Genomic DNA, 72,089 nt, shown 5'->3' on the forward strand with positions numbered 1-72,089 from the left:
AATGATGTTGAGAATCAACCTAATAATGATAATGATAATCAACATCAAGAATTAATATTTGTACCCACATCCGCCGGCGTTGGTAAATATCTAAGAGGTTGGAAGATGGATATTAATTCCAACATGGATGTTAACGATATTAAGCCCATCATATCGAGTAAAATTAACGAGGAATTAGATGATTTACATAGTATAAAATACCAGCTGACGATTAAAATGACATTGAGTAAAAGTAACACAGACGATAGCACCGAATATACCGAACCATATTTCCGTAGCAATCAAGAAGTTATAACCGAATCCGATACTATAAACTCATCATTAGATACATCAATTCAGAGGATACAGGAAACTTTAGAACGCTGGACTAATAGAGGTTCGGGTTGGGGTGTTGATAAAATCGATAGTTTATATTTAGATATAGCGAATTATATGCCTTTCAAAGGTGGATCTTATATAGATTTACCTCCGTATTATAAGAAGAAAAAAGCCATAATTAATGTAAAAAATAAATCCGATGACTGTTTAAGAATGATGATAAGATCTGCATTGTTCCCCGTAGACAAGCATCCGGATAGACCTTCTAGCTATCCCCAAAACGATGGACTCAACTTCGATGGTATAGACGAACCTACACCAATATCACAAATTGATAAGGTGGAAAAGCAAAATAATTTAGCTATAAATGTTTTCGGACATTCTAAAGGAATTGTTGTACACAGGATAAGCTCCGCTCCGGAACATATCCCCAGAATCAATTCATTTCTGATCGAAAAAGATGGTAAATATCATTATACATGGATAAAGAGTTTAAACAAGCTATTATACGATCAAACTAAATATAAGGGAAAGAAATATTTCTGTGAAAGATGCCTACATGGGTACAGCAGACAAGATCTATTAGAAGCGCATAAAGAAGACTGTAGAGGTGTTGGACAGAATGCTATCAGGATCGATATGCCTAAAGAGGGAAAAAATATATTAAAATTAGAACATTATTGTAATCAAATGCCAGTACCGTACGTAATTTACGCCGACTTCGAAGCGCTTATCAAACCCATAGAAAATACCAACCATAGCAATACTGATAATAGTTTTACGTACAAAACTCAAGAACATATTCCTTGTGGGTTTGGATATATAGTTGTAAGGTATGATGGGAAAACAAACCCGCCCGTGATTTACAGAGGTCCCGATGCAGCGGGAAAGTTCCTAGAATATCTACAAAATGAAGAGAGAATAATCAGGGAAAAATAATCGTGTAAGAAACCCATGCGTATGACGAGGGATGATTGGAGGGCCCATAAGAAGTCAATGAGTTGTCACGTTTGTAATAAACCCCTGGATGGGGATTCCGTAAGAGATCATTGTCACGTCACGGGTAATTATCGGGGAGCCGCTCATAACGAGTGTCACTTGAAACTAAAAATGAACTCTCAAACAATACCCATCCCCGTTGTGTTTCACAACCTTAGGGGATACGATTCACATCTCATTATGCAAGCTATCTCGAAGACCGACGGCGGTTTAACGTGCATTCCTAACAATATGGAAAAATACATATCGTTCTCGTTGACTAAACCTATACATTATATGGACAAGGATGGGAAATCTAGAACAAAGCAAAGTAATGGGCTTAGATTCATAGACTCCGTACAGTTTCTGTTATCTTCCCTGGACAATTTAGCTAATGCGAACAATCCCGATGACTTCGCGATAACAAATAAATATACCGATAAGATTACTCGTCATTTGTTGCTGAGAAAAGGTGTATATCCTTACGAATATATGGATGATTGGTCTAGATTCGAAGAAACTGAATTACCACCCCTCGAATCATTCTATAGTAACTTAACAGAATCTAGAATAACAGATGCCGATTATGAACACGCTCTGACGGTCTGGGATAAATTAGGTTGTAAGAATTTAGGCGATTATCACGATCTGTACTTAAAAACAGATGTACTGTTACTCGCCGATATATTCGAGATATTTAGAAAGACATGTTTCAAACAATATGGCTTGGATACGGCATGGTACTATTCCAGTCCCGGACTATCGTGGGATGCATTGTTGAAGAAGACCGGCGTAGAACTAAAACTACTCACAGATTACGATATGCACTTGTTTATTGAGAAAGGATTAAGAGGTGGTATATCGATGGCAGCTAAAAGGTATTCTAAGGCTAATAATAAATTAGTGGAAGGATACGATCCCAGTAAACCCGACACCCACATATTATATCTCGACGCTAACAATTTGTACGGATGGGCTATGAGTCAACCTTTACCCACGGGTGGTTTTGAATGGGTCGATGATATCAATGTGAATAATATCCATAATATTGAAGTGAATAAAGGGTACATACTAGAAGTTGACTTGGAATATCCAAGTTCGTTACATAAAGACCATAACAGTTATCCGCTAGCTCCCGAAAGATTAATGGTTAATAAAGATTGGATGTCGGAATATCAACGCTCCTTGATGGGTAATAGTAGGTTAGCTAACGTAGAAAAACTCGTACCAAATTTGATGGATAAGACAAAATATATAGTTCACTACAGAAATCTCCAGTTGTATCTATCGTTAGGTATGAAACTTAAGAAAATACACAGAGTTCTAAAGTTCGATCAAAGTCCTTGGATGGAGCCCTATATAAGGTTGAACACAGATTTAAGAAAGATAGCTACCAGCGATTTCGAAAAGAATCTGTATAAGCTCATGAATAACTCGGTATTTGGTAAAACTATGGAGAATCTAAGGAAGCGTGTTGATGTTAAATTAGTTAGATCTAATGAGGAAGAAAGACTCAGGAAACTTATAGCCAGTCCGGCTTTTAACAGAAGCAAGATATTCGATAACGACTTAGCCGCGTTGCATATGCAGAAGAGTAATATAAAATTCAACTGACCGGTGTACGTCGGTATGAGTATTCTCGACTTGTCAAAACACTTAATGTATGACTTTTATTACAACGAACTTAAGAAGCAATACGGCGATAGATGCGAGGTGTTATATACCGACACAGATTCTTTGTTGATGGAAATACAAACCGAGGATGTGTATAAAGATATGGCAGAAAAAATAGATATGTACGACACGAGCGATTATCCTAAAGATAATCCACTGCACAGCGTAGTAAATAAAAAGGTGTTAGGTAAGATGAAGGATGAATGTGCTGGGACCCCTATAGTGGAGTATGTAGGATTAAGACCTAAGATGTATTCTATAAAGAAGTCCGATAATGGAGAGATAAGAAAAGCTAAGGGTGTTAAGAAGTATGTTGTAAAAAAGCATATCAAACACGAACAGTATAAAGAATCATTATTTAACGGTAGAACGTTCAAACACGAGATGAACTCTTTAAGAAGTTACGATCATAGGATATATGGATTAAGAATGAACAAGACATCATTATCCCCCTTAGATACAAAGAGATGGATTGATAATGATGGTGTAAATACCTATGCTTATGGTTATGGTGGTAATACCGTACCGTCGGGAACTATGAACAACTCTTCTCGTACAAATGCCCTACCCGGTCCATCTTGAAGATAATAAAGAATAGGCTCTCCTTCTTTCGTAACCAATCGACTAATGTTATACGTCTTAAGGGACCATATGGGATCGGTTGCGCGACGTAGGCCTCCTTCGAGTTCACCGGCCTGGTATAAATATCTTACCCTTACTCTATCCGGAATTTTTCGTTCTTTGCCTCTCCTCGGTGCTGAAGATTCGGAAGTCACGGATTTCATTTTAATAGCATGGGATGGTTTCTTCCCTATTAATCTCGTTACTTCATTATTCAACGCTGATACAACGGCTGATAATCGTGTCACCCATTCGGTTGATCTCAATCGCTCGGATTTCATTTCGATCCCATACTGATAGCCAAACAAACGTTCCGCTAATGTCCTGTTAAATCTTTCGACGATAGCTTGACTGCGGTGGGCCTCTCTTTCACCACGGACGATTTTGACATCGTTCTTTGTTAACAGTTTAGTTACCGATCCCATAAACTCGCGACCGGGATCTACTTGAAATAGCTTAGGCCATTTTAATGGTCCGCGTTTAACTTCATTCGTTGTAAAAATATCAAACTTCTTCCTCGGTATATAACGCGGTGCTGGTAAATATATCTGCCACATCGCTTGTTTCTTTAACCAATCCTTGGCCACATCTTTAGATACCTTAGCCGCGGTGGCTAATTTTTTTATTGCTCCTACACCTTTCCAATATCCTCGTGGGCTATAGTAAATTTTATCCATTATTAATTAATATTGATATTTCTTTTAAAACGACTTTCGTTGAATCACATCATCATTTTTATACTAATAGAAGCAATGATTGGCCCCAGGTATTGGTGAGCTAGGGCCAATTTAACTGAATCTCATGACTATCGTTGAATCGCATAATCATTTTGGCATAAAAAATTCCATCTGTAGTAGCAGTATAGGTATATAAATCTGGCTCCAGTGGAAGTGGTCCAGAACCCCTATTACCTATACTACTACACATATGAAATTTGGCACCCGAAATCAAGCAATTGAAATGTACATAACACAGATGCTAAGAATAAACAATGACTATATGCATAGGTGAAACACGTAAGTATGTTTTAGGAGTAACCTACAATTGTGAGGGTACATCATGAAGCTGTGATGGACAATGGACGCAAACAAGTTTAAGAACGAAAGCATGTAGGTACACGTGGGTATGAATAAAATGGTAACGGAAGTACTTATGCGGAGATGAATCAACCAACGCAACAAAGAACGCGGGGTTGGGCAAATAGAGGATTAGAGCAATATTTATAGCGTAACGATTGATGAAAGGAACCGCCGGGAATGTAGTAAATGGATGTATGTCCGGGGCTGTCATTTCTGCACAAACAAAATAATAAATTTACATTAAGTAGCGTGTGCTGGTCTGCTCCCCAGCTTGTTCCCCGTATGCTGCGCATTAAGTTAAGATCATGGTTGCATTTTGTGATGAGGTGTTTGATATGGGGTGTGTATGTTCGGTGTTGGTCGAGTATTAGGCCTAGAAATTTTGTTTGTGTGCTGTAGTTGATTTGGGAGTTATTTAGAGTTAAAGGTGGGGAGTAGTTTTGCATGTAAGAGTATGGCTACTGTTTTGTCAGTATTGATTTTAAAACCCCATGTATTTGCCCATGTGTCAATATCATTGAGTGCTTGTTGGATGTGTTTCTGTGCTGTACCTAGTGTTTTGTGTGAAGTCCAAAGTGATGCGTCGTCTGCAAATTTACCTAGTATGATTGTTGAGCGGATGTCTGTGAATATGTCATCGATCATAAGTTTGAATGATTTGACATTGTCCTCCTCGTCATGTGAAGATGCGTAGGATAAAGATGGGGGATCAAAATCCCTGTTGTACCAGTTGTATATTTTGGAGTTAGGGTTCCTTGCGGGGGCAGGGAGGTCAGATGCTGTAAGGTGTTTATTTATTGATAGGATTTGGTTTTGGCGGACTGGGCAGGTGTTTGAAAAGGCGGTATGATCATATTGGTCAGAGTTTATACAGTAGGGTTGTTGATTGCACTCAGTGCTGTTATGGAACTCAGAGCTTCATTTGGAACATCTGTCCAGGTTTTTACAATTTGATTGTGTGTGTCCAAATGGGTGGCAGATGGTACATTGGACTGGGTTTTTTCTCGTTTTGTGCACTTTGCAATATATTGATCCAAAAGTAATTTTGTCAGGAAGTTTGGTTCCTTTGAAAGTCAGGATGATAGTGGAGGTGTTTGTTGGGGGACCTTGTGGGTTTTGTCTGGTGATCCTTAAAAGATTAATGATTTGAGGCTGGGTTTGGAGTTTATTTGATTCAATTACGTAAGCTTTGAGGTCGTGGCCAGACTCTGCAGGGTCGGTGTAAATGACCCCTTTTGTTTCAGATAGCCAACGAGGAGTCTGCCACGACAGATTGATGCCATCTATTGATGTTTGTTTCATTGCCACATTGAGGTCATATTGTAGGTTAAAGTTTATTTTGAAGGCTCTGCCGCAGCTGTTTATAAATTTGAATTTTAGATGGGCTTGTTTTAGTATAAGCCCAAATCTGTTTTTGGTGTACAGTGAAGTGAGTGGGGTGGGACCTGTATTGAATGCTAGAAGTACAAGATGTTGATTGTTGTTTGAGTTAGGTTGTGTACAACTCTGTCGTTTCTGTATCTTCGACTGCGTTTCAAGATCTTTGGTGATTGTAGAGGGCGTTTTCCCCCAATGGCGGTGGCTGTGGCTAAGTTATTTAGTAGATTAGACTGGGAGCTGCGGGGAGTAGTCATTGAGATGCTGGGCGAAATTGGAGGGGATTTTCCGAAAGTGGGAGGGATGAGGTTAGTGGGATTACTTAGATCGAGTGGAGGGTACTGGAAACTAGTGGAGAGTTTAGCGGGGGTTGAAGTGAGTGAAGGGGAAGGAGAAGTGGTGAAGGTAGATGATAGTAGCTTACAGTCTTTTCTTGAGGGACGTTTGTCTTTCTGTTTGTCTAGGGTTGAAGTTGATATTGTTGCTTGGGGTGTGGACAGCGGGCGGTCATGTCGGTTTTTCTGCCGATCGAGTGATAGGGTCCGATTTGCCGCAATGTTTGAAGTTCGAATGGTTGGCCTCCTTCAGCTTGATTTCAGCTGAGGCCACCTGGTTGCGAGCGACAGATCCGAGGGGAAGAGGGTTTCTTTAAGCAAAGCCGATTACTGCTTCTTGCTGATCTTGGTGTCAAATGGGGACACGATCTATGGGGGATCCAATGTCGGGAGCGATTGAGCGTGAGCAACATGTAACCATGAGTGATTTGAATCGAAAAAACTAAGCCGTCACTACTCAATTAAGTAATTAACAGACAATTGCAAGTGCTAATACCCACCCGACACTAATTGCCCTGTTAATCCCTAGTCCACAATGAGTTAACATTGAGTTCATTTTGCTAATTAGCTGTTTTTAGAGCAGCAAGGTAATAAACATCATAGGTGGGGCAGGCTTTGATCATGTGTTCTGTAGAAGAGATGATGTCACTTGTTTTATGTTTATTTAGGATTAGCTACATCCCTTGATGCTACCAAGGCAGCCCTTGAGATTATCAACAGTTTGCCTGGACAAAAACTGATGTCTCCCTTGTAGCACACTATGTGTCAGACAAGGACTTTGACCACTCTGTGCAGATGCATATCAATGCATAAAGAACATTGGGTAGATGATTCAATAATGTCATGCAAGTCAAAGTTGGGTTTCACTGTATTTAGAAACAGACGATGGATCCAAAACTTTATAACAGTAATTATGATTAATTTAAACTTTGCCAGACCAATTGTTTGGCAGATTTGCATGTTATTGTTAATCTTCATTAAGTTAATTTTCAAAAAAGATAGGATAAATGATAAAATATGATAATGAGTCATGAATATTTGAATTCAGATCAGAACAAACAGGGAGGGTCACCCAAAAATGTGAGAGTCTCTAGGGGAGGCTATTGACAAAATGGACAATAAAATATAAAGTGCTTTGCATTTTCTTTCAGGGAGGGTAGTGTCAAAAATGAATGAGAACATACCGGTAATACATGACCGGCCCCTTTAATGTAATATACATAGTTTTAAGTTGATGGTTCAGGTTGTACTTTTCAGATGAATTTCTTATCACTGTCTATGATGGACTACCAATTAACGGTAGATATTAAATATCCATAATAACTTAGATAAATACTTCTACAGTCTCATCCTAATTTGTCAAAATTTGAATTTCAATATAGCTTCCAATAATGAATTAATGAATTTGGAGAGAATATCTATTGTCTGAATTCCTAATGTACTTTATTTGTATTTGGTGTGCTAGGGTAGCCTAGTGGGTAAAACAGTCTCTGAAACCTGGGTTAAATTCACCACATGGGTACAATGTGTGAAGCCCATAGCTAGAATATTGCTAACAAGCTGCATCAAACTATACCAACTCACTCGCTCATTATGTTGTATTTTGAGATCACTTACATGACCTGTGTTTTGATTATTATGAATAGTTCTGTTTTTATGTATAAGAACCTAAGTAACTTAGTTTTGCATTGTCTTGTTCCTTCCTTACATTTTGATGTAATGCAAACATTCAAGCAAAATTCAGGTGAACCATGTGGCCCTTAAGGTATTGTTTTAGAAGACCGGATACATTTTTGTATTTTCTGAACACTTTTCTGTTTGCAATGGCTTATTTACATGTTCAAAGATTGGTTACATATCAGTTGCAAGATAAATTGTCAATACCTCACTGTTCGAGAAAACAACTTTAAACATTTGTAAATATGTGTGTGTTTCATAATTTTTGAATAACAAGCTTCTAAAGATGTTATGAATTGTTTCAGGTACCTGGATTTCACAATCTGACACCAGCTACATTTAAGAAGATCTTGCTCACACCATTCAGACAAGGGACTCACCGGATGATGAACAATCCTCCCGATAACAACCAACAGATTCACCTCAGAAAGTGATGATTCTGAATGAATAATGCCACATCAGTGTGACTGTAGGTGGTTTTATTATTACACTAATCAAGTCTGAATGAATTTATGCCAAAGCACTGTGACTATGTCCAGGTTGTGTACGCCGACGCTGACTATACAAATCTGAATGACTTTTGTGGTTTACTGCAGAAACATAATTGACTTTAGATATTCTTCTTACATGAAATTCTTCTGAGATTTGACTAATTTGTTTATTTAGAAAATGGCATTGAAGCGTCTGTTCTGTAAGGCCTTGCAAACACCACTGGTTACTTTATGCTAGTTCCTCTTCTTGCTTGATCAAATTTTTAATTTGTGATATGTACCAATGAAATGCCATATAATCAAAAAATAAGATTTTTTTCCAAAAACATTATTTGTTTTGCTTCATTAGCATAAAGAAATATAATACTGATCAGCCATAACATAGGTGCTGAACAAATATAAAATGTACTAATGCCCTGAATGTTTTCCTACTATAAATACAGCTCACTTAACAAAAGTTGTAGTTCCACGTTAGTAGACAAATGAAATTGATATTTTTTCTGTTCTTTATTTAGGTGTTTTCTATGGATGCCATTAGTCTTATGCACCAATTTGGGACAATTGTATTCTGTTTCATATTCCTATGAAACTATATTCCAGATATAACAAGTACTGATACCGTTCCAAACTAATCTTTTAATCTCACCAGGGCCAAATGCCAAAGCACATAGCCATTTTTTCTGAGTGAGAATAATTTTTTGCCACTTTTAGCAATATTGCAACAAAATCATGGTGGGGGACACCAGCTATAAGCTTCACACATTTATACCCATGTCGCGAAACAACTTGTGAACAATGCATGCCCACATATCTCAGTTTGAGGAGGATATTTACAACTAAAATAACACAGAATATTACAACAGCTATCTGATATGCACAGGCTAACATTGATAACTAGAAACAAGACATGAAGAAAATTTGCATCTGGAAACCTTCCGGAAACCTTCAAGATGCCTTCAGCAACCTTCAAATTTGCTCTCCCCCCCCCCCCCCCCCCCCCCCATTTTGACATTTTCTTCTGAAGGTTTCCGGAAGGTATCCGGGCCGGATCCAAAATGGGAAGGTATCAGGAAGGTTTCCGGAAGACGGAAACCTACACTTTTTTTGCTGTGATATGTCCAAAGCAGTGTTAAACCCAGCTGACTCACTCACTCACTCACTAACATGTACATGTAATAAATATAATTCAAATGAAGAAGGCAATTTGAAAGAGCGGTAGGCCTAATATCTTAACTTGGAATATTCATGAAAATTGTCTATCCACATCTGACCATGATAATCAAGACAACTTTGTCTGAACCCCTGTACAAAATCAGGGATCGATTCAACACCTTGTTCTTTCCATGCATATCCATAGTCACACTTATAGGGTAAATTTTTAACTTTAAGTCCCCTACAGTCGATAAACCTTTTCTTCCAGCTTATATTATGATAGATGTTTGATGTTGGGGCAAAATTATATATGGATAACCTAAGTGGTTACATATGTTTAAAAATGCTTTCAATCAATCATTAATAAACATTTAATAAACTGTGCACAGAATGTATGTTCTACTAGTTACCGATTTGGAAACCATAATGCAGTGTCACATATCACAATCATATGCATCAACAAAAATGTATGAACGTACACATGGTACATGCATATCTAAAAATCAATATTGTCCATTCAAACTGGGTCATTTATCAACAGCTCCCTGTCAAGTATTTAGACTCTGCCGACCGACACATATTCCTGGGGATTTTCATTTTCCTGGAAAGTCCAGAGTCGTGTAGCAGTCAAGCATGTAGGGTTGCGACGGGTACTCGAGTACCCCATAACGGGTCGGGTAGCTTAGGACTCGAGTCCGATTTACTAGATTTACTAGATTTACGCCATGAGACAGGCGTACAATGAGAAAGTCCATGTTGTGGTGATAAGAAATCACAAATGACATTCCACAAGTGTTAGTTAAAATTCGTTTGATAACTTTTCATGATCCCTGATTTTTTTTATTTTTGTTCGGATAAAAAACAAATTAGGTTGTTCAAAGTTGCAAGTTTGTCTTTATGCTTCAGCACGATAAAAACAGAAAAGTTGTTCTGTTGGACTATTTCAACATAAAACTAAACAGTTTTCTATAATTTGCTGATCTGTTCAATAAAAATGTGAAATCTAATGTTATTTGTGTTTGTCATTATTGTCGAAATCATTTTACGAAATACTGAAATAGTGCAATGTTACAAATTACAATACAAGCCTAGTTCACTCAGACACATATCGATTTATTACCCATGTCACGACTGCGTGTCAGGCAGTCATGTCATCTTGCCGTTTCCCGCTCTCGCCTGTTTTGGTGACGGTGCTCAATGACTGGCGCCAGATTACTTTGATATTCTGCGTCACTTGTGGTTTTAGGAAAGTCGTGCAGGCATTTAATAAAAAAACATAATACCTTAGAACAGATTGATAGATGTTTGACCTTTTATTCGCAAAAGCGTTTCAAAAAAGTGGGACAACATTGAACTACGGGTACTCGAGTCCGGTTCGGGTATCGTCTGCCGGGTACTCGAGTTCAGTTTTCGTACCCGGTCGCAACCCTACAGGCATGGCTGCGTGCATTGCCAACGGGGTTTAGTGTTGTATTGACGTGTATTCACAATGACATAACGTTTACTGTAATAATGCCTTAACAAGCTTGCTCATATTGCTCAGTGTTAAAAGGATGGAGTTGGTTTAGCACAGCAGTTGAGGGGTTCAATCTTCTGCCGCGCCATACAAAAAGTCGTGGTATCTAAGTGTGCTAGCACTATAAATCGGCAGTCCGGACAAGTACAAGCAGCAACACACACACACACACACACACACACACACACACACACAAAATTGGTGTTCCTAGACCCTGAGTACGCTGTGACATGTCTGTATTCAAGTGTGGACCAGACACGCCCGTGCTTCATGTCATCAGTAATAACCCACAAATCAGAGAAATAACATACCCATTTCAAAAGGATTGAAACTGTTACAATGTTTGTACAAATTACACACAAAGACGGTGTTTGTGGGGGCATGGGATGGGCTGTGATGTTAACACCGAAAACCGGTTGTTTCAGATGCATTTACATTGGAGCACTTCATATATGCTGTTAAGAAAAGAAATGGGGGGTTACCTGGTCTTCTATTTCCTTCAGCTTTCAGCCTGCTGTCAGCCTGTACAGGCTACTTCACACAAGATTAAATGCAGATATTGGTGTATAGCAACTATATTGTAGAAATTAAGCATCGTTGCGCATTCGCAAGATATTGTCTGTGAGATAAAGTGTTTCATTTCTATAAAAGATACACGAAGACTAGGGCAACATCAGAGTTATCTACTACCCGATTCAGCGAAGTAGCCTCTTTTGACCCGAAAAGGAGTGTTGGTGACTTATTTAAATACGATATTTGAGCTCACAGTACAAACAGATGTAGAGTAGACATGTTATGGATACGTACTGCATAACAAGAAAATCGACCAGGTGACATGTATTAGCACGTCATATTGTTAACGGTTACATGTCTGTACATTCTATAGCTAAAGCAATACAGAATCATAGGCTATGTTTTCACGTGAACGTAATATTGATTATCACAACTTTGTGTTGTGCTAAGCTTCGTCCTAGAAATTATTCGTTTGTTTGTGCAACTGTGTTGTTGAAATAAAACATTCAGCAAAATACATGTACCTGCAGTTGCAAACGGTCGCCATATAATTCATGATGTAACTTGAGGTACGTCAACAGATACATGTATAACTAATTTCCTTCACTTTCTTTGCTAAATGCATGATTTTGTATGCAGGTGCTACCAGTGTTGACATGAACTTTTAGGTTAACATTACTATTACATTACTATTACAATAATGTATGTATTTCAAATACTTCTCGAACTGAACTCATAACCGTCCGATATATTATATAGTACTTATTTTGATTATTCACACCACTGAAAACTAAAAATTGAATTATTGAATCTTCTTTGCAGTCAATACACAGCATGCGTTATGACCAAGGCTGTATACAAAGATGTGATTCAGTAGAAATCGTGTTTTCCAGGAATGGCATACCATATATGGGATTTGTAATGTGCACGAACATGTTCAACAGGTAATATATATGAAGAGTTAGGCTGAGGCCGCGCAAAGCGTTACCTGGTCTCACTGTGTGCAAGCTGGGTGGGTAGACGCTCATATCTCTACCTCTTTGATTTAACTAAGATTGTTCAGTTTAGATTGATGTACATGTTACGTCTTCATTAGTGCACTGACAAATAGTATCATCAGATAAAGTGTAAACGTTGATATTTTATATATCATTACACTTTATCATCGCATGCACATGACATAGTCTGAATCGTGCAATGGACTTTGCTTTGAGCGCTGATATCTTATGATTATGGAAATGGTTTTGTGGTTGATATTTACATCTTGCTTTTCAAAAAGGATATGAAATGTGGAAACATTCGTTCTGTTAATCACAATAAGTCTATAAAATAGTTAAGAGGTGACACGTTTCTGTTTTATTAAAGTTAGATTTCTGTCAGACGAACCGGGAACAGACATTTGGAGGAATCTTCAAGACAAAAGTGAGTACCACATGTATACTTCTGTGTTTTTTTGTCATGTATTCAGGACAGTGTGTATATGTTTTAGATAACGATCCATTCCTAAATAATGCGCTCATATACACATACTTTGACTACTTTACAATTCCCCAAATCAACAGGTGATACTGATATATATATGGCAGATATTAACACATAAACGATACGTAAAGCATGCATATAAAGTTATTTGTTACACAATAATAAAATAAATAAAGATTTAAAATAATTTAACACAACGCCAGATAATAATCAGTGTCAAACATCTGCCGAAACAGATTCCATAAGGCGGTAAAGGCAAAGTGACGAAACCTTTCCGAATATATCACTGAAAATCAGTGATGACCCCAGGCGATGCTCTACCGGTAGCATCCATACTAAACACTTTTCGTTACTAAAGTCAGCTCCAAAAAGTAGGGAGGTGTGAAAACTCTCTCTAACGGTCGTAGCACTGGACAGCCTCACCTATTATGTTGACAAGCGACGAGTCATATCATGTCTACCACATAATTTCTGGAATGACCTAAAAGCTTAGTTGTAAGTAAATGTATTCTTCAGGGAAAATTGAATAGCATGTACATGGTCTGAAGCAATACGATGACATGCATCAGCCAAGTCAGCAACCCTGACTACCCGATCCCGTTAACCGCCTTTTACGACAAGCATAGGTTGCTGAAGACCTTTTCTCTACCCTGATCTTCGCGGGTCAGTTACGAATATGTTCGAATTTAACGGTATGATCTATTACATGACATACATAGAGGTTATACACACTTCTCTTGCGTATGCATTTTATTTACCTAATTGATGTTTTGTCATGGGCTCAACTGTCATAAAAAATATTAGATGCATGGTGCCTTTGTATCGTAAAAATATGCTTTGGTTCCTAACGTCTTTTCTTCTAGTAAGTTGGTGGTTTATTTTTTATTTTTTTTACAAAACAATGAATTAATCTAATGTGACACCAGTGCGTCAAAGGACAAAATTATATCGTTGTGTATCTCACCGACCACGCAATTGTACACATGACTAATGGTTTGTGTCACTGCATTCTCTAGGCATCGTGTTTCCAATGTGAAATCGTATAATTACATATTGATGGTTTATGTGTTCCCAAACATTTGCAGGTTTCACCAAATTTAGGATATGCTCCACAAAGAGGACCATATTGTACCTTGTCTTTTGCCGATAAGTACATCCCCAACTTACCAGGATTCAAACCAATCTAAATGGTGATACTTTCATAGGGCTTTTCCTGAATCTGGCTGCTCCCGCTGCCGCCGCCGCCGCCGCCGCCGCACATTGATTTTTAACCCAAGGAAATTACAATATGCATATCTCCCTTTAGGGCCCTTGGTAATGTTTTTAATACACTGATCAGTCATCCTCAAGGTAATATCCTTAAGAAAGGGGCGTTTTAACGATAACACATGAAGCATTCACTGTAGGACATTGAAACTTGCTACATGTCATTCCAAATCTGAAATGACAGTGAGTGACTTCAGTGAAAGGTAAAGGTCACAGCGAAGGTCATTCATGAAATATTTTTGCCGTGTTTACTCAAATGGCTTTCTTCTGCAGTATTATTACGTCTTGTGTATGCCGTGGTTATATTAATTTGATAACAATGTTCTGATATCAGTATCACGGTGACCTATTTTCAATGAATAGTATATGCTATATTTTCGTTGTTACATTTAAACGTGGGACATCCTATTTTCTGTTATGAGGCTGTATTCCATGTTATTTTTCCAAACCGGATGGGAAGTTATCAAAACAATAATGCCTGTAACGTTCTTATTAATGTAATTGGGACTCTTTTTAAAAGATGTCTTCCATGAGACATGTGTCTTCCCATACCGGAAGTAAAGTAATTAAACAAGGTGTACTTATATCGTTCTTATCAATGTACCTAGAGGCATTGGCGTTTTGCTTTAAAATCACACTGTCTATGACATGGGCTTTCAAGGACTGGAAGTTAAGTCATTAAACCGGATGTGCATATATCGTTCTCATCAATGAATTTAGATGCATTCGCATTGAAACCTTCTGTTTTAAAACCACTATGCAAATAACAGGTATGTTCAGAAACTAGGGCGGATATCATTCAACCGGAAGTGGGTATAAATGTATTTCAAACAGCCAGAGGAACAGGTTAAATAATTATCTGCATTGGGCTTGTTTCCCAAGCCAGAAATGATGTCATTTAACTGAAAGTGATGTCTTAAGAATGGAGATGGCTGTATATTCACAATTGTATTAGCTAGAGGTGAGGTACTTTAATATGATGTGGTGTTGCAGTAGGTCGGTAATGGTATCACACTGGAAATGCGTGGTAGTATTGTGTGACATCTGGGGCCTTCTAGAAATGATGGGTGTGCTACCATTTGGAAAGTCCTTGCAATCAAGTTTTCTAGTTATCTACATCATACAATGGACTAGTAATTAAGAAGATTGTATTGTCCATTTGCCTGTACCTTTACGCCGTGTATCTTATGTCAAGTTTCAATGAGGGATCTCACACTGGCATGGCGGTAGTGTGAAGCAGACATCTTGATTTCATGTGGTAAGTTGTTTTAGACTAATTGCTACATGTTACATTTTTTAGCAATATCATCGCTTAAAACGTATTCGGTAACAATGAATTAATTTGAAGAAATCCACATTAAGGAAGGAATACATTTCTGAAGCTTCATCCGTCGAGCGAAAAACAATACTGACATTGTTACATTTTCTTGCAGGAGCATGAACAACCAGGTGAAAATGGTTCTGCTTGGTCGTCATGGTTGCGGCAAAACTGCAGTGATAGAATCATTTCGTTGGACATCCATTACGCAGCCAACATCTTCGCTTTTGGCGGACAATGTTCACACAGTGACAAAGCATGACTCTAACATAAGCATTATTGAAACGACTGGGCTGTTTGCAGAAGGACAAGATATAAAAGCAAATAAAATGAGACTTGCAGAATCGGTGTACACCTTCACACCAGGCCCTGATGCTTTTGGGCTTGTAGTTCGAATAGGTCGATTTACGCCAGAAGTGAGGACAATGATAGACACTCTTAGAGAAACGTTTGGTGAAGATATGTTCCGATTTACCGTCCTCATCTTTACAAGATTGGATGATCTCAAGTATGATGGCATCACTCTGGAGAAATACCTACAAGAGAGTACACCAGAGCTGAAGAGTGTCCTTGATGCCTGTGGGGGAAGATACATCGGCTTTGACAACACAGGAACGTGGGAATCCAGAGCGGAGGATGCCGATAAACTTCTATCCATGTTGAAGAATCTCCAGAAGCAGAACAACAACATGGTCTATACAGTGGCCATGCTCGAGTACGCCACAAGGTGTCAACAGAAGAAAGAGGAAGAAGATCGGAATCAACAAGATGAGCGCAACCGAAATATTAAAGAAGAGTTGAAAAGTACCATGAGACAGGAACTTGAAGAACAGATAAGAAGAGAGATGCAAGCTGAACTCACGTCAAACACTCAACAGACATGTATTACAACAGGATGTAGTATGTACACTTTTGTACATTATACTGTTCTGGGCATGGATTCTCACCTTCGTGTTTAATATTATATTAATATTCAATATAATTATTTTTAGTTTAGTATTTAGTGAAATTGTGCAACTATTTAATGGGTACGAGTAATATTTCTACAAATATATGGAATGAGATATGAACATCATATACTCTTCAAAAAAAGAAACGCAAAGCCGGATTTGTGTGAGGTAGGAAAATACATTTATACAAGGAACCGTACAAGGTATTGAGCCAAAATGTTGTGGAGAGAACACTTAGTGATTGTAGTCATCTCAGTTATCGGTACCGGTAGGAAAAGTCCAAGGTGAAGGTCAACTACTATCAATAGTATCGATAGCGGCCTGACATCTCCTGCATAATGGAAGAAACGAGTATTCCTGGGGAATGGTAGCCCACTCGGCCTGCTACGCAAAACCCAACTGCTGCAACGTCAGGGGTTGTGGTTGACGTCGGCGTAGCCGTCTATCCAATTCATCCCACGGGTGCTTTATCGGGTTCAAATCCGGGGATCTGGAGGGCCAGAGGAGAACATCAACGTTGTTGTGTAGACAGGTTCTTGTGATCCGTGCTGTATGCGGTTGAGCGTTGTCCTGATGGAATACAGCGTTGCCGTTGGCTGCAATTGGGAGGACGTGTGGTAGGAGAATATCGTTGATGTATCGTTGAGCCGTAAGACTGCCCTGTATATGGACCATACCTGCCCTGCCATGATGAGAGATTACCGCCCGCATCATAACGCTACCCCCATCAAATCTGTCCACTACCTGTACGCAGTTTCCGGCGTAACGTTCTTCCCAACGCCTGTAGACCCGTGCTCTTCGATCCCGTCTACGGAGGAGAAATCTTGACTCGTCGCTGGACCAGACATCTCCTCGTCGCAGTTGACGACACCAATGCAGTCGTTGTTGACGATGTTGTCGACTCATGGGATGCGGTTGAGGTGGCTGTGGTCGTCCTTTCACGGAGGTGGCGCAGTCGGATGTAGCGATGTTGGGCAGGGATGGTTACTCTTGGTCGTCCCGACCTTGGCCGATCACGTGTTGACCAATGCTGTTGAAACCAATCCCATATCCTTGTGATGGTGCTGGGCGCTACATTGAAAGCCCTAGCTACAGCTGATCGGGATTCCCCTGCCTGCAAGCGGCCTATGACGTTGTTTCTTTGCACTTCTGTTAATCTTGGCATGTTGTTGAATTGTCACTGTTCTATTGATCAAAAACCCTGCAATTTAATACCGTTCATAGTGCTTCTGCATGTGCACTGGTGCGTTTTCCCGAACCGTACGTGTTTCCCGACCAATGGTTTGCATGTCCTTGCTATGATCATTTTGATCCGGGACATTTTCACTGACACTTTAACGGATGACCCTAACATATCCGTTTTGCGTTTCTTTTTTTTAAGAGTATATTTCATTTTAAATGTTCATTATTTTGTTGTCAAATTTGTTTTATATAACAGAACGTATCACCTTCTTTTTGTGTTGTAATCATAGAGCCACGCAAACTCCAAACACAAATATATACCAGACAGACTGTTGAATCGGGGGACAAGTTCAATGAGAGAATACCAAAAAAAGGTAAACTTTTTCTTGAATATTTTAGTTTCCTACCCACTGACAAAATCTATTAAGTGCTCTTCATTCTTTTAGACATTATGCACGGCATGCGTCATACATTTGTAAGTCTCAAGTACTCTTTAACATATACCTTATTTCCAGGTGCTAATCGATCCAAACACGAAAGAGGACCAAGGCCGGAGTTGAAGCCAAAGCCTACAACTCGAAAAGTGCAAGAAAATATCATTTCCCGAGACACTCATGAGCAAGATGCTGGTATGTGTTAAATGCAGTGTTGCATAATCAGAAATCTCGTAAACGTTTACCATGGCAGAGATATGTTCTGTGTGATCTTTGATTCCACAATTCAGCTGTAAGGGTTAAATAAGTAAATATAATCATGTTGTGTCGTAAATGTATGAGTGAGTGAGTGAGTATACGTGTGCGTGTGCGAATAATAGATTGTAAATTACTAATTACTGTTCAATTGACTTGGCAATCATTAATATATCTTATATTTGTTTGTTTGTAGCTCAAAACGAAAGACATGCAACTGTAGACGACACCAGTGGAAATGATGCCAAACCAAAACGAAGCGGGCTGATTGCAAGAATGCTTCATTTTTGGGAGTCTTTTCGCCCAAAATAAAACTTTGCGTCAGACGGTATTAATGTGATTAGAACATTTGGTTACATGTCTGATATTTTGTCATGATCCGCAGATACAGCAAAATCATGTTTATAAGGCACACATAGTGCAACTATTACATCATGAAAGACTGCTTAATATGCCTATCATAGGCACATTATGTCAAGTTTCGAATAAAAGTAAACAGAGAAATAAAATTGTATGAATCAATGTATAACAAAAATCTTTTACTTTGCAAGCATTGTCAAAACACAAAATAAGTGAGTGAGTGAGTGAGTGAGTGAGTGAGTGAGTGAGTGAGTGAGTTTGATTTTACGCCGCTTTTAGCATTATTCCAGCAATATCACGGCGGGGGACACCAGAAATGGGCTTCACACATTGTACCCATGTAACCCGGGACTTGGAAATTATGGAAATGGTTTTGTCGCTTATATTTGCTTCAACTCAAACCAGACATAAATGCATTGTCTGAAGCAACACTATTATGACCCTAAGTGCAGAAGCAGAACAACCTTAACGAATGATCATTCTAGTGCCATTGACATTCCTTGAGTGTCGTTCAAAACCTTGTCCGCTCTAAGGATGATATTACCTAATTTTATTACGGTAATACCTAATTCTATGAAAAAGATGATATTACCTAATTCCACGAAAACAAATGCCATCCGAGGTTTACTGAGAAAACAATATGTGAAATGCTGGAAATCTACGTAAAATTGATATCATCCACGTAAAATTTGGGGTAAGATATTTAGGCAAGAAGCAGGCATCCCCATTGGCACCAAGTGTGGCCCCCTTCTTTGCTGGTCTATTTCTTTATGCATATGAATCCGAATTTCTGTTCGGATTGGCAAAGTCAAAACAAGGTAATTTGGCCAAGAAGTTTTACTTAAGCTTCAGGTACATCGATGAACTCATATCGTTAAATAACCATCAAATAGCCAATTCCCTTCCACTGATCTACCCACCTGAACTAGAAACAAAGGAGACCAGTGAGACCGCATAACGATTCAGAGTGACAAAACACTCTCCACAAGACTGTATGACAAGAGGGATGACTTCAACTTTCCAAAGTCAACTTTCCCTTCATGTCGAGCATTATTCCAGCAGCTCCAGCCTGTTTACATTTCACAGCTTTTGAGATACAATCGAGCATGCTCTTTCTACCAAGAGTTCAAAGAGCGTCATACGACTCTTGCTAAGTAGTTGTTTGATCAATGTTACACAACATTCAAGTTTTCAAAACGTTTTATGGTAGACATGTGGACATTTCCAAGTTTGACGCATCAGTGACAAAAATGATGTCCGATGCAATTCCCTATTTTGACTCGTACCATATGTTCCCATGGGGTTTTTTTCACGTGAACAATTGACTCGCCTTTGCATGTGTTTATGACGGGTGGTACAGGTTGGGCATGATTCGCTCACCTTTTCGCGGCCACCTGGTATCAGCACTACATGTATTTGATAGCGATTCTTAAACACACTCACATGATATAGTTGGAATCGTACAATCGACTCTGCTTTATGCAGAGATTTCTATTAGTTATGGAAAGGATTTTGTCGCTTTATTTAATTATTCTATAGTAAACACTTCTTGAGTTACCACAAACATAATGCATGTTTGAGTAAGTTTGACCTTCAATACCAGTGACAAGTATTTCAAGAACACATCAACGGGCTATCAAGCAATTAAACCAAATTGACGTCCCGAGGAGTTGAGGTCACCATGACACACTACCGTCAGATCACAGCTAACGGCCATGATCTAATTAGGAGATTTAGCTTGTATGTTTTTATTTATTTTGGATTCGCACTGAAGATTAGATACCTTTTTTTAATTTGGAGCCCAGTGCTTTAGCTAAAAGGAGGTATCTTGTCTACAGTGGGACGACATCAAATTTCAAAACCTAGTAGTTCTATCTCCATTTTACTATGACGGAAAGAATGATTTCAAAACGGTAGTCTTTGTGGAATGAGTAATTACATATGGGTACATAGGTCAGCGATCTTCGATGGTTCGGAAAAGGGGTCACAGGTAGTGATAAATTTGAAAAATATTACTCAAGTTCAATATTATCTTCTTAAAATATTATCGGGTTTTCAAAACGAATTTATGAAATATCAATCCATCGAAATATTTTAATTTTCAACGCAACCTGTTGGATATTTGTACTGCTTGACGACTCAACCAAGTCTTTCTTGGACATCGACGTCAGAAGTCAATTCTTGGAAATCAATAAAACATTCCCACTGTAGGGGTGACAAAAAGAAAAATTCAACTTTGTTAAATCAGTATTTTTTGGATTATTTAAGTTGTACTTTTGTAGCAGTTGGTTGAAATATCTCGCCAGCAGTAATTTATTTACGAATGAGTGTCTCTCCATTCCCGACTTGACCTGAATACAAAAGTACAAAGTCGCACCATTTTAGTCCTTTGACACACATTTGTCCCTGAAATGATAATAAATTTTAATTTTGGTTATTAATTTGTTTGCTTGTTTGTTGTTTAACGCCGAACTCAGCAACATTCCTGCTATATGACGGCGGTCTGTAAATAATCGAGTTTGGGCCAGACAGTCCAGTGAGTGACATCATGAGCATCGATCCACGCAAATGGGATACGATGACATACATCAACCAAATCAGCGGGCCTGGCCACCCGATCCCGTTTGTCGCCTCTTACAAGCAAAGTCGCCTCTTAAGGCAAGCATGAGTTGCTGAAGCCCTATTCTACCCGGGATCCTCACGGGTCGGTTATTGATTTATCATGTTTACTGTTAATTATTGATTTGAGTCCCTTTATGTTCTTAGAGATGTTTATTACTATTAGCCAAAGTAGGCAGCCTAAAAAACTATATTGATTGATTGATCTCTACCATAAGATTTATAACATTTTTAGCAGTGTAAATGGCAGCACAAGGATGGAAATTGTTTACAATGAATTTGATCAATTAAGAACAAAATTTAAAGTTTAAATAATTTAACTATTGATACTACAGCATCTAAAATAAGATGAAATAAGGATATAAGGAAATGAGTGTCTTGGATCTTGAGGACAATTCTGAGAGTTATTTTTAGCGATTTTGAGTTAATCCTTTTGTAATTTTGGAGAATCTATCATCGTGAATGCTAATCATATAAATGCATTATTGAAATACATAATTCAGAATAAAGCCGAAATAATGGTAGTTTAAATTGTCTTTTATCTAAAGTTTTGTGCCAAAATGGCATTTTCAGTGCGATTGTTTTACAGGCATATCGAATACGTTCTTGAAATATTAAACTTCATAGCTTAAAGAAGATTGAGTAGTAAAATTATCTTTCAAGCTTGTCAATGAAGGGAGATAACTTTGAGCTCATGCAATATACATGCACGTGTGGTAAATCCTTTTGAATGATTTTGCACATCGGTCGCTTCTTGCGAGCAACAGTCACCAAAGATGTCCAGACTTTGAGTGTTTGTGACGAAAGTTATTTATTTTTTTATTTCAGTGTGGGTATGTGCAACCTGTTATCATAACAACGATGCCGCCAATGACAGTTGTCAAGAATGTGGAACATCCAAATTGACGAGGAAGAGAATTGTGAAAAGGGGTATGAACATCTCTCTTACCAGAATAGTCACGTTTAGCCTTCCCAAAGACAGTTGATTATTTTGATTACCGATTTTGATTTCAAACATTTTGCATAGCATTACCACTTAGTGCCAAACATGCTTTAATCTTATGTTTGGACATGAGTTTGCAGTAGGTAGAATACACATGTATGGATGTGAATTGTGAATTCTTTTCTGCGGATAAACAATACAAAAGTGTTCGACTCAAGAACACTTAACAGTAGGTACTTGTTGAAGTATATATCAGAACATATAATAGGCAACAAATACAGTAAGTTTTACTTTCTTTGAGGATACATTCATAACGCAAAATAGTGCGTTGCTCAAACACACCATGCTTCGGGGAATTTGCCTGCTGCACGTACTTCACGTACTTCATGTAGTACATTTAGTGCAAAAGTTCATATCGTTTTCCAGTCATATAAGTCTTATAAAAGACGCGTTTGAGTGTCTGTGTATTAACTCGCATAGTCATGTCAAGAAGGGGACACGTTATTAGTCTTTTCTTGATGACAGTATCTTTTTAAAACACTTTGATGTGGCTTTAGTATTCTAGCCACATTTATCACACTTTGCGACGTTTTGTGGTACATTTTCTGAAAAAAGTATCCTAAAGTTTTAGTTGTCCATTTTTTGCTGTCATGAGTGCTATTTAGGCATGTTATGGCAACGTATGTAACCAACACATTTTCATTATGAATAGGAAAGTTTTCACATTTCGATTTTTACATTCTCCGATTTCAATGTAGTTCCTTGGTGTTAGCATCTATTATCGTCAAATCTAGGCGTCTTGCTCAGTTGCACAGTTATGTCGTATGAGAGAATCACTTTATTTTCTGTTGTTGTTAATTCAACCATATTCTTTCGTCTCTTTCCACTGCGCAACAACTTTATTGACAACAGGGGAGTGTTTAACAATGACATAATTAACAGGTATAGTTCCACTTCATTTCCTTGTAGATGCACAACGGACATCTCCTCCCCTGCCTGTTCAGGCTCCTCCACCTCCTCCATTGCAGATGGTCGATCAAGTCTACAGTAAGCCAACGCAGAAGGTGGCCCGTGTCAATCCTTTTCCAAAACCCTCACGACAAGGAATTGGTATGTTCCTAATCTATGGGGCTAGGACAAAAAAAATGATTGTCACATATCTATGGTATAGATTCCTGGTACATCTATCATAGTTGGCCAACAAATGTGGATTAACATTATGTTATATTATTTGATTAAAAACAAGAAAACAGCATTATCACTAATGCAACTACTCTGTAAAAAGTAATATGGCACCAATTCTCGAACTCAGTCTACATAAGAATCATTAGCTAACTTCAGGAGTTTCTGAGAAAACTTGTCCCCATTGCAGACACTGTGCACTTTGTAAAATAACATGGATGAAGGGCCCCAACTGTGTATGCTCCAAATCTAAAAACATGTAACAAGGGAAGTTACTCTGGGTAAAAAGAATTTACGGGACCAATTTGCGAACATTGTCTTCTATAAGCTTGTAAAGATTCATTCATGTAACGTAAGTAGTTTCTGAGAAAACTTGTAAAAAGAAATCATTTACGGCACCAATTTTCGAACTCAATTTTGACAAGTAGCTCTTAGATAAGCATGCAAACTTTCATTCATGTAATTTCAGTAGGTTTTTTTTAGAAAACTTTTCCCCATTTCACACAGTATGCACTAAGTTGAAAATCACCGAGCAAGGGCCATAACGTAAAAAATGAATTCAAGACACCAAATTTCAAACTCATTTGAGAACATTACCAGTAATATTAGTGTGTAAAATTCCATTTCTCAAACCCCAAACTTCATGGTATATGACGAATTTGGCCAATTTCCTCTTCACATAACCATAGCTAATTATTGGCACAAACTGAAACTCGTATATAACCCTATTAAATTATCATAATATGTTCTTCGCTTTAAGAAAGCAAATAATTCTGTAAATACAAGGGATAATAGCTGGTTGAACAATGTCCAGAAAAGTCTTGATAACTGTGGCATGTCATATGTGTTCAATGACCCATATTTGTACACCAGCAAGTGGCTAGTCTCTAAGGTAGAGTTAACGTTAAAAGATCAATTTACATAATCATGACGGAGAACTATGTGCAATAGTTACAAAGGAACTTGCTACAAATTACTTAAATCTGCCCCATCCTTTGAAACATACCTCCTCCTTCCAAGGACAATCTCTTTCCCACTCCTTTTCAAACCTGTAACCATAATTTACCCTGCTGAGACTGGCCGCTGGCTTGGTATACTGAGAGAAGAAGGAACCTCTACACCTTGTAACTCGCCAGCTATTGCTGACGAGTTCCACTATTTAGTTAAATGTCAAGCCTTCGTAGTAGATATATACCAGTAAAATGTTATTTATAGCCTAATCTTTATAAGCTCAAATAATATCTGTGTGCAACGAGAATAGCAGAAATAAGCAATTTGTCCAAGTTTATTTCCAATGAGTACAAATGCGTTAGAAATAATACATAAACATACTCTTGTTGAACATATACTTGTCTGTAAAACACGCTCTTGTACCACCGTGGGTGTTTCCATGACAATAAACAATTTATATTTTGAAATTCTAACAAAAAGAGTTTATTAGAAAATGTGCCCCCTTTCAGAAGCGAACGGACAGACGGGCGAACTTTGTGGCAGGGGATAATAACTATCACGATTACTATTTGGTTTATATCTAGGCACCTTTTTTTTGTTTATTCAACTTCGTCATGAAGTCAGGTGATGTACCAAACGTAATATAACACAGGTACATATGTCATATTCATGAAAGTTGGATTGTAAAGTGCTACCATGAGACAATCTATTACAGACATGTCGTATTTCTCAGCCTTTAGTAATGTGTCTCATTCTTAAACAATGGTATTTGATATATGCTGTATGATGTTTGTGCGCCATATATAAAGGCATTTTTTTGTCTTTCAGAATTGGGCGAATTGAGACTGGTACTACTTGGTAAAACTGGAGCAGGAAAGAGTGCAACAGCAAACACAATAATGAATAAGAAGGTTTTTGATTCAAGATCGTCAATGACCTCGGTAACCGAAAAATGTCAGTTTGTTCATGGCGATTTTTTTGGCAACACCATCCAGATTGTTGATACACCCGGATTATTTGACACCAACACAAAGAAGGAGGTTATTGATACAGAAATTAAGAAATGTATTGCACTTTCGGCCCCAGGACCACATGCCTTTTTGTTGGTTTCATCCTTAACCAACAGGTTCACAGAGGAAGAAGGGAAAGTCTTTGACGAAATTGACGACATGTTTGGGGAGCAAGTGCTCAACTACATGGTCATCGTCTTCACTGGAAGAGATCAGATCGAACCTAAGACAGTGGAGAAACACATTCAAGGCGCACCTGACAAATTAAAACAGATTTTAAGTAACGCTGGAGGAGGATATGTCACCTTCAACAACAGAGGAAAGGAACTTGAAAAGGAAGCGGATGTAAAATGCCTTATTCAACGCATCAAAGACACAGTGAATAAGAATGGAGGGAAACATTTCACCTCAAAAATGTTCCAGGAGGCAGAAGAAATTATTCAAGAGAGAATCAAGAGAGATATAGCTGACAAAGAAAAAGAGATGAGAAGGGAAATTGAGGAAGAATTGCGCGAAGAGATGAAGGAGTTCATGCAGAACGAGAGGGAGTATTACGAGAAGCTTCATGAAGCCAATGTGAAAGAAATGGAAGATTTAAAACTTCAACTAAAGGGAGAGCGGGATAAACATGCCAGAAAGCGTTCACTTGTTATAGAGAAGGAGAGGACCTTGGGGGAGCTGGTACAGAGTGAGATGGAGATGAAGACGAAGAAGAACAAACTTGTCCAGCAGTTGCAGAAGGCTGATGGTGAAGAGAAAGTGCAAATGCAGCGTCAACTGGCAAATGTTGGGGAGGAGGTGACGCGCATACTTGCTGAAAGGAAGAGAGTAGAAGATGAAGTCACAAATGACCGATTTTCAGCAGAATGTAATTTGAGAGCACAACAAGTAAGAGAAACTGAAAGGGGAAACATACAGAACGAAGATGAAGCAACACTCAGTAGATTCGCTGCAGGCATGAAGAATATGGGGAGGCGTTTTCTCAAATTATTTAAGTAGGCATACATAGTGTGCCATTTAGTGAAGATGAAGCAACACTTCGAAGATTCGCTGCAGGCATGAAGAATATGGGGAGGCGTTTTCACAAGTTATTTAAGTAGGCATACATAGTTATGACATTTAGTGAAGATTAAGCAACACTCCGAAGATTCGCTACATACATGAAGAATATGGGGAGGCGTTTTCTCAAGTTATTTTAGTAGGCATACATAGTGTGACATTTAGTGAAGATGAAGCAACACCTCGATGATTCGCTGCAGGCATGAAGAATATGGGGAGGCGTTTCCTCAAGTTATTTAAGTAGGCATACATAGTGTGACATTTAGTGAAGATGAAGCAACACCTCGAAGATTCGCTGCAGGCATGAAGAATACGGGGAGGAGTTTTCTCAAGTTATTATCACCCGCCACGAAGTGGAAGGGGGATATAGGAATGGGTGCGTCCGTCCGTCACATTTCGAAAGTATTTTTCAAATTTCCATGGCAACGATTTTGGCTTAGACTGAAAATGGCGGTAGTCCTCGTTTCCGGAGCAGATGTTGAAAACCGTACCATAATTCTTCACCAAACTTCGCACATAGATAGGTCTAGTGGTAAACTGGTGCCTTTTGATAGTTTGGGATTTAAAAATAAAATGTTTTTCGACTTTCCATGGCAACGACTTTGATTTAGACTGAAAATGGCGGTACTCCTCGTTTCCGGAGCAGATCTTTGAAAACCGTACCATATTTCTTCACCAAACTTGGCACATAGATAGGTCTAGTGGTGAACTGGTGCCTTTTTATAGTTTGGGATTTGTATAAAAAAAAATCGAGTTTCCATAGCAACGACTTTGACTTAGATTGAAAATTGTGATAGTCCTCGTTTCCGGAGCAGATCTTGAAAATCGTACCATATTTCTTCACCAAACTTGGCACATAGCTGGGTCTAGTGGTGAACTGGTGCCTTTTGATTGTTTGGGATTTTTGCAGAAATTAGTTTTCGAGTTTCCATGGCTACGACTTTGGTTTTGACTGAAAATGGCGGTAGTCCGCGTTTCCGGAGCAGATATTGTAAACCGTACCATATTCCTTCACCAAACTTGACACATAGATAGGTCTAATGGTGTACTGGTGCCTTTTGATAGTAAAGGATTTTTTTTTTTAAATATGTTTTGAGTTTCCATAGCAACGACTTTGGCTTAGACTGAAAATGGCGGTAGTCCTCATTTCCGGAGCAGGTCTTGAAAACTGTACCTTATTTCTTCACCAAACTTGGCACATAGATAGGTCTTGTGGTGAACTGGTGCCTTTCGATAGTTTAGGATTTGTAAAAAAAAGAATTTCGAGTTTCCATTGCAATGACTTTGACTTAGATTGAAAATGGTGATAGTCCTCGTTTCCGGAGCAGATCTTGAAAACCGTACCATATTTCTTCACCAAATTTTGCACATAGCTGGGTCTAGTAGTGAACTGGTGCCTTTTGATAGTTTAAGATATTTTTTTAAAAATAATTTCAAGTTTCCATGGCAATGACTTTCGCTTAGACTGAAAATGGCGGTAGTCCTCGTTTCCGGAGCAGATATTGTAAACCGTACCATATTTCTTCGCCAAACTTGACACATAGATAGGCCTAATGGTGTACTGGTGCCTTTTGATAGTAAAGGATTTTTTCTTTTAAATATGTTTTGAGTTTCCATAGCAACGACTTTGGCTTAGACTGAAAATGGCGGTAGTCCTCATTTCCGGAGCAGGTCTTGAAAACTGTACCATATTTCTTCACCAAACTTGGCACATAGATAGGTCTTGTGGTGAACTACCGCCTTTTGATAGTTTGGGATTTAAGAAGAAATTATTTGTCGAGTTTCCATGACTACGACTTTGGTTTAGACTCAAAATGGCGGTAGTCCTCGTTTCCGGAGCAGATCTTCAAAATCGAACCATATTTCTTCACCAAACTTGGCACATTGATAGGTCTAGTGGTGAACTGGTGCCTTTTGAAAGTTTGGGATTTTTTAAGAAATCATTTTTCGAGTTTCCATGGCAACGACTTTGGCTTAGACTGAAAATGGTTGCAGTCCTCGTTTCCGGAGCAGATGTTGTAAACCGTACCATATTTCTTAACCAAACTTGGCACATAGATAGGTCTAGTGGTGATCTAGTACCTTTTGATAGTTTGGGATTTTTATAAAAAATATTTTTTGACTTTCCATGGCAATGACTTTCATTTAGACTGAAAATGGCGGTAGTCCTCATATTTGCGGAGCAGGTCTTGAAAACTGTACCATATTTCTTCACCAAACTTGGCACATAGATAGGTCTAGTGGTGAACTGGTGCCTTTTGATAGTTTGGGATTTTTATAACAAATATTTTTTGACTTTCCATAGCAATATATTCTTGTCAACCATACTCTGTTCTTCACTTGCTTGATAATGGTGTTAGAACCTACACCGAAACCATCGCTCCTAATTGTAATAAAGAAGTTGTTCGTCCATATGTCTCATCCTTACTCATTACAAATTCAGTAACATATTCTATCATAAACTGCAGATGGAAAAACAACACCAGTAATAACCTTTTTTAGTTCTGCAATTAGGCCATATCCTAAAAGGCCCAGTGAACATAGTTCACAGGAGCTAATGCATTGCACACACCCGACATGTCATATTGGTGGGGGATGTGAGTATTTCATTCTTGTTTAAGTAGGCATACATTGTGTGATATTTGGTGAAGATGAAGCAACACTTCGAAGATTCGCTGCAGGCATGAAGAATATGGGGAGGCGTTTTCTAAAGTTATTTAAGTAGGCATACATATTGTGACATTTAGTACTTAGTTTAATAGGGTCAAACATATGACCTTTTTGGCGTCTGTATGTATCTCTATCTAATCCTTATGCTGTCACAATTTGTTCATTGTTAACGCAGCACTCACCAAGCTATGTGAATACGGCTGGCATTGCATTGCTATCCTTGCATCTTGAAGGACTATATAACGGATACAACAGTCCGTTTGCCACACCGTTTTCAAGTGGATTAGTATTGAGACGGCCCCAACCAAAACTATGTAATTCTCTCTAACACCGAGCTCCCCCACCCCTGTAAAAGGACAATTGCCGTATTTCAAAACATCATAGTTTTTTTAAACTAGTCCGGTGTTGTGGTAAATAAACTTCAAATCTGGGTGGGTAAAAGACATTCAATAACATGTGTCATTTATTGGCAAACGGACTGCACTCCGAATCCATGTTATATTTGATCAAATATATAGATATTACATAATGTGATGTGTGCATTACAAGAACCAGGATTACCATCCTGTTTGGTGTATTTTTGTCCTCTTTTCTGCAATATTTTATTAGATTAGGTGGGTGTATGTCTATAACGTCACAATCATTATCAGAAATAGTCCCGGTAAATTAAGACTGCCTTTAAATAACCAAGTATGGCCATGGTGAATCAGTGGCTGAACGTCTAATCAACGATCCACGACATCGGAGTTTGATGACATACAATGAGACAAGTCACAATGCCCGACCACCTGACCCCCATTGTAGCCAGAATCAAACCATCGGACTAACGAATCTGAGGAATTCTTATGTCTTTCATCTGATATCATGCCCTTACGTGGCAGAATCTTTTCGTAGAGGCCAGTGGTAGACATGGAATGAATGAATGAATATGCATTGTGCTAGTATTTATATAGATAGGTGCATTATTAACACATGTTACATATATATATATATATATATATATATATATATATATATATATATATATATATATATATATATATATTCGTCATTAACTATGTACACAAGAGAGCACTTTTCCAATACAACAGATTGAATTTAGTTAATGCAATACATTTCTTAAATTTAAGATTTAAGGAATCTGATGAATTCTTATAATTCTTATTAGTTGCTTGCGAAATAAATCATTTTATATGTCTTTGTCTGATACCATACCCTTACGTGGCAGAATCTTCTCGTAGGGGCCAGTGGTAGACATCTACTTTGAAACCATTGGATAATTTAATAATGCTGAAAAGGTTTTCGCTTGTATCCGCCCGTGACGACACCTAGATATAATCGAAAGCTGATTTAGCTTGAGCATGTCATTTGAAAATGAAACGAAATTGGACGAGGGTTTCTGCAATAATATTACCCAGGAAAATAGCGTTACTGTTATTACCATTATAACTTAACATTGCCCTTAGCATACCTAAACCAAATCAGTTTCCACACGGACACAACGGAGGTAAATGACGCACTGGTCTAGAACCACGTTAACAATGGATTACGTATCTATAAGACGTCATTCGACCTTGCATTTAGACATCGGAGAGAAACAGTTTTGTGAGCAAATGTGAGTGCAGCTGTTTATACAGTGACCTGCCAGGGAGAGGATCAGAACACTGAGTGAACGTCATTGAGTAACGTGATTGATAATGGCCAGTCGCTCGGCGGGCATTATCAAGATACAGCGTTCCGTTTTTTGATAATTATATCCAGTTTAGCTGTAATGATGTTTAACGCCTGTCACATACCGGCATGTAAATTATCGCCTTTTTTATTCTTCACTCCCTGGGAAGTATACAAAACAAGCTGCCTTAGGCGCAAGAAGGTTAATAGTGCTGGGTGAACAGAGGCTTATTTCAAATAAGTCACTTGCCCAAAAGTGCTACATGTGCTTAAGTGTGGGGCTGGACCGAAACTCAGAAGCCAAGCTGCCGGACCCGATCACCCATCCAAGAACGCCCCACGACAAACGTTGCTTAACTTCAGCATATTTATGAACAGGTGGCACGTGGCTATGTCTTATACAGTTTCAAGTGAAATAGCTTCAAGCATCCAAGATTGCATAGAAACGTCAAGTTAAACGAATTGTGAAGATATAATAAAAAACAAATAGTTTTCGTGTTTGTCATACTTAGGTGATATGACATCGAAATGACGAGTCACGTGGACTAGAGTGGGATACTCCTATCATGAGTAAACAGTATTCTGTTACATATGTTCCTTATGAATGGTTTTACGACGCTCTTGACAATGTTTTAGCAATATCTCTTCGGGGACACAAAAATGGGTGTCATATTTATATGGTGCGAGTGCATTTTGTTAGATTGGCTGTGAAATGTTAATTTCACTTGTGAGATGGCCCCTTTATATCCCGTCATCGCTGAGGGATCGGGTGCCCAGGCTCGCTGATGCATGTTATCCAATTACATAGATCGATGCTCATGATGTAAGTGGCTGGATTGTCTGGTCAAAATTGGATTATTTACAGACCGCCGTCATAAAGTTTGAATATTACTGATTTCGGCGTTTAACAACAAACAAACAAACAAACAGAAGTGAGTATAATATGGCTTCTTTTAGAATTTTAAATTAAACAATAATGCCTCAATAAATGGATGAGCAATGGACCAACACATTAAGTTCTATGGATGTCAACGTACATATTATTTTTATATGTAGTATTCCCATATGCTTCTTACAGCAATAAGACAATTCTCATCGGAATAATGGCGGCAAACATGAGTGAAGTCATTGGAGCGATCATTGGTGCAAAATTGTAGTTGAGGTGGACAACTTTCTTCGTTGAGTTTAGCACTGTATCATAAGGGCGTACACACCGAATTTTGATCGCATATAAGTTTAAGTGACACCTAGACGATATTCTTATAGAACCACATGACCATTATTGTTCTGAAATACATATTGTCTGTCTCGTGAATTTAAATTTCAAAAGACAAGAATCCTTTACTGCTGTTAGTTCTAGGACCAGAACGTAGGTAAGTTTTTCTATATAATTTATATATAAACCACCAAATTTGGGATCAGTGCTATATCACGCAGTACTGTCCCAAAATACTTTAAGTTAACCGTAAATGATGCTTACGCAATGTCAGGTCTTGCTGAATTCTTTTGCAAATGGAAAGACGTCACGCTATATTGCAGCACGCTAAAGCTGGCCGACTCGTTGCACGTGTTGTAACATACGTTTTGAGGCAGCACTGCTGGTATTTCTCCAGATTTCTCCCCCACAGAACATGTCTGGGATTGGGTGAAAAGGCGCCAACGATTGGATCAGAACTAGCCGGTAACGCTAGCTCACTTGGCCAATCTTTTGAACAACATCCCCAAGGCTGTTTTCAATCAACCGGTGTCTTCAAAGCGCCGCCGCTGCCTTGGCTGTATCAACATTAACGGTGGTCACACCCGATATTTACACTGTTAACTGAGTTGTTACACCCCGCTCTTTTAGGGCCTGTCTCTCCCGTTCCTGTTACCAGGTATGGGTTTTGTCAATGAGATTGCCATGATAAAACATGGACCAAATATTATGTTGTTATTTTCAATAAACATAACCTTTACACCACTTTGTTTGAAACTTCTTTTTTACTTTTTTCCGTTAGTATTATATGTTAAAGTAGTGTTGTTTGATTTTGCGTGTACAGTATAATTTTCAAATGTGATTATCAAATGTAGTTTCTTAGCTTTGAATATTTAACAACATTTGAATCATTTATATTAACACTAGTATTGTATTGTAGGCGATAGCGACACAACATTCGGAATATCGTTCAAAGGATTATTGAAATCACGTGTGTATTTCTAAATACATTTATGTCTTATCCGACCAGACATACGTAAAAGGATGCGGGCTCCATGGATTAGGATTTGTTTTTATTTAACCATGATAATTTTAACACGATTCTTTGATTTGGCAACCTATTCTTCTAAAATCTTGACTGAAAAAAAATGACTTGACTAACAGCTGATGATGTCACCTCTGATAAGTCGCCGTAATTCTATGACCTCTTCAGGGTTGTTTAGCTGAAAACAGGACGCAATCTCCATATCACCATGACCTTATGAGATTAGCCTCCATTCGACTGAGAAAACTACTAGTGTGGCTTTGATAATTCCGATTGATTCAGTCTCCGGGTCCATCGACCTACATCGGACAGTGTAACAAATTATTTAGTTTACAGAAAGTCAGGACTTTCAGATTTATACCAATGTTTTCTCAGCTGATTGCGCAGTAGTTCTAGGAATGTAAGATTTGTCAGAAGTAAACATTCAAATCACGAGATACATCATCAACATTGTCCGTTAGTGTCTTACTTAAATATCCAGTGAGCTATTCCACGTGGGCAATACACATAAATTTATTATATATACGTGTCCGCGCTCGATAGCTTTTTCAATACAACCCTTGTTTTTAAAAACATACGTTTATATAAACAGCTATCGCTCTTGAGATACACGTTGAAACGCCCGTTATAACCAAAACTACCTCTGAAACATACTAACGGGCATGCCTAAACCCACAGAGAGAATGTACCAGCCCTCGTCCACTGCATTGGATGTATGTAGGTTATCTGATGCTAACACGGATATACAGTGTGAACTAAATATAATTGAAGAACGAAAACAAGAGATATACCACATTCTCACATATGTTTGCCAATGGCTACATTTGTCACGACCTAGTTTATTTACTTAGTTCCGGGTTGCTATTTTCTGTTAGTTCCGTTTCGTTCCCTCTAAAATATTCTACGTCGTAGTTTACAGATAGAGTAACGTAATCATCAGAAAAATACGTCTCGGTGCACTCATCCATGTGAAAAGATAAGACACACAAGTGGCGTTGTTTCCTTACGTACTACATTCATAAGAAAAACAACAGTTTACCTCAATTCATCAAGTCAACAACATGAAAGGGCTTAATGTCTCTGAAGTATATGTAACCATTTAAGCTAAAGATATGATTCACTCGTGGAAGCTGTGCTGTTTTAAACAGATGGTCATATAGGTTTAATGTTGACGCCTATGTCCGAACAGCTCCTTACGATAAAGGATAACGGTCCAGTTAGTGGTAGGAGTGTTAAAGTTAAAGCGTTCGCACGACACGCCAAGGCCGAAGTCCACAAAACAGGGTGAATGAGTATGGTTTTACGCCGCTTTTAGCAATATTCCATCAATATCACGTCGGGGGACACCAGAAATGGCCTTCACTCATTGTACCCATGTCGGGAATCGAACCCGGGTCTTCGAACGCTTCAACCAGTAGGCTACCCGACCGCCCCTCCACGACACAGATGCTAGCCACATAGTTGTCCAAGGAATGAGTCTTTGTGTCCATGTGATTTCATCGTGCATGTGTGCACTGTATGTGTATATGTATGTGTATTTGAACAGTATTTCGGTCATATCAGGATCGTAGACATTTTTATACTTGGTGACACTCACGTGCATGGGTATAATGCTACCTCAGACCACGACATGCAGGCCAAGTGTGATGAAATTGTGCAGATATACTACTATGCCCTTATATTTGGTTAAACACATTCTGCGTGTCTCAGGGTTGATCATGGTCTCCTATATTAGGAACGCCTGCTCAATCCTTTACAAATTGATATGAATCATTTGTGATGTTTTAATTTGTCAAATGTGGCTATCCAACGTTGATACATATTATGTGCGAGTGTGTGTAGTGGGTACATACATTGTTTCAGTGACATGTCAAATATTGCCACATATAAGGCCGGTATGTTAACAGAAGAAGGAATCTGCCAAACTATCACCTGTCACTGCTATCAAATATGGCTTAACTCTAAAACGTGAAAATATGTTCAGCGCTCTTTTGTACTGGATTCCAAAACTCTATAAAGATCTTTACAAAGAGATATACATTGCCGGGTCAAGCTAAATGTAATCCCTGATTAACCATTGTTAATCTAGAAAGGCCTGTTTATATATTCAAAGAAAGTATTTGAAACAAGTCAAATGAATACCATGTGGATTCTAAAAATCTCATATGATTTCCTTGAATACTAGTATCAGACAAGAACCAAGTTGAATTTTGTGAATTTTTTTAATTATTCAGGCTACACACCACTATCCCACACAACGAACTCAAGGCAAATGTTCATTTCTTGATCTATGGGGTATTTGTCACTAAACCTGATGACCAATGATATAGTTACTTCTCTATCTACAAAGGTGCAGGAATATGTGTCAAAAATGAAAGCAAAAGTCGTCTGAAGTTTAATGAGAAGCCAATATGTGAAATGCTGGACTTCCTCATAGAAACCCACATGTCAAATCTGGGGATAGGACATTTTGACAAGCAGTGTTGTCCTCCCTTCCTTGCTGATCTGTTTCTTTAAGTCTATGAATCTGAATTTCTGATCGGATTTGCAAATTCAAATTATGAGAATTTAACACAAGCTTTAGGTATATATGGATGGTCTGAAGTCGTTCAGTAATTGTCAAATAGCCAATTCCCTTCCATTGGTTTACCCTCCTGAACTAGAAAGAAAGGATACCAATGAAAACGCCACATGTGTTTAATATTTAGATCAATTTTCAAAGATTCAGTGACAGAAATCTCTCTACGAGACTGTTAGACAAGGCGATACAAATTTGATGCATCAGTGACGAAAATGACATCCTATGCAAAATTCCTTAGTTTATCTTGTACCATATGTTCCCTTGTTTGTTCAGGTGATCACTTGACTTACGTTTGATGTGTTAAAGGTGGGTTCAACTGATGCGGCAGGATACGCTCACCTCTACGCGAACATCTGGTAGCACAACTATTTAGTAGTGATTCTTAGACACATGCTTATGACATCGTCGGAATTGTACAATAGACTGATTTTAGCAGAGATAATGATGGAAGGGTTTTGTCACTTTTATTTACAATATAAAATACAATAATAAAATTGTCAATGCAAGGTAATATCCAGCCTAGATTTTCTGCCCAAACAGATTCAACTTGGCGTAAAGGGCAAATAGCTGTGGAAATTATATGAATGGACCTCTGAAAATCAGTGATGACACCAGGTGTTCGCGAAAAGGGTAGGCATATCCTGCCCTGCCGTAGAATTACAGTGTTTCTGTTATATTCATGCGACTGTCATGGTCTTTGAGCACCACCATTACCGGCTTTAAGCGTACGTTAACTTAGCGTAGTTCTCTTCACCAATCACAATTTCTATGTTGCAAATCCCGCTTTCTTTCTTCCAAACCTTCCAATTACATTGCAACAACTGAAGACGATTCCAGTGGTCAGGACTGGTAATTCAGAAAGTGATTTGGTAGGTCATTAAAATGTGTCCCTGCTATTCAATGGGCAGAAGAAGGATTGGAAATGTTTAATGGGTGTGTCAGTGGAGGTTCAGGCCGCCTTTATTAACAATATTCCAGCTATATCACGACTTGGGATACCATCAATGGCCTTCACACATTGGGGAAAAAGCTACAGATCATGCCGTTGCTTTGCAACAATTTGTGTAGATTTTCGAAATCTACGCCCAATTTCGAACCTGCATTACATTTTTGATGTTTATTCAACGCCTTTCAAAATATATTATATTATATTATGTCCTTATCTTGTGGTGTTTGTATAACTTTGTGTGGCATTTACATGAATGCTGTTACTTCCTGTAACGAATGAATCAGAAAACAGCAAGTTGACGACAGTGGTTCTTGTCTCATTGCTGAGAAGCAAACAGTTTCTCTAACAAACTACTGTAACGTCAGTGTTACACGGATCAAACACGACGCCACTTGTGACTCGTCTGGCAAACTGCGAAATGCACTTTCTTATTGGCCTCCACTTAAAGAAAAATCCTCTCTTGTGGCGCATGTTGGGGTTGACCTCTGAAATAGAGTAATATCAATTAACTGTGTAGTGACAGCATATGATAGCTTTCATTTATAGCTCATCACTCGAGTATAGCATGTTCAAGTACACAATGTTTACCGAGGACAAATCGTATTTGTCCCTGTTTATCTCCAATCGATCAGACCCATGTAAATTGGGGTGCTTTAAGTAGTGTCTGTATTTCAACACTGCAGCTTCTTTCTTTTTTTAAAACACACTGTGCTTAAACATTGATCATGCCATGTACACCTCCTATTTAGGCCCAGGAAATGTGTGTGACATATTGATCATCATCAGGGAAATTATGCAGGAAAAGGTGGCACCAAATCCAGAGGTGAACTTTATACTAGGCAACTGAACATTTTGGGGGGGAATGTGCAACGAACAAACTGGAGTCCTGCAGCCAGATACCCAAGAGCGACTGAAATGTTCACATGTAATAATAAGAAGGGGAATGCTCTTATGCTTGTCTTGTCTATGAAGACATGGTGTGTTTGGAGGGGTGGGGGTGGGGTGTCCTTCCTGTAACCCCATTTTCGTAATGAGGAGAAGTATACCTCACTGTATACCACTGTAACTGGATAGCAGTCCGATTTCCCCTAACGACAGGCTGCTATCTATTCTATTGCTCTGTGACGTCATTGGCGTCGTTTCTTGTTCGTGACGTCATCCTATAGTATGTTCTATGACGTTGCTATTTGTAACTCATTGACCTCCGTTGTAAGCTTTTTTCTCTATAATTTATATAAATAAAGTCACGAACGAGGTTTCTTTAATAAATAATGTCTTTGCTCATCACATTTAATGATATTTAAATACGGTCCCATATCAGGTCAGTCACAAGCATCTTGGAATTTTTACTGACGGTATATGCTCATGTGGGGTGAGTAGTTCTGTCTGATTGGTCAATCTCACTTTGAGGCATAATAAATATATATTTTATGACTCAAAATGTGCCCGCTTACCATCAGTTAACTCCAAGATGGTTGTTCAACACACACACACACACACACACACACACACACACACACACACACACACACACACACACACACACACACACACACTTTACTAAGATAAATTTAACGTGTGTGATGTGATAGTAGGCTAAGATTATCGGTTCTACATACGTTTTGCATCAACCAGTCCGGAATATTTGCTGTCCACTAGGAACACTTCGTGATGGAGACAGAAGTCAGCTATGTGTGGTCCAAAGAGGAGTTTTACTGTCCAAGTCTTCAGTGGTGACAGTTTATCTACTCTGAGCCATTCCTCTTTAACACCGTCCAGCACATCATGAGCCTAATGAACAAAGTATGGGTGTGTGGTTATTCATGTCATACTAGACAAGGCAGGACTGGCATAGGTAAACCAGTGGGAGAATGAGCATCTTCCTTACTGTAGGGATACGTTGCGGTATATATTAACCATGTAGTACCCCGTTCAATTACTATCATATGGTGCATTTGTCAAATACGATGCTATCAAGACAGATATCTTTATACTCAGATGCCATCAAGGCCATCTGACGTGCGCCATTAAATGCAAACAATAAGAAATTCGTTGTATCATTGAATTATCGTGACAATGAATCATATGCAACAAACCTTGTTTTAAACCTAGTAGACAATTAATTCCAAACTCACACGTTTAGCCTCTTCTAAGCGCCGCTTCATGCCTGTCATAGTGGCGTTGAATCGTTGAATGTAGCACTGTTGATCGACTGCATTCCTTATGGCTACAAAACTCTGTAAGGTGAGTTTCAAAATAATTAAGTATGAATATTTGCCAGGTATTCCAGGGGCAAGATTGGTATTGTTTTCACATAATATGTCACAGTATTTTAAACAGTTATTGCTTCTGGAAACACAACTCAAACGAACGGCAGAATCCTTTCGAAACATGAGGCCAAAACATTCAAGAGTGAGTGAGATCTTACGCCGCTTTTAGCAATATTCCAGCAATATCACGGCAGGGGACACCAGAAATGGGCTTCACACATTGTACCCATGTCGGGAATCGAACCCGGGTCTTCAGCGTGAAGAGCGAACGCTTTACCACTAGGCTACCCGACCGCCCCGAAACATTCAAGAAACTGACTATTACTTTTCTTCTTAAAAACAAAATATATATATATGTCATCAATGCGAGAAGTATTATACTTCTAGCTAAATATAGAAAGTGAACAATTATTGTGAAAATTTTTATGATGTGTAATGGGATGTAACAAAACGCTATATGGCTGAAATAATGCCGACGCGACGTTAATTTTTAACTCACTCATTGTAACCGTCATCATACATTCACATTGCGTTGAACAATGGCCAAACGAATACATAATGTGAAAATGGCTTGACCAAATATGGACACGGTGTACCTGTGCATGAATACATTGTTGTAAAACATAGTCGTACAGTGATAGTACGAGTCTACGTGTTCATGTAAGCCTTTGTTTAAAACATTACCCTTTCAATTTAATCTGATCAGTCTAAGCCTACGCATTTATATCCCCTAAGAGTTTTACGGCGGATTCCGGATTCCGTTTAAACCGCATTTATATTCCCGTTTAAACTGATCAGATAATTAAGTTGTATTTAATTTAAGATTTGGATTAATTCATGATTGGGAAATGTTCTTCACCGTTGAGAACACGTGCAGGTTGGTTGTTTCTCTGAAGCTGTCGAGAGCATTGGCAGGTTTGTGTGCTGTCACTTCCATTATGTCAGTGCCGAATGTGACGTCGATGGGGATGATCTGGTCTCCAAACTTCCCTACGACATGGTACCCCTACAAACACATGACATTATATTTACATATACGCATCAAACAATACACTGTGGAAGTTGCAAACATTTGTTTTAAGCGTTCGCTTACTTCAAACAAATTAAAAAATGTAATTGAATAGGCTACCATCGAAGAAGCTGTTAAGGGCAAGGTCAGGAGGAAACAACGTACTAGCATGACTGTATATGGTATACAAATATAAACATGTTATAATACAAGTGTAATAATAGTACAAGTGCTGAGAATCCGAAATGTTAAAGATACGTATAAGTAAATTATTGTATAAATGAGGAGGGATCCGCGACTAACACAGTAATACAAGTGTAAACTGTTGACAATATTGCCGACATACCTGAACTCCCGCACAACATCCAAACAGGAGGACACAGACAGCAACAGCGCTGAAGACTTGCATGATTTGGGGCTTGATGTCACAAACTAAGAATAAAGTAAACGATTGGTCATTTTAATGCACGTGATGGTAAGTAAAAGAATGACATTGACTCCACAGTCGATAACAACGTATACATAATGTTGCATAAACCGTCAGTAAGTTCATTTGTACATGTAACAATAATAAAGTGACGTCTTCTCAGCTGTCGTATGAACATCATGTTTATAATACTTGAACGTATTGTTATAGTGCAAACCATTTCAATACTTTTATTTAAAATAGTGCAAACCATATTTCAAAACTTATTTAACATTTCATTTATCTAAATACCTAACTGGTTCAATATGTTTCCAAGTGCACCGAAATTCTATGCCTTTGTCTGTTTAATATATTCAGCAAACATTCGGCGTATCCCCTTTTATCATAAACCCCTCCGGGCAGGACCCTTAATCTCCAGCGCTATCTATAAATTCCAATTAACACCTCCTTACGTCGCCGGATCTTACGTATATACATACACGTCGGACAATGACCTTGCCACACGTTACGTAATACCTCGCTCTACAAAACCCGACTGACATTGTCAGTCAGGGAGACAGCCAGAAGGTAAGTGACAGAGCGAGTCTCCAACCGGGAACATTGGCCACTCGGTCCCGGTGTGCGTTCTGTCACGTTATTATGAACATGTACCTTTTCGACTCATTTCAACCTGCACCAATAAACATGGCTGTTGTCGTCTTAACTTCACCCCTGAGGTTTGTCTTCCGTCATCCCCCTGAGCTACCATCCGAGGGCCGACACTTACGCCCTTGGACAGTATGTTTGGCCGTTGATTTCAGCAGGGCGTGTAAGTACAAATGGTCCAGTGTTCACTTTCAATGCATGGAGAATCGTTACATTCCAGTAGTCCAAGCAATGAGTAAATATCCCAGGCATATACTTCTCCATGAAGATAAAGCTGCACTCAGCAATAGTCCAGCTATATGACGGCGGTCTGTTAAATAATCGAGTCTGGACCAGACAATCCAGTGATTGGGATCGATGACATGCATCAACCAAGACAGCGAGCCTGACCACCCGATCCCGTTAGTCGCCTCTTACGACAAGCATAGTCGCCTGTTACTGAACAGATAACATGTATGCTGTATAACGCCGCAGTCAGGCATATTTCAAACTATAAATAATCGATTCACAGTATTGTTCTGGGAACAAAATATGACAAGACGACTTCAGTGTGCAGAACTATAACTTTGTTTGTTTGTTGTTTAATGCACTTAGCAATAATCCAGCGAAATGACGGCTGCCTGTAAGTTATTGAGTCATTCACCGTCATTTATAGGTAATCATGGGATGGGTGTAGATTCATTTAATGAATTCATTTAATGAATCTACAAACTTAGTCTAGGACAATCGCGCACAGGAGATTACGTGGGCGTAAAGTTTTCCGATCGGTTCCAAGCAGCAGGACGAACATGTCTTTGGCCATTAAGATCACTGTCAATTACAAACTTTTAAGAATTGAGTGGACAGGGCGTCAGACAGTTATATTGTGGTTCATTCTCGACTTGATAGATCAGAGTAGTGTTTAGAGACGTGTCCATAAGCGCTACCAGCTGTGTACCATAGCACGTCAAGGCCGTGTCTGTGATGGCTTTGTGATGGTGTGTGCTGGCATCAGCTGCAGCGGGAGGACAGACCCAATATGTCCTGATGGTCGACTCCCGAGAACAAGGCGTTCGTTATCGTGATGGGATTTTCACTTCAGTCGTGGTACCCTTTACGTGTAGAATTGAAACAGAAAAATACCCGCCAACTCACACACAAGGTGTTTGTAAATGAGTTTTGTAAGAAATGGGATCATCTGGGTATTGCCTTGGCGAGCTAAATGTTTTGACCAAAGCTGCCTTTGGGTATTTGTAGGGTGGACAACGTCCTGTAGCGCCTCATAATGTGAACTGACACCTTTCAGCTCTGCAAGAGTAGTGGCTCCGGATCCAAAAGAGCTACCTACGGGACCCAAATCCAGAACAAATCTGAAGAGGACAGACGGTTGTCGGTTTCACCTTGGTTATAATCGTTATTAACATGCACTCCCCACGTCATTTCCTGGATGCTAGTAGCTGGTAAACATGTAAGCTATGGCCATTGATTTTCCAATTAATTCGTGTTAATTCGTTTAACTATTTTTGTTATTAATTAGTATATTTTCCAGCAATTATTTGTCTATCTTGAAAAAATCAAATTAAACTGAGTTCACTTCTATAATATATGATCAGCAATGCTATTTAATAAAAGACTGAGATAGGTGACATTTGACTAAATTCCATTCGTATTTTTGGGTCATCAGTCAACGTTATTGTGTTATTGATAATTCACCTGTCTTGTAGGTATAATTAATAGATATGTTCCAATATCTGGCAAATGGAATTTGAGGAAAACAAAACCATAACTGAATGTAATTCCCCGGCCGCGTCAAAAAAACAACGTTAAAAGGTGGTACATGTACTTGATGTAACCCTGCCTGGCGCTCGGCATTGTGGGGCTGAAACAACTACTGATCGGCTCGGAGTCAGTATGCTGTATGTGAGTGGATTCGTGTTAAACTGCAGCATGGTATCTCAGTGGGCTAGCTGTAGAAACTCGGCATTAGTCAGGACTATTAAAAGCTTTCTCTTCATTTTTTGTTGGAAGAAAATTGTGAGTTAATTTATCACAATGTCCCAAATGAAACCATGACTAATCGAATGTGCATTCATCATTCACGTGGTCATAACTGGTTGGCAGTTTCGTGTTCTTGGCAATTTTCACGAAGTCTCTATTTGTAGGAGAAAATACGCCTCCGTGGTTTTGGTTGAAAATGTAAACTCAATGGGAGAGGGATTTTACATTTCCAACCAAAACCGGAGGGTAGTGTTTTCTCTTGCTTATAAACCGTCAAACGAGTTTAATTCAACAACAAAGCCTGTTCATGTATACGACTGTTGGCGAAAGCAGTCACTGCCCGAGAAATTGCGAACCAAAACAGAGGAGGAGTGTTTTATCCAACTTATGAACCGTCTAAACGCAAGAAATACGGGGGGGGGGGGGGGGGGGGGGGGGAATAAGAATCATCGGGATACATTTTAGTGAAACAATACAGGATGTCGTGGTATCAAGGGAATTCGATCAAAGAGTGCGAGAAAGAGAACACGTGCATCATGCAGCACAAACAGAAGTCGTGACAATTAACAACTTTTCATCACCTGCCCCGGTGGCTCAGTGGGAAAACAGTGGGTTACCAAACTAGACACGGTATGTGAGGTTCCATAATGAAAACTTTTATTTCTTGTCTTCGGTTTTAGAACATTGGACGTTTGAAACACCAAGTACTAATTTCATCTACTTCTTAACTCATCAGGTCTTACAAGGAAAATGTAAAACCTCATACCCTATGAAAAAGTAAAACCTCCCAAGAGGTTATTACGAGATAGGAAGATACCTACAATACAATAAGCAAAAGTGACAGTAGGTTTATAACTTAAGGACATTCTCAACTGAATGATCGCTGAACACTTTTTCCGCTCTGTAGGTATATGTGATAGAGACAGGCGAGTTGTTTGATTTCAAGCTAGGCCCTATTGTAGTATCAGTCAAATCTTAATTGCTCGGTACTTATCAATAATTAGGAGACACGCGAAGACGTTTGCATGAAATTACTTCACTGAAACACTTACCTCTATTCTGTCCGGTGAATATCAAGATGTGGTGTTTTGACTGAGATAGTAAAGCTTTATATACTGGTACTGTAGGTCCCAAATGAGAAAGTTATGTTAATGAATGCATATCATTCACGGTTTTAAGCACGCATATATCAAACGTCTTCCCTTGTAGGACGTACTCCGCTTTCAGGATTTACATTTTGTGTAAACTTCCGTATTAACGCCCCCAGGGATGGGTCCGATGACGTCAAACGTCATCCGTTTGTTACACTTAATATATGCGCCGCAAACAGCTGTTTGGCACTATGAATTTCCAAGTTGTTTACATCATTGAAATATATTTTTAATAGCCATGGCATACGCTTGTTAACTGGCCTGTGTGTGAATATTCATAGTCTACCAACCTGCCACATCTCGTCAAGTTGTTGACATAACACCGAGTAGTCCAGACATACGCCAGCCTGTCTATTCTGTCAGATAAACATGACGCTCCAACCTCCCTTGTCAACTACAACAACACATGTATCTATAGTTTAAAAACCGCTTCCTCCTTATGAAATAAATTTATAACAATAATAGGTCATTTATATTGCGCCTATTTCCACACCACAATGGGGCAGCTCAAAGCAATCTTATTACCCCGGTTACTGGATCAGTGTGCACTAAACAATCATTCTCAGCTCCCTGGGGAGTTTACAACGCAAGCTGCCTGATAGGCGCTGGAAGGTTAACAACCGTCAGAGGCACGAACAAAGTCACTTGCCCAAGGAGACACAACATGTGTTAAATGTGTTTCAGTGTGGGGCAAGACCGAAGCCCTAGAAACTCTCAGGAACCAAGCTGCCGACACGCGGTCATCCACGGACTCCGCGACCTGTAAAAGTAGCTTTGATATTTGTCCATCATATCAGGGTGTCGCAAAACCTTCCAGGCGCAGTTAAGGCTATTGTTAGCCACTCGCTGTAATTTCATGTCTGAAAACTTTTCAGAATTACAGTATATGGGTAGGTGTTGTAAGGGACCGAAAATATATCCAGGGAGTAAATTGTTCCAGATAATACGTGGAAAATTATAACTTGTCCTCGGGTTTTAAATCTTCAGCATTTGTCGCAAAGGTCGAGGGTGAAAAAAACATCCGGTTACGTTCACATTAAGCATCCCATCGGGTGGTCAGACTCGCTGTTTTTGTTGATGCATATCATCGTATTTCAGCTGGAATATTGCTGAGTGTGACGTTAAACAACAAACAAACATTTATACTGCGGGTGATTAATATGTAGATCTACTGAGAGAAGTTATAAAATCAAACAATATTTAAGTTCTATACATAACCCTTTCGGTCCATGGGTGTACATGGAGTGGAGCGGCACTCGTGTGGAGGGGATTCTTAGTAACGAGGTGTAGCAGAACAACAGTAATACAGAATTTCCCAAACTACTAATTGACGGAGTGAAGGCTGTTTTTCTACGCACTCAGCCTTGTTCCAGATATATTACAATGGACTCTAAGTAGTCTAGTCAGTAAAATGATGATCAACGATATGTGCCATAGGCTCACGGTGTCACACAATAAGTGAGGTTTACCACAAGCACACCAGTTAATCTCAACTGACAACACAGCTGGCTTCTTATTCATTCATTCATTCATTCATGAGGACATTGTGTGTTTCCGTCTCTATCTGTCAATTTACTCAAGCGTGACGTTACACTCACGGATACACTCCATCGCCTGAAGGGTTTGACCCCGTTCCTACCTCGGAATACAGCATTACAGGAAAATGTTTGCACCAATCAGAGTTTTATAAGGCGAGAAAGCGATACCATTCTGTCTCGTGTTATCGCTTTCTCGTATCGTTCTATCGCTTTCTCGCTTTCCCGTATCGATCTATGGCTTTATCGCTTTCTCGACTCGTTCAATCGCTTTCTCGCTCTATCACTTTCTCGTCTCATGGTATCGCCTTATGGCTTTCTCGTGGCCGTAGTTGAAGGCGAAAAAGCGATGTCCCCTCTCGGCCACCATAATACTCAGTTTCACCAAGGTTATAAACAACTATGGCCATGGTCACGTTGGTCTTTATCCAGCATGAAGCTGACACGTGACAACAAGCACTCTTAAAACCGGGAACTAAACCCAGCTCACTCATTCACAACAACTGTTTTGAAGGTTAAAAGATGTGATAGACTAAATGTCATTTAGTTTGATTATCAAATATTTTCTCTGTTCCCATATGTTCAGTAGTTTGTGCATGGATGATTGAGTGTGGGATTTTATGGACAATATTACCCCGAAAAATCTTGAAAAAAGTAATTATGCTTCAGACTATTGATCAAAAAAGAAATTGTTAAGATTGTTGCAAGGTGATTTTCTAATCTTAAAACAAACTTCTGGGTCAGAGTTTTAAATAAGAAAATATCTGGTATTGCAGACTTATCTAATCTAAATACAAAATCCTAATATTTCGCGATAAACATTTCGCTATTTGATTAAATTCATCCACAGCTATTGAAGTGTCTGCTAAAGTGTTTTGAATATCGTGTTACAGCATAATAAACTGTTTCTGTTGATATGAAGTCTGTGACTTTGATTGGTCAAGACTGACTCTTGAAATGTTGATATCTATTATCGTCATACATTAGACATTCTGATGGTAAGTAGTGAATTTCGTTTTCTAGGGTATTGCAAGCATAGCATAGTGGAGCATCTAAAGGCGTGACCGACCATGTATAACGACCTGTTTCTGTCGCCACATCAAACTTTAGTAGGTATCTTTCTCTTATCTCTGGACTTTGCAAACCGTCAATATGTCTCTGCCTTCTGTCGTGCTTCAACGTTCTGTACGTTCGATGTTTAGTGCCATGTGGTAAATTCCTATCATCCCATAATTCGTGAAACCACAATTGGTCCTCTGTCACAGCACATCTTCTTTGATATGAGAAATGTGTTGCGTCCACTTTCAAGTCGCGGGAAGCAAGGGAGATAACTTCCATGTTTGGACAATTCTGAAACGATGTCATGTTGACTTCTCTTCTGTGTTGACAGTTTTGAGTTAAATCAAAATATTTCAATCCTTTGCCTCAATACTCTTTGCCTGAACTTGCGACAAGGCTCCACTGACTGCGATTTCTTTAGTGGTAAAGTCCAAGTTTTCATATATAAAAGAAACCAAAGGTACTTGTACTTAAAGGCGAACTCCATTTATCGCAATCCACAATGGAACTTTGTAGTTGTACGAGATTAGTTTTATTCCTAAAACCATTCGTTTACTATAGCCAACATGTTTTGTAATGATTGTTCGCGTGGTGATAAAAGAACAATATAATGTGCGAAAAATTGAAGTTAAAATGAAATATTATCCACATACCACAGCTGAGAGAGTTAATGTCATCTGCTCGATCATTAATGTATAAGGAGAACATGGCTGGCGAGATAGGGCATCCCTGTTTTACACCGCTGATGATGTTGAAAGGTGAGTTCATGCAGTTGTTGTCTTCAGCTGAACACTGGACGTCCTCATACAGAGCCTTGGTCATTGAAGTCTCGATAGCACGCACTGAAGCAACTTCAAAGTCAGTCTGTACGCTGGGGACAAGTACGTGTCCTTTCTTATCAAGCACTAGCTGCTTTACATAAGTGAAAAGTCTCTCATAGGTCTGTTGGCGTCTGGCACCATGGTGTAAACTGTTGGAAATGTGTTCTTCATAACCTCACAATGTATAACATACAGTTGATGTCGATGCTATGGTGGGATGGGATGTAAGGAACAACTTCTTGGGGAACAGGCGCCAGCTTTTAAAGACTAGGAATAGTCGTAAATTCTTCTCTGGTTCTCTTTCTGGGGTTAATTATGTAACCGGGGGTGTTCATGAATAACACAGGTCGTTATTTGTCGTGAGGATTTATTATCAGAACAAACGCCCTGAAACATATTAAAATCAAAGATAAATATACACGTAAATATATGTTTGTTAATATACACAAACATACAGTGTAGATATATAAGAGCACATCACATTATATTCATTCACATCGTCACACCGACGACATCATAGAAATAGATAGAACTCTTGCTTTCAACAAATACATTGAAGGATGTGTTATAACTTACAATAACTATATATACACTGTATCCCTATACATGTGTAATAATATGATAAATACAATTAATTAATTTCATTAATACACAAGAAAATACAAGCATACCCTGTAGTTGAAACTGGGGCGGGAACTGCGTTCACCAACACAACTGACAGGACTTATGGTGTCTGCATCTAAATACAAATACAAAGACAAATATACTTACTTAGGTAAAACGGGTTACCTTAGAAAACATGAATTATGTGTTACACATAACATACCAATGAATGCTTTACATTATACATAAATAACATTGTCATAACCAAACACATACATCATAAATACATACCCACTCGCTCACTCATTCTCAAATGAAACATTTAGGAAAGGTGACGATATACAGTGCTAACATAGTTAAAACATTTACATGGCTACAATTATATGACTATATGTAATGACCTATCTAAATATGTATTAAGACTGTGTAATACTACAGATGATTACACAAATAGATGCAAGTACAATATAACAATACGTACAGAAACATAACTAACCTATCTGGACGGTCTCAGATGAAAATACTACACAGAGCAGATATTTGTTGTCCGCATGGTCAAGGTGTAGTGGCTGGTGTGCTGGTTAAATGCTGGGTGTTAGTATTTGAAACAAGGCCAATCAGGCGCAGGCTATACTAAACAAAGGACCGACCCAAGCTACCTACTCTACCCCACAACCAGTAGAAGTTAAAAGAAAAGAAAACTCCACGCAGAGAACAAGTCGTTATGCAGAGCTGTAGAATACAGCAGCCATACAGGTTTATTTTATTTAATTCAACATAATAAAAGGTTAAAACACCATTTCATTACAAAAAATTATATGTATACAAATATATAAAATACAGAAAATATACATATATACAACACTGCCACAAAAGTACATGGCATGAAAACCTACAACAATTGCAATCACACACAATCTCTGTTATTTGTGAAGTTCGGGGTTGGTGCAACCTTGGTCGTTTAAGTAGACATAAGTTACTACTACTACTACTACTACTACTACTACTACTACTACTACTACTACTACTTTAGAAAACCTCCTGACTACTACCTTCGGTGATTCTCTCAGAGATAAGAGAGTTGGACTTTTGTACCGCCAAAAGCTTGACTCCAACCCACACAGACTGTTTAATCTACCCTTCATCAACCTTTGCACCTGCTTCATTTGCAATGAGCCAATTTAGTAACATTTACAGTGATTCAATCTATTTCCACGTATATTTTGTCATTTCATTCTTCATACACACGTGTATACGATAGGGTAGCAAATCATACCGTGCTTCGATCTACGGTCTTATTTCAAGAAGATTGAAGACATTCTGATTCATATTTTAATTTAATCAATGCATTGATCTTTTGCCACAATGTGTATAAATTTCGGTTTTGGGGTCCAGCTTGCTCTCAATACACTTAAATTGTCAAATATTTGGCATGGATCGTCTAAACCCTGAATGGGTATTCTGCAATAAGCAGCCTTTTTTTGTTCCCTTTTTTTTATCCGACCGCCCATTTCTGGGAAAACCTTGGAGATGAGAAACACAAAAATAAGTAAAGACTCCCTTACTGCTACTAACTGCATGGCTTTAGATAGGTAAATCATAAACTATACATCATGTCCTCTGCACATTACTTGCCATTGTAAAATGCATACTGGGACGTCAAGTTGTAATCTAATGTTATATTGGATTATGCCAAAATGTTTTTGTTTGTTTGTTTGTTGTTTAACGCCGCACTCGGCAATATTCCAGCTATATGACGGCGGTCTGTGTAAATAATCGAGTCTGGACCAGACAATCCAGTGATTGATATCATGAGCATCGATCAACGCAACCAAAATGTTTTTGGTAAGAAAAAGGTATCTATATGATATTCACTGTACCACAATGATATTCTGAAAGATTGATCAGTCTGAAACAAGGCATCAGACGCTAAGGATATTCCGGAAGGTCTGTGTGTGACATAAAATGTCCTAATGATCCTAATAGGCGTACACAAATAACGAACAATGAATCAACACTGAAGTGAACACGAGGCGTTTATATAGAAAGATTACCCCGCCAGCGAGATGTGTTGTGAAGGCTGCAAGCCGTGCCGCGCCATCAATGCAGTTTATGGTCTAAGGGAGATAATTGTTTGATCCAAAAGTAATTTTGTCAGGAAGTTTGGTTCCTTTGAAAGTCAGGATGATAGTGGAGGTGTTTGTTGGGGGACCTTGTGGGTTTTGTCTGGTGATCCTTAAAAGATTAATGATTTGAGGCTGGGTTTGGAGTTTATTTGATTCAATTACGTAAGCTTTGAGGTCGTGGTCAGACTCTGCAGGGTCGGTGTAAATGACCCCTTTTGTTTCAGATAGCCAACGAGGAGTCTGCCACGACAGATTGATGCCATCTATTGATGTTTGTTTCATTGCCACATTGAGGTCATATTGTAAGTTAAAGTTTATTTTGAAGGCTCTGCCGCAGCTGTTTATAAATTTGAATTTTAGATGGGCTTGTTTTAGTATAAGCCCAAATCTGTTTTTGGTGTACAGTGAAGTGAGTGGGGTGGGACCTGTATTGAATGCTAGAAGTACAAGATGTTGATTGTTGTTTGAGTTAGGTTGTGTACAACTCTGTCGTTTCTGTATCTTCGACTGCGTTTCAAGATCTTCGGGTGATTGTAGAGGGCGTTTTCCCCCAATGGCGGTGGCTGTGGCTAAGTTATTTAGTAGATTAGACTGGGAGCTGCGGGGAGTAGTCATTGAGATGCTGGGCGAAATTGGAGGGGATTTTCCGAAAGTGGGAGGGATGAGGTTAGTGGGATTACTTAGATCGAGTGGAGGGTACTGGAAACTAGTGGAGATTTTAGCGGGGGTTGAAGTGAGTGAAGGGGAAGGAGAAGTGGTGAAGGTAGATGATCGTAGCTTACAGTCTTTTCTTGAGGGACGTTTGTCTTTCTGTTTGTCTAGGGTTGAAGTTGATATTGTTGCTTGGGGTGTGGACAGCGGGCGGTCATGTCGGTTTTTCTGCCGATCGAGTGATAGGGTCCGATTTGCCGCCATGTTTGAAGTTCGAATGGTTGGCCTCCTTCAGCTTGATTTCAGCTGAGGCCACCTGGTTGCGAGCGACAGGTCCGAGGGGAAGAGGGTTTCTTCAAGCAAAGCCGATTACTGCTTCTTGCTGATCTTGGTGTAAAATGGGGACACGATCTATGGGGGATCCAATGTCGGGAGCGATTGAGCGTGAGCAACATGTAACTATGAGTGATTTGAATCGAAAAAACTAAGCCGTCACTACTCAATTAAGTAATTAACAGACAATTGCAAGTGCTAATACCCACCCGACACTAATTGCCCTGTTAATCCCTAGTCCACAATGAGTTAACATTGAGTTCATTTTGCTAATTAGCTGTTTTTAGAGCAGCAAGGTAATAAACATCATAGGTGGGGCAGGCTTTGATCATGTGTTCTGTAGAAGAGATGATGTCACTTGTTTTATGTTTATTTAGGATTAGCTACATCCCTTGATGCTACCAAGGCAGCCCTTGAGATTATCAACAGTTTGCCTGGACACAAACTGATGTCTCCCTTGTAGCACACTATGTGTCAGACAAGGACTTTTACCACTCTGTGCAGATGCATATCAATGCATAAAGAACATTGGGTAGATGATTCAATAATGTCACGCAAGTCAAAGTTGGGTTTCACTGTATTTAGAAACAGACGATGGATCCAAAACTTTATAACAGTAATTATGATTAATTTAAACTTTGCCAGACCAATTGTTTGGCAGATTTGCATGTTATTGTTAATCTTCATTAAGTTAATTTTCAAAAAAGATAGGATAAATGATAAAATATGATAATGAGTCATGAATATTTGAATTCAGATCAGAACAAACAGGGAGGGTCACCCAAAAATGTGAGAGTCTCTAGGGGAGGCTTTTGACAAAATGGACAATAAAATATAAAGTGCTTTGCATTTTCTTTCAGGGAGGGTAGTGTCAAAAATGAATGAGAACATACCGGTAATACATGACCGGCCCCTTTAATGTAATATACATAGTTTTAAGTTGATGGTTCAGGTTGTACTTTTCAGATGAATTTCTTATCACTGTCTATGATGGACTACCAATTAACGGTAGATATTAAATATCCATAATAACTTAGATAAATACTTCTACAGTCTCATCCTAATTTGTCAAAATTTGAATTTCAATATAGCTTCCAATAATGAATTAATGAATTTGGAGAGAATATCTATTGTCTGAATTCCTAATGTACTTTATTTGTATTTGGTGTGCTAGGGTAGCCTAGTGGGTAAAACAGTCTCTGAAACCTGGGTTAAATTCACCACATGGGTACAATGTGTGAAGCCCATAGCTGGAATATTGCTAACAAGCTGCATCAAACTATACCAACTCACTCGCTCATTATGTTGTATTTTGAGATCACTTACATGACCTGTGTTTTGATTATTATGAATAGTTCTGTTTTTATGTATAAGAACCTAAATAACTTAGTTTTGCATTGTCTTGTTCCTTCCTTACATTTTGATGTAATGCAAACATTCTAGCAAAATTCAGGTGAACCATGTGGCCCTTAAGGTATTGTTTTAGAAGACCGGATACATTTTTGTATTTTCTGAACACTTTTCTGTTTGCAATGGCTTATTTACATGTTCAAAGATTGGTTACATATCAGTTGCAAGATAAATTGTCAATACCTCACTGTTCGAGAAAACAACTTTAAACATTTGTAAATATGTGTGTGTTTCATAATTTTTGAATAACAAGCTTCTAAAGATGTTATGAATTGTTTCAGGTACCTGGATTTCACAATCTGACACCAGCTACATTTAAGAAGATCTTGCTCACACCATTCAGACAAGGGACTCACCGGATGATGAACAATCCTCCCGATAACAACCAACAGATTCACCTCAGAAAGTGATGATTCTGAATGAATAATGCCACATCAGTGTGACTGTAGGTGGTTTTATTATTACACTAATCAAGTCTGAATGAATTTATGCCAAAGCACTGTGACTATGTCCAGGTTGTGTACGCCGACGCTGACTATACAAATCTGAATGACTTTTGTGGTTTACTGCAGAAACATAATTGACTTTAGATATTCTTCTTACATGAAATTCTTCTGAGATTTGACTAATTTGTTTATTTAGAAAATGGCATTGAAGCGTCTGTTCTGTAAGGCCTTGCAAACACCACTGGTTACTTTATGCTAGTTCCTCTTCTTGCTTGATCAAATTTTTAATTTGTGATATGTACCAATGAAATGCCATATAATAAAAAAATAAGATTTTTTTCCAAAAACATTATTTGTTTTGCTTCATTAGCATAAAGAAATATAATACTGATCAGCCATAACATAGGTGCTGAACAAATATAAAATGTACTAATGTCCTGAATGTTTTCCTACTATAAATACAGCTCACTTAACAAAAGTTGTAGTTCCACGTTAGTAGACAAATGAAATTGATATTTTTTCTGTTCTTTATTTAGGTGTTTTCTATGGATGCCATTAGTCTTATGCACCAATTTGGGACAATTGTATTCTGTTTCATATTCCCATGAAACTATATTCCAGATATAACAAGTACTGATACCGTTCCAAACTAATCTTTTAATCTCACCAGGGCCAAATGCCAAAGCACATAGCCATTTTTTCTGAGTGAGAATAATGTTTTGCCACTTTTAGCAATATTGCAACAAAATCATGGTGGGGGACACCAGCTATAAGCTTCACACATTTATACCCATGTCGCGAAACAACTTGTGAACAATGCATGCCCACATATCTCAGTTTGAGGAGGATATTTACAACTAAAATAACACAGAATATTACAACAGCTATCTGATATGCACAGGCTAACATTGATAACTAGAAACAAGACATGAAGAAAATTTGCATCTGGAAACCTTCCGGAAACCTTCAAGATGCCTTCAGCAACCTTCAAATTTCTTGGTATTTTCAAGATAATTTTTTTATGTGTTTCTCACTTAAGTGAACAAAATGCACACACACACACACACACACACACACACACACACACACACACACACACACACACACACACACACACACACACACACACACACACACACACACACACACACACACACCCATTTTGACATTTTCTTCTGAAGGTTTCAGGAAGGTTTCCGGAAGACGGAAACCTACACTTTTTTTGCTGTGATATGTCCAAAGCAGTGTTAAACCCAGCGGACTCACTCACTCACTCACTAACATGTACATGTAATAAATATAATTCAAATGAAGAAGGCAATTTGAAAGAGCGGTAGGCCTAATATCTTAACTTGGAATATTCATGAAAATTGTCTATCCACATCTGACCATGATAATCAAGACAACTTTGTCTGAACCCCTGTACAAAATCAGGGATCGATTCAACACCTTGTTCTTTCCATGCATATCCATAGTCACACTTATAGGGTAAATTTTTAACTTTAAGTCCCCTACAGTCGATAAACCTTTTCTTCCAGCTTATATTATGATAGATGTTTGATGTTGGGGCAAAATTATATATGAATAACCTAAGTGGTTACATATGTTTAAAAATGCTTTCAATCAATCATTAATAAACATTTAATAAACTGTGCACAGAATGTATGTTCTACTAGTTACCGATTTGGAAACCATAATGCAGTGTCACATATCACAATCATATGCATCAACAAAAATGTATGAACGTACACATGGTACATGCATATCTAAAAATCATTATCCCGCGATATGCCAAGGAGAGGCACGGGCCACCGAGCCGTGGATGCCCGTGCCTATAATAAAAACAGAAGATGAGATTGGGTTAAATGGCCGAGGGTGTGCAGGTACTAGTGGGCTACTTAGCTGCTAATTGTGTATACCAAAATGCTACCGTTGCCATGGCCACGCGCGTGGCCAACGGCGATTGCAGCTAGCGCTGCTGGCCTGAGACTGCTACCGCTGTCCGGCCCCCACGGTAGCATATTTAAACGCTACCATTGCTTGGCAACTCCCACGCTGCCAAAAGCAGCTCCACGCTGCTGGCCTAAGTCAGACTACCGCTGCCCGGCCCCAGGTAGCCGGCCAAAGCAGATCACACTGCCCGGCCCCATTAGCAAAACCATTGTGCGGCCCCCGCCGCGGACCCAACTGTCAGCTACTGCTTGACAAGACGACTTCCGCCGCCGGTCTGGGTCATTTATCAACAGCTCCCTGTCAAGTATTTAGACTCTGCCGACCGACACATATTCCTGGGGATTTTCATTTTCCTGGAAAGTCCAGAGTCGTGTAGCAGTCAAGCATGTAGGGTTGCGACGGGTACTCGAGTACCCCATAACGGGTCGGGTAGCTTAGGACTCGAGTCCAATTTACCAGATCTGATTAAGTACTTTCCATGAGACAGGCGTACAATGAGAAAGTCCATGTTGTGGTGATAAGAAATCACAAATGACATTCCACAAGTGTTAGTTAAAATTCGTTTGATAACTTTTCATGATCCCTGATTTTTTTTATTTTTGTTCGGATAAAAAACAAATTAGGTTGTTCAAAGTTGCAAGTTTGTCTTTATGCTTCAGCACGATAAAAACAGAAAAGTTGTTCTGTTGGACTATTTCAACATAAAACTAAACAGTTTTCTATAATTTGCTGATCTGTTCAATAAAAATGTGAAATCTAATGTTATTTGTGTTTGTCATTATTGTCGAAATCATTTTACGAAATACTGAAATAGTGCAATGTTACAAATTACAATACAAGCCTAGTTCACTCAGACACATATCGATTTATTACCCATGTCACGACTCGCGTGTCAGGCAGTCATGTGATCTTGCCGTTTCCCGCTCTCGCCTGTTTTGGTGACGGTGCTCAATGACTGGCGCCAGATTACTTTGATATTCTGCGTCACTTGTGGTTTTTAATAAAAAAACATAATACCTTAGAACAGATTGATAGATGTTTGACCTTTTATTCGCAAAAGCGTTTCAAAAAAGTGGGACAACATTGAACTACGGGTACTCGAGTCCGGTTCGGGTATCGTCTGCCGGGTACTCGAGTTCAGTTTTCGTACCCGGTCGCAACCCTACAGGCATGGCTGCGTGCATTGCCAACGGGGTTTAGTGTTGTATTGACGTGTATTCACAATGACATAACGTTTACTGTAATAATGCCTTAACAAGCTTGCTCATATTGCTCAGTGTTAAAAGGATGGAGTTGGTTTAGCACAGCAGTTGAGGGGTTCAATCTTCTGCCGCGCCATACAAAAAGTCGTGGTATCTAAGTGTGCTAGCACTATAAATCGGCAGTCCGGACAAGTACAAGCAGCAACACACACACACACACACACACACACACACACACACACACACACACACACACACACACACACACACACACACACACACACACACACACACACACACACACACACACACACACACACACACACACACTCACAAAATTGGTGTTCCTAGACCCTGAGTACGCTGTGACATGTCTGTATTCAAGTGTGGACCAGATACTTGGGTATCTAAGTGTGATAGCACTATAAACAAGTACAAGTGCAAGAAGCAACACACACACACAAAATTGGTGTTCCTAGACCCTGAGTACGCTGTGACATGTCTGTATTCAAGTGTGGACCAGACACGCCCGTGCTTCATGTCATCAGTAATAACCCACAAATCAGAGAAATAACATACCCATTTCAAAAGGATTGAAACTGTTACAATGTTTGTACAAATTACACACAAAGACGGTGTTTGTGGGGGCATGGGATGGGCTGTGATGTTAACACCGAAAACCGGTTGTTTCAGATGCATTTACATTGGAGCACTTCATATATGCTGTTAAGAAAAGAAATGGGGGGTTACCTAACGATGGTCTTCTATTTCCTTCAGCTTTCAGCCTGCTGTCAGCCTGTACAGGCTACTTCACACAAGATTAAATGCAGATATTGGTGTATAGCAACTATATTGTAGAAATTAAGCATCGTTGCGCATTCGCAAGATATTGTCTGTGAGATAAAGTGTTTCATTTCTATAAAAGATACACGAAGACTAGGGCAACATCAGAGTTATCTACTACCCGATTCAGCGAAGTAGCCTCTTTTGACCCGAAAAGGAGTGTTGGTGACTTATTTGAATACGATATATGAGCTCACAGTACAAACAGATGTAGAGTAGACATGTTATGGATACGTACTGCATAACAAGAAAATCGACCAGGTGACATGTATTAGCAAGTCATATTGTTAACGGTTACCTGTCTGTACATTCTATAGCTAAAGCAATACAGAATCATAGGCTATGTTTTCACATGAACGTAATATTGATTATCACAACTTTGTGTTGTGCTAATCTTCGTCTTAGAAATTATTCGTTTGTTTGTGCAACTGTGTTGTTGAAATAAAACATTCAGCAAAATACATGTACCTGCAGTTGCAAACGGTCGCCATATAATTCATGATGTAACTTGAGGTACGTCAACAGATACATGTATAACTAATTTCCTTCACTTTCTTTGCTAAATGCATGATTTTGTATGCAGGTGCTACCAGTGTTGACATGAACTTTTAGGTTAACATTACTATTACATTACTATTACAATAATGTATGTATTTCAAATACTTCTCCAACTGAACTCATAACCGTCCGATATATTATATAGTACTTATTTTGATTATTCACACCACTGAAAACTAAAAATTGAATTATTGAATCATCTTTGCAGTCAATACACAGCATGCGTTATGACCAAGGCTGTATACAAAGATGTGATTCAGTAGAAATCGTGTTTTCCAGGAATGGCATACCATATATGGGATTTGTAATGTGCACGAACATGTTCAACAGGTAATATATATGAAGAGTTAGGCTGAGGCCGCGCAAAGCGTTACCTGGTCTCACTGTGTGCAAGCTGGGTGGGTAGACGCTCATATCTCTACCTCTTTGATTTAACTAAGATTGTTCAGTTTAGATTGATGTACATGTTACGTCTTCATTAGTGCACTGACAAATAGTATCATCAGATAAAGTGTAAACGTTGATATTTTATATATCATTACACTTTATCATCGCATGCACATGACATAGTCTGAATCGTGCAAGGGACTTTGCTTTGAGCGCTGATATCTTATGATTATGGAAATGGTTTTGTGGTTGATATTTACATCTTGCTTTTCAAAAAGGATATGAAATGTGGAAACATTCGTTCTGTTAATCACAATAAGTCTATAAAATAGTTAAGAGGTGACACGTTTCTGTTTTATTAAAGTTAGATTTCTGTTAGACGAACCGGGAACAGACATTTGGAGGAATCTTCAAGACAAAAGTGAGTACCACATGTATACTTCTGTGTTTTTTTGTCATGTATTCAGGACAGTGTGTATATGTTTTAGATAACGATCCATTCCTAAATAATGCGCTCATATACACATACTTTGACTACTTTTAAATTCCCCAAATCAACAGGTGATACTGATATATATATGGCAGATATTAACACATAAACGATACGTAAAGCATGCATATAAAGTTATTTGTTACACAATAATAAAATAAATAAAGATTTAAAATAATTTAACACAACGCCAGATAATAATCAGTGTCAAACATCTGCCGAAACAGATTCCATAAGGCGGTAAAGGCAAAGTGACGAAACCTTTCCGAATATATATCACTGGAAATCAGTGATGACCCCAGGCGATGCTTTACCGGTAGCATCCATACTAAACACTTTTCGTTACTAAAGTCAGCTCCAAAAAGTAGGGAGGTGTGAAAACTCTCTCTAACGGTCGTAGCACTGGACAGCCTCACCTATTATGTTGACAAGCGACGAGTCATATCATGTCTACCACATAATTTCTGGAATGACCTAAAAGCTTAGTTGTAAGTTAATGTATTCTTCAGGGAAAATTGAATAGCATGTACATGGTCTGAAGCAATACGATGACATGCATCAGCCAAGTCAGCAACCCTGACTACCCGATCCCGTTAGCCGCCTTTTACGACAAGCATAGGTTGCTGAAGACCTTTTCTCTACCCTGATCTTCGCGGGTCAGTTACGAATATGTTCGAATTTAACGGTATGATCTATTAAATGACATACATAGAGGTTATACACACTTCTCTTGCGTATGCATTTTATTTACCTAATTGATGTTTTGTCATGGGCTCAACTGTCATAAAAAATATTAGATGCATGGTGCCTTTGTATCGTAAAAATATGCTTTGGTTCCTAACGTCTTTTCTTCTAGTAAGTTGGTGGTTTATTTTTTATTTTTTTTACAAAACAATGAATTAATCTAATGTGACACCGGTGCGTCAAAGGACAAAATTATATCGTTGTGTATCTCACCGACCACGCAATTGTACACATGACTAATGGTTTGTGTCACTGCATTCTCTAGGCATCGTGTTTCCAATGTGAAATCGTATAATTACATATTGATGGTTTATGTGTCCCCAAACATTTGCAGGTTTCACCAAATTTAGGATATGCTCCACAAAGAGGACCATATTGTACCTTGTCTTTTGCCAATAAGTACATCCCCAACTTACCAGGATTCAAACCAATCTAAATGGTGATACTTTCATAGGGCTTTTCCTGAATCTGGCTGCTCCCGCTGCCACCGCCGCCGCCGCCGCACATTGATTTTTAACCCAAGGATATTACAATATGCATATCTCCCTTTAGGCCCTTGGTAATGTTTTTAATACACTGATCAGTCATCCTCAAGGTAATATCCTTAAGAAAGGGGCGTTTTAACGATAACACATGAAGCATTCACTGTAGGACATTGAAACTTGCTACATGTCATTCCAAATCTGAAATGACAGTGAGTGACTTCAGTGAAAGGTAAAGGTCACAGTGAAGGTCATTCATGAAATATTGTTGCCGTGTTTACTCAAATGGCTTTCTTCTGCAGTATTATTACGTCTTGTGTATGCCGTGGTTATATTAATTTGATAACAATGTTCTGATATCAGTATCACGGTGACCTATTTTCAATGAATAGTATATGCTATATTTTCGTTGTTACATTTAAACGTGGGACATCCTATTTTCTGTTATGAGGCTGTACTCCATTCAAATGTTATTTTTACAAACCGGATGGGAAGTTATCAAAACAATAATGCCTGTAACGTTCTTATTAATGTAATTGGGACTCTTTTTAAAAGATGTCTTCCATGAGACATGTGTCTTCCCATACCGGAAGTAAAGTAATTAAACAAGGTGTACTTATATCGTTCTTATCAATGTACCTAGAGGCATTGGCGTTTTGCTTTAAAATCACACTGTCTATGACATGGGCTTTCAAGGACTGGAAGTTAAGTCATTAAACCGGATGTGCATATATCGTTCTCATCAATGAATTTAGATGCATTCGCATTGAAACCTTCTGTTTTAAAACCACACTGCAAATAACAGGTACAGTAAAGTACGGTTATAACGAACTCAAAGGGACTCCTATTTTAGTTTGTTATAACCGTAGTTCGTTATAAGCATATATACAGCATAACCACAGCAAATAGTCGGGACTAAAAAGTAAGTTCGTTATATCCGTCAGTTCGTTATAAGCGTGTTCGTTATAACCGTAGTTTACTGTATGTTCAGAAACTAGGGCGGATATCATTCAACCGGAAGTGGGTATAAATGTATTTCAAACAGCCAGAGGAACAGGTTAAATAATTATCTGCATTGGGCTTGTGTTTCCCAAGCCAGAAATGATGTCATTTAACTGAAAGTGATGTCTTAAGAATGGAGATGGCTGTATATTCACAATTGTATAAGCTAGAGGTGAGGTACTTTTAATATGATGTGGTGTTGCAGTAGGTCGGTAATGGTTTCACACTGGAAATGCGTGGTAGTATTGTGTGACATCTGGGGCCTTCTAGAAATGATGGGTGTGCTACCATTTGGAAAGTCCTTGCAATCAAGTTTTCTAGTTATCTACATCATACAATGGACTAGTAATTAAGAAGATTGTATTGTCCATTTGCCTGTACCTTTACGCTGTGTATCTTATGTCAAGTTTCAATGAGGGATCTCACACTGGCATGGCGGTAGTGTGAAGCAGACATCTTGATTTCATGTGGTAAGTTGTTTTAGACTAATTGCTACATGTTACATTTTTTAGCAATATCATCGCTTAAAACGTATTCGGTAACAATGAATTAATTTGAAGAAATCCACATTAAGGAAGGAATACATTTCTGAAGCTTCATCCGTCGAGCGAAAAACAATACTGACATTGTTACATTTTCTTGCAGGAGCATGAACAACCAGGTGAAAATGGTTCTGCTTGGTCGTCATGGTTGCGGCAAAACTGCAGTGATAGAATCATTTCGTTGCACATCCATTACGCAGCCAACATCTTCGCTTTTGGCGGACAATGTTCATACAGTGACAAAGCATGACTCTAACATAAGCATTATTGAAATGACTGGGCTGTTTGCAGAAGGACAAGATAAAAAAGCAAATAAAATGAGACTTGCAGAATCGGTGTACACCTTCACACCAGGCCCTGATGCTTTTGGGCTTGTAGTTCGAATAGGTCGATTTACGCCAGAAGTGAGGACAATGATAGACACTCTTAGAGAAACGTTTGGTGCAGATATGTTCCGATTTACCGTCCTCATCTTTACAAGATTGGATGATCTCAAGTATGATGGCATCACTCTGGAGAAATACCTACAAGAGAGTACACCAGAGCTGAAGAGTGTCCTTGATGCTTGTGGGGGAAGATACATCGGCTTTGACAACACAGGAACGTGGGAATCCAGAGCGGAGGATGCCGATAAACTTCTATCCATGTTGAAGAATCTCCAGAAGCAGAACAACAACATGGTCTATACAGTGGCCATGCTCGAGTACGCCACAAGGTGTCAACAGAAGAAAGAGGAAGAAGATCGGAATCAACAAGATGAGCGCAACCGAAATATTAAAGAAGAGTTGAAAAGTACCATGAGACAGGAACTTGAAGAACAGATAAGAAGAGAGATGCAAGCTGAACTCACGTCAAACACTCAACAGACATGTATTACAACAGGATGTAGTATGTACACTTTTGTACATTATACTGTTCTGGGCATGGATTCTCACCTTCGTGTTTAATATTATATTAATATTCAGTATAATTATTTTTAGTTTAGTATTTAGTGAAATTGTGCAACTATTTAATGGGTACGAGTAATATTTCTACAAATATATGGAATGAGATATGAACATCATATACTCTTCAAAAAAAGAAACGCAAAGCCGGATTTGTGTGAGGTAGAAAAATACATTTATACAAGGAACCGTACAAGGTATTGAGCCAAAATGTTGTGGAGAGAACACTTAGTGATTGTAGTCATCTCAGTTATCGGTACCGGTAGGAAAAGCCCAAGGTGAAGGTCAACTACTATCAATAGTATCGATAGCGGCCTGACATCTCCTGCATAATGGAAGAAACGAGTATTCCTGGGGAATGGTAGCCCACTCGGCCTGCTACGCAAAACCCAACTACTGCAACGTCAGGGGTTGTGGTTGACGTCGGCGTAGCCGTCTATCCAATTCATCCCACGGGTGCTTTATCGGGTTCAAATCCGGGGATCTGGAGGGCCAGGGGAGAACATCAACGTTGTTGTGTAGACAGGTTCTTGTGATCCGTGCTGTATGCGGTTGAGCGTTGTCCTGATGGAATACAGCGTTGCCGTTGGCTGCAATTGGGAGGACGTGTGGTAGGAGAATATCGTTGATGTATCGTTGAGCCGCAAGATTGCCCTGTATATGGACCATACCTGCCCTGCCATGATGAGAGATTACCGCCCGCATCATAACGCTACCCCCATCAAATCTGTCCACTACCTGTACGCAGTTTCCGGCGCAACGTTCTTCCCAACGTCTGTAGACCCGTGCTCTTCGATCCCGTCTACGGAGGAGAATTCTTGACTCGTCGCTGGACCAGACATCTCCTCATCGCAGTTGACGACACCAATGCAGTCGTTGTTGACGATGTTGTCCACTCATGGGATGCGGTTGAGGTGGCTGTGGTCGTCCTTTCACGTAGGTGGCGCAGTCGGATGTAGCGATGTTGGGCAGGGATGGTTACTCTTGGTCGTCCCGACCTTGGCCGATCACGTGTTGACCAATGCTGTTGAAACCAATCCCATATCCTTGTGATGGTGCTGGGCGCTACATTGAAAGCCCTAGCTACAGCTGATCGGGATTCCCCTGCCTGCAAGCGGCCTATGACGTTGTTTCTTTGCACTTCTGTTAATCTTGGCATGTTGTTGAATTGTCACTGTTCTATTGACGCAGATGCCAGGCAATCAAAAACCCTGCAATTTAATACCGTTCATAGTGCTTCTGCATGTGCACTGGTGCGTTTTTCCGAACCGTACGTGTTTCCCGACCAATGGTTTGCATGTCCTTGCTATGATCATTTTGATCCGGGACATTTTCACTGACACTTTAACGGATGACCAAACATATCCGTTTTGCGTTTCTTTTTTTTAAGAGTATATTTCATTTTAAATGTTCATTATTTTGTTGTCAAATTTGTTTTATATAACAGAACGTATCACCTTCTTTTTGTGTTGTAATCATAGAGCCACGCAAACTCCAAACACAAATATATACCAGACAGACTGTTGAATCGGGGGACAAGTTCAATGAGAGAATACCAAAAAAAGGTAAACTTTTTCTTGAATATTTTAGTTTCCTACCCACTGACAAAATCTATTAAGTGCTCTTCATTCTTTTAGACATTATGCACGGCATGCGTCATACATTTGTTAGTCTCAAGTACTCTTTAACATATACCTTATTTCCAGGTGCTAATCGATCCAAACACGAAAGAGGACCAAGGCCGGAGTTTAAGCCAAAGCCTACAACTCGAAAAGTGCAAGAAAATATCATTTCCCGAGACACTCATGAGCAAGATGCTGGTATGTGTTAAATGCAGTGTTGCATAATCAGAAATCTCGTAAACGTTTACCATGGCAGAGATATGTTCTGTGTGATCTTTGATTCCACAATTCAGCTGTAAGGGTTAAATAAGTAAATATAATCATGTTGTGTCGTAAATGTATGAGTGAGTGAGTGAGTATACGTGTGCGTGTGCGAATAATAGATTGTAAATTACTAATTACTGTTCAATTGACTTGGCAATAATTAATATATCTTATATTTGTTTGTTTGTAGCTCAAAACGAAAGACATGCAACTGTAGACGACACCAGTGGAAATCATGCCAAACCAAAACGAAGCGGGCTGATTGCAAGAATGCTTCATTTTTGGGAGTCTTTTCGCCCAAAATAAAACTTTGCGTCAGACGGTATTAATGTGATTAGAACATTTGGTTACATGTCTGATATTTTGTCATGATCCGCAGATAAAGCAAAATCATGTTTATAAGGCACACATAGTGCAACTATTACATCATGAAAGACTGCTTAATATGCCTATCATAGGCACATTATGTCAAGTTTCGAATAAAAGTAAACAGAGAAATAAAATTGTATGAATCAATGTATAACAAAAATCTTTTACTTTGCAAGCATTGTCAAAACACAAAATAAGTGAGTGAGTGAGTGAATGAGTGAATGAGTGAGAGAGTGAGTGAGTGAGTGAGTTTGATTTTACGCCGCTTTTAGCATTATTCCAGCAATATCACGGCGGGGGACACCAGAAATGGGCTTCACACATTGTACCCATGTAACCCGGGACTTGGAAATTATGGAAATGGTTTTGTCGCTTATATTTGCTTCAACTCAAACCAGACATAAATGCATTGTCTGAAGCAACACTATTATGACCCTAAGTGCAGAAGCAGAACAACCTTAACGAATGATCATTCTAGTGCCATTGACATTCCTTGAGTGTCGTTCAAAACCTTGTCCGCTCTAAGGATGATATTACCCAATTTTATTACGGTAATACCTAATTCTATGAAAAAGATGATATTACCTAATTCTATGAAAACAAATGCCATCCGAGGTTTACTGAGAAAACAATATGTGAAATGCTGGAAATCTACGTAAAATTGATATCATCCACGTAAAATTTGGGGTAAGATATTTAGGCAAGAAGCAGGCATCCCCATTGGCACCAAGTGTGGCCCCCTTCTTTGCTGGTCTATTTCTTTATGCATATGAATCCGAATTTCTGTTCGGATTGGCAAAGTCAAAACAAGGTAATTTGGCCAAGAAGTTTTACTTAAGCTTCAGGTACATCGATGAACTCATATCGTTAAATAACCATCAAATAGCCAATTCCCTTCCACTGATCTACCCACCTGAACTAGAAACAAAGGAGACCAGTGAGACCGCATAACGATTCAGAGTGACAAAACACTCTCCACAAGACTGTATGACAAGAGGGATGACTTCAACTTTCCAAAGTCAACTTTCCCTTCATGTCGAGCATTATTCCAGCAGCTCCAGCCTGTTTACATTTCACAGCTTTTGAGATACAATCGAGCATGCTCTTTCTACCAAGAGTTCAAAGAGCGTCATACGACTCTTGCTAAGAAGTTGTTTGATCAATGTTACACAACATTCAAGTTTTCAAAACGTTTTATGGTAGACATGTGGACATTTCCAAGTTTGACGCATCAGTGACAAAAATGATGTCCGATGCAATTCCCTATTTTGACTCGTACCATATGTTCCCATGGGGTTTTTTTCAGGTGAACAATTGACTCGCCTTTGCATGTGTTTATGACGGGTGGTACAGGTTGGGCATGATTCGCTCACCTTTTCGCGGCCACCTGGTATCAGCACTACATGTATTTGATAGCGATTCTTAAACACACTCACATGATATAGTTGGAATCGTACAATCGACTCTGCTTTATGCAGAGATTTCTATTAGTTATGGAAAGGATTTTGTCGCTTTATTTAATTATTCTATAGTAAACACTTCTTGAGTTACCACAAACAAAATGCATGTTTGAGTAAGTTTGACCTTCAATACCAGTGACAAGTATTTCAAGAACACATCAACGGGCTATCAAGCAATTAAACCAAATATGACGTCCCGAGGAGTTGAGGTCACCATGACACACTACCGTCAGATCACAGCTAACGGCCATGATCTAATTAGGAGATTTAGCTTGTATGTTTTTATTTATTTTGGATTCGCACTGAAGATTAGATATCTTTTTTTAATTTGGAGCCCAGTGCTTTAGCTAAAAGGAGGTATCTTGTCTACAGTGGGACGACATCAAATTTCAAAACCTAGTAGTTCTATCTCCATTTTACTATGACGGAAAGAATGATTTCAAAACGGTAGTCTTTGTGGAATGAGTAATTACATATGGGTACATAGGTCAGCGATCTTCGATGGTTCGGAAAAGGGGTCACAGGTAGTGATAAATTTGAAAAATATTACTCAAGTTCAATATTATCTTCTTAAAATATTAAGGGGTTTTCAAAACGAATTTATGAAATATCAATCCATCGAAATATTTTAATTTTCAACGCAACCTGTTGGATATTTGTACTGCTTGACGACTCAACAAAGTCTTTCTTGGACATCGACGTCAGAAGTCAATTCTTGGAAATCAATAAAACATTCCCACTGTAGGGGTGACAAAAAGAAAAATTCAACTTTGTTAAATCAGTATTTTTGGGATTATTTAAGTTGTACTTTTGTAGCAGTTGGTTGAAATATCTCGCCAGCAGTAATTTATTTACGAACTCAGCAACATTCCTGCTATATGACGGCGGTCTGTAAATAATCGAGTTTGGGCCAGACAGTCCAGTGAGTGACATCATGAGCATCGATCCACACAAATGGGATACGATGACATACATCAACCAAATCAGCGGGCCTGGCCACCCGATCCCGTTTGTCGCCTCTTACAAGCAAAGTCGCCTCTTAAGGCAAGCATGAGTTGCTGAAGCCCTATTCTACCCGGGATCCTCACGGGTCGGTTATTGATTTATCATGTTTACTGTTAATTATTGATTTGAGTCTCTTTATGTTCTTAGAAATATTTATTACTATTAGCCAAAGTAGGCAGCCTAAAAAACTATATTGATTGATTTATCTCTACCATAAGATTTATAACATTTTTAGCAGTGTAAATGGCAGCACAAGGATGGAAATTGTTTACAATGAATTTGATCAATTAAGAACAACATTTAAAGTTTAAATAATTTAACTATTGATACTGCAGCATCTAAAATAAGATGAAATAAGGATATAAGGAAATGAGTGTCTTGGATCTTGAGGACAATTCTGAGAGTTAATTTTAGCGATTTTGAGTTAATCCTTTTGTAATTTTGGAGAATCTATCATCGTGAATGCTAATCATATAAATGCATTATTGAAATACATAATTCAGAATAAAGCCGAAATAATGGTAGTTTAAATTGTCTTTTATCTAAAGTTTTGTGCCAAAATGGCATTTTCAGTGCGATTGTTTTACAGGCATATCGAATACGTTCTTGAAATATTAAACTTCATAGCTTAAAGAAGATTGAGTAGTAAAATTATCTTTCAAGCTTGTCAATGAAGGGAGATAACTTTGAGCTCATGCAATATACATGCACGTGTGGTAAATCCTTTTGAATGATTTTGCACATCGGTCGCTTCTTGCGAGCAACAGTCACCAAAGATGTCCAGACTTTGAGTGTTTGTGACGAAAGTTATTTATTTTTTTATTTCAGTGTGGGTATGTGCAACCTGTTATCATAACAACGATGCCGCCAATGACAGTTGTCAAGGATGTGGAACATCCAAATTGACGAGGAAGAGAATTGTGAAAAGGGGTATGAACATCTCTCTTACCAGAATAGTCACGTTTAGCCTTCCCAAAGACAGTTGATTATTTTGATTACCGATTTTGATTTCAAACATTTTACATAGCATTACCACTTAGTTCCAAACATGCTTTAATCTTATGTTTGGACATAAGTTTGCAGTAGGTAGAATACACATGTATGGATGTGAATTGTGAATTCTTTTCTGCGGATAAACAATACAAAAGTGTTCGACTCAAGAACACTTAACAGTAGGTACTTGTTGAAGTATATATCAGAACATATAATAGGCAACAAATACAGTAAGTTTTACTTTCTTTGAGGATACATTCATAACGCAAAATAGTGCGTTGCTCAAACACACCATGCTTCGGGGAATTTGCCTGCTGCACGTACTTCACGTACTTCATGTAGTATATTTAGTGCAAAAGTTCATATCGTTTTCCAGTCATATAAGTCTTATAAAAGACGGGTTTGAGTGTCTGTGTATTAACTCGCATAGTCATGTCAAGAAGGGGACACGTTATTAGTCTTTTCTTGATGACAGTATCTTTTTACAACACTTTGACATGGCTTTAGTATTCTAGCCACATTTATCACACTTTGCGACGTTTTGTGGTACATTTTCTGAAAAAAGTATCCTAAAGTTTTAGTTGTCCATTTTTTGCTGTCATGAGTGCTATTTAGGCATGTTATGGCAACGTATGTAACCAACACATTTTCATTATGAATAGGAAAGTTTTCACATTTCGATTTTTACATTCTCCGATTTTAATGTAGTTCCTTGGTGTTAGTATCTATTATCGTCAAATCTAGGCGTCTTGCTCAGTTGCACAGTTATGTCGTATGAGAGAATCACTTTATTTTCTGTTGTTGTTAATTCAACCATATTCTTTCGTCTCTTTCCACTGCGCACCAACTTTATTGACAACAGGGGAGTGTTTAACAATGACATAATTAACAGGTATAGTTCCACTTCATTTCCTTGTAGATGCACAACGGACATCTCCTCCCCTGCCTGTTCAGGCTCCTCCACCTCCTCCATTGCAGATGGTCGATCAAGTCTACACTAAGCCAACGCAGAAGGTGGCCCGTGTCAATCCTATTCCAAAACCCTCACGACAAGGAATTGGTATGTTCCTAATCTATGGGGCTAGGACAAAAAAATGATTGTCACATATCTATGGTATAGATTCCTGGTACATCTATTATAGTTGGCCAACAAATGTGGATTAACATTATGTTATATTATTTGATTAAAAACAAGAAAACAGCATTATCACTAATGCAACTACTCTGTAAAAAGTAATATGGCACCAATTCTCGAACTCAGTCTACATAAGAATCATTAGCTAACTTCAGGAGTTTCTGAGAAAACTTGTCCCCATTGCAGACACTGTGCACTTTGTAAATTAACATGGATGAAGGGCCCCAACTGTGTATGCTCCAAATCTAAAAACATGTAACAAGGGAAGTTACTCTGGGTAAAAAGAATTTACAGGACCAATTTTGCGAACATTGTCTTAGATAAGCTTGTAAAGATTCATTCATGTAACGTAAGTAGTTTCTGAGAAAACTTGTAAAAAGAAATAATTTACGGCACCAATTTTCGAACTCAATTTTGACAAGCAGCTCTTCGATAAGCATGCAAACTTTCATTCATGTAATTTCAGTAGGTTTTTTTTAGAAAACTTTTCCCCATTCACACAGTATGCACTAAGTTGAAAATCACCGAGCAAGGGCCATAACGTAAAAAATGAATTCATGACACCAAATTTCAAACTCATTTGAGAACATTACCAGTAATATTAGTGTGTAAAATTCCATTTCTCAAACCCCAAACTTCATGGTATATGACGAATTTGGCCAATTTCCTCTTCACATAACCATAGCTAACTATTGGCACAAACTGAAATTCGTGATAACCCTATTAAATTATCACAATATGTTCTTCGCTTTAAGAAAGCAAATAATTCTGTAAATACAAGGGATAATAGCTGGTTGAACAATGTCCAGAAAAGTCTTGATAACTGTGGCATGTCATGTGTGTTCAATGACCCATATTTGTACACCAGCAAGTGGCTAGTCTCTAAGGTAGATTTAACGTTAAAAGATCAATTTACATAATCATGACGGAGAATTATGTGCAATAGTTACAAAGGAACTTGCTACAAATTACTTAAATCTGCCCCATCCTTTGAAACATACCTCCTCCTTCCAAGGACAATATCTTTCCCACTCCTTTTCAAACCTGTAACCATAATTTACCCTGCTGAGACTGGCCGCTGGCTTGGTATACTGAGAGAAGAAGGAACCTCTACACCTTGTAACTCACCAGCTATTGCTGACGAGTTCCACTATTTAGTTATATGTCAGGCCTCCGTAGTAGATATATACCAGTAAAATGTTATTTATAGCCTAATCTTAATAAGCTCAAATAATTACTGTGTGCAACGAGAATAGCAGAAATAAGCAAGTTGTCCAAGTTTATTTCCAATGAGTACAAATGCGTTAGAAATAATACATAAACATACTCTTGATGAACATATACTTGTCTGTAAAACACGCTCTTGTACCACCGTGGGTGGTTCCATGAGAATAAACTATTTATATTTTGAATTTCTAACAAAAAGAGTTTATTAGCAATTGTGTCCCCTTTTAGAAGCGAACGGACAGACGGGCGAACTTTGTGGCGGGGGATAATAACTATCACGATTACTATTTGGTTTATATCTAGGCACCTTTTTTTTGTTTATTCAACTTCGTCATGAAGTCAGGGGATGTACCAAACGTAATATAACACAGGTACATATGACATATTCATGAAAGTTGGATTGTAAAGTGCTACCATGAGACAATCTAACACAGACATGTCGTATTTCTCAGCGTTTAGTAATATGTCTCATTCTTAAACAATGATATTTGATATATGCTGTATGATGTTTGTGCGCCATATATAAAAGCATTTTTTTGTCTTTCAGAATTGGGCGAATTGAGACTGGTACTACTTGGTAAAACTGGAGCAGGAAAGAGTGCAACAGCAAACACAATAATGAATAAGAAGGTTTTTGATTCAAGATCGTCGATGACCTCGGTAACCGAAAAATGTCAGTTTGTTCATGGCGATTTATTTGGCAACACCATCCAGATTGTTGATACACCCGGATTATTTGACACCAACACAAAGAAGGAGGTTATTGATACAGAAATTAAGAAATGTATTGCACTTTCGGCCCCAGGACCACATGCCTTTTTGTTGGTTTCATCCTTAACCAACAGGTTCACAGAGGAAGAAGGGAAAGTCTTTGACGAAATTGACGACATGTTTGGGGAGCAAGTGCTCAACTACATGGTCATCGTCTTCACTGGAAGAGATCAGATCGAACCTAAGACAGTGGAGACACACATTCAAGGCGCACCTGACAAATTAAAACAGATTTTAAGTAACGCTGGAGGAGGATATGTCACCTTCAACAACAGAGGAAAGGAACTTGAAAAGGAAGCGGATGTAAAATGCCTTATTCAACGCATCAAAGACACAGTGAATAAGAATGGAGGGAAACATTTCACCTCAAAAATGTTCCAGGAGGCAGAAGAAATTATTCAAGAGAGAATCAAGAGAGATAGAGCTGACAAAGAAAAAGAGATGAGAAGGGAAATTGAGGAAGAATTGCGCGAAGAGATGAACGAGTTCATGCAGAACGAGAGGGAGTATTATGAGAAGCTTCATGAAGCCAATGTGAAAGAAATGGAAGATTTAAAACTTCAACTAAAGGGAGAGCGGGATACACATGCCAGAAAGCGTTCACTTGTTAGAGAGAATGAGAGGACCATGGGGGAGCTGGTACAGAGTGAGATGGAGATGAGGGCAAAGAAGAACAAACTTGTAGGGCAGTTGCAGAAGGCTGATGGTGAAGAGAAAGTGCAAATGCAGCGTCAACTGGCAAATGTTGGGGAGGAGGTGACGCGCATACTTGCTAAAAGG

At 38.7% G+C, this 72,089-nt stretch overlaps 3 protein-coding genes across 6 annotated transcripts in view; 2 read left to right on the forward strand and 1 right to left on the reverse strand.

The window, feature by feature from the left end:
* The first annotated feature begins 12,663 nt into the window (after positions 1-12,663).
* On the forward strand, positions 12,664-27,171 carry LOC124132143. Its single transcript, XM_048381537.1, has 10 exons — positions 12,664-12,743; positions 13,097-13,153; positions 15,675-15,737; positions 15,913-16,697; positions 18,220-18,303; positions 18,445-18,558; positions 18,815-18,919; positions 22,426-22,527; positions 23,510-23,650; positions 25,502-27,171. The coding sequence occupies exons 3-10, from the start codon at positions 15,733-15,735 to the stop codon at positions 26,680-26,682; spliced, it is 2,517 nt and encodes an 838-aa protein (XP_048237494.1). The 5' UTR covers positions 12,664-12,743; positions 13,097-13,153; positions 15,675-15,732; the 3' UTR covers positions 26,683-27,171.
* Positions 27,172-35,526: 8,355 nt separating this feature from the next.
* Positions 35,527-44,376, reverse strand: LOC124132144. Its single transcript, XM_046495842.2, has 6 exons — positions 44,234-44,376; positions 40,479-40,564; positions 39,983-40,129; positions 38,989-39,090; positions 38,473-38,644; positions 35,527-37,338 (listed from the first exon to the last, which is right to left on the reverse strand). The coding sequence occupies exons 2-6, from the start codon at positions 40,539-40,541 to the stop codon at positions 37,196-37,198; spliced, it is 627 nt and encodes a 208-aa protein (XP_046351798.2). The 5' UTR covers positions 40,542-40,564; positions 44,234-44,376; the 3' UTR covers positions 35,527-37,195.
* A 13,845-nt stretch (positions 44,377-58,221) lies between these two features.
* The window catches only part of LOC124132145 (GTPase IMAP family member 9-like), a 14,774-nt gene continuing 906 nt past the window's right edge, over positions 58,222-72,089 (forward strand). For 2 of the 4 annotated variants that reach the window (XM_048382138.1, XM_048382137.1), the window contains exons 1-5: positions 58,222-58,270; positions 58,624-58,680; positions 68,012-68,113; positions 69,096-69,236; positions 71,086-72,089. The exon at positions 71,086-72,089 is cut by the window's right edge. In XM_048382138.1, the coding sequence (XP_048238095.1) occupies position 58,680; positions 68,012-68,113; positions 69,096-69,236; positions 71,086-72,089 (1,248 nt within the window). In that variant the 5' untranslated portion in view covers positions 58,222-58,270; positions 58,624-58,679. Of the gene's footprint in view, positions 58,271-58,623; positions 58,681-61,384; positions 61,448-61,622; positions 62,408-63,944; positions 64,029-64,169; positions 64,284-64,539; positions 64,672-68,011; positions 68,114-69,095; positions 69,237-71,085 lie in introns of those variants that run through there. The other 2 variants (XM_048382140.1, XM_048382139.1) reach the window with 2 other exon arrangements.

Source organism: Haliotis rufescens, unplaced genomic scaffold (assembly GCF_023055435.1).
Source record: "Haliotis rufescens isolate VD_foot unplaced genomic scaffold, xgHalRufe1.0.p SCAF_4, whole genome shotgun sequence".
Classification (NCBI taxonomy): Eukaryota; Metazoa; Mollusca; class Gastropoda; order Lepetellida; family Haliotidae; genus Haliotis; species Haliotis rufescens.

Coding starts and splice junctions, on each gene's coding strand:
- LOC124132143 (XM_048381537.1), top strand. Junction 22,528..23,509: donor GAAGAGAATTGTGAAAAGGG/GTATGAACATCT, acceptor ATTTCCTTGTAG/ATGCACAACGGACATCTCCT. Junction 23,651..25,501: donor ACCCTCACGACAAGGAATTG/GTATGTTCCTAA, acceptor TTTGTCTTTCAG/AATTGGGCGAATTGAGACTG.
- LOC124132144 (XM_046495842.2), bottom strand. CDS start 40,541: ATGCAAGTCTTCAGCGCTGTTGCTGTCTGTGTCCTCCTGTTTGGATGT. Junction 40,130..40,478: donor GATGTTGTGCGGGAGTTCAG/GTATGTCGGCAA, acceptor ATGTGTTTGTAG/GGGTACCATGTCGTAGGGAA. Junction 37,339..38,472: donor CGGACTGGTTGATGCAAAAC/GTATGTAGAACC, acceptor ACTCTATTTCAG/AGGTCAACCCCAACATGCGC.